The sequence below is a fragment of the Phodopus roborovskii genome, unplaced genomic scaffold (assembly GCF_943737965.1).
Source record: "Phodopus roborovskii unplaced genomic scaffold, PHOROB, whole genome shotgun sequence".
Lineage (NCBI taxonomy): Eukaryota > Metazoa > Chordata > Mammalia > Rodentia > Cricetidae > Phodopus > Phodopus roborovskii.
The window spans coordinates 6,715,869-6,773,597 of NW_026126459.1; the positions used below are offsets into that span (position 1 = coordinate 6,715,869).

Here is a 57,729-nt window from a genome sequence, read left to right on the forward strand (position 1 = left end):
CTGAAGCAAACTGGATCTCAGAGGATTGTTTTGAAAGGTATAGATGAAAACTCAAAATTTCCAACCTGAGGCAAGATCTCAGGAGAAATGGCCACAGATGGCCCCAACTTCACCAAACTCATAGGTGGTTGCAGAGGGAAGATAGGAGGGAAGTTAGCATGGGGCAAACAGTGTCATCACTGTTGGAGTAATGCTCTTCTCTCTTACTGGTGATACCGCTCAAGGGACCAGTCTTGGAGACAAGAACACATGGGTAGGTGGGACACCAGGGCATCCCCTCCCTAGGTGGCCCTGTGTTCAGGGCAGCTCAACTGGCTGACTCCCATAGCTCTGTAGGATTCCAGAGACTCAGAGCAGCCATTCATTGCCACCCACTCTCCAGTCAGACTTTCCCTGCCCAGAGCCCAGCCCAGCTGCTGGGGATGTAGCTAGAGAGAGAAGTCAGGAGAGAGCTGGGAGGCTGAGAGAGAGGACCTAGAGAAAAGAGGTCTCTGAGCCAGGCCACATGGCTGGCCTCTGGGTACAGAGGAAGGGGCAGAGTCTGCAATTGGTCCAGCTCCCTGACTGAAAATTACCTGCCCCTTTTCTGTCTTCTGATCAAGGTAGGTGTGTGTGTGTGTGTGTGTGTGTGTGTGTGTGTGTGTGAGAGAGAGAGAGAGAGAGAGAGAGAGAGAGAGAGAGAGAGAGAGGACATGTGTGCACCTGAGTACTGGGAAGGACAGGACCAAGGTGTTCATGGCACATGGGGCTCAGTGAGGAGGTAGGGATCTGGTGACACAGGAACAAAGTGATCTCAGAAGTCCCTGCTCTTGGGCTTGTGGCTAAGTGCAGTGTGAACATGGTGTGCCCGGGTGCATGTGATGTGGACAGTGGGAAAGAGGTCAGAGCTGCAGGATTGTGCCAAATGGAGAAAGGGCAAAGGCTGGACAGCAGGGTACAAATGCAAGGCTAGAGGCGAGGGCTTCGGATGTCATTTAAGGTACAATGAGGGTACCCAGACTTTCTGCTTTTCTGTTTCCTGTTCCAAACTTCAAAGAGATGGTTATGACATCACTTTCCTCTGCCAGCCCCTTATACTCAGATAATTCTGCCCACCAGCATTGGCCTGGTTCCCCAAGCAACATGTCTAGCCTGTGGTGTTGAAAGTAATGGAAGTAACTTTGTCCCAGAGGCTGAGTTATATGCAGCTCTGAGAGGCCACCAGCCAGCCACCTGGGGGAACTTGGAGACCACTTCAGGGAGTATGGGTCATCTACCCAGACTACCTGGCAGTATTGAGCATCAACCTGGATACCCTCTTCTCTCTCAACTCCCTTCCTGAAGGAAACCTTCTCCAACTTCATCCCTGGCCCCCTTCACAGCCCACAGAGCCCCTTAGTCATGCCCTGCAGACTGCCTACTCTCAATCTCATCTCCAACCATCTCCCTTTCAACCTGCCTTTGAAAGGTTGTTCCTAACAGCAGATGGGAGCAAGTTAACTTGCAGGACCCAAACAATTTTGCAGCCTGGCCTGGCCCCTGTTTACCTTCAGCCTTATCTACAATCTGGCAGGCACAGCTTGGGAGCCCCATGCTGGATTTTCAGAAGGAGGCTTCATTTTCTCACTTTTGGACTATCCTTAGGAGCTGCCCAATGCCAAACACAGCTGACACCCAAACTGACTCAAGGCTTCCCCTAAATGTCTCTCCCTGCTACTAGTCCAGCTCAGGGCTTCTTTCCTGGTTTGGTACAGAATTCCTTAATTCAAGAGGCAGACTGTCCTCCTCCAGGGCTCCTGCATATGTATGTGCCTTCCATACTGCTGTCCAGGGATGTATGTGACCTCTATATGGCTGTCCAGGGAGAAAGGGAGAGCTAAACCCCATCCTGGGTTCTTTCAAGTCCAGGGCAAATTGCTCATTGTCAGTCCGCTGAATGGGCAGGTGTGTGTTAATCTGTAGCAGGTGGACACTGTTGGGCTGTAAGGATACACTCTACTAAGGACTCAACAAGCCCCAACTAAGACTCCTTCAGGCTGGCAGTGCCATCTGCTGGTTAGGAGGAGGAGAGTTGAGACCTCATCCTTATCTACCCTCCTCTCTAGTGATTGCCTCAGGGAAAGCCGAACAGCCTTCATGGACCACAACTTTGCACCTCCTCCTCCTCCTCCAGAGATGCAGCCACACAGGGCTCCAGGCCCCAGAACTTCTTTCTCTCGCAGCCACTTGCTGGGACGCCATACCCACCAAAAGCTCCCTGGAGATGTGTCCCCCCTCATCCCTGTCATCAAGAAGACTGTCCATTTGGATGCCTTTCCCCAAAGCAATGTCCTACAGACTTCCAGCCAACCAAGCCTTAGATCCAGGGCCTGGAGTATGTCCCAACAGGGCACTCTAGGGTCCCTGAGCTCCATGCCCCCCAATAGCTTTATGCCCAGGAAACTTAGCTCTATTTCCTTCACGATTCACCAGAATGTCCAAGCACGGCCCCTAGATGCCTCACTTTCTCGTTGGGAAGAGTTGCCCAATTTGGGCAGGGAGGCTATGACCCATGGAGAAGGGAGGCTGTCCACATCAAGATCACCACCCATGGCCCAAGTGCCAGAGGTCAGGACCTCCTCTGATGGCCATAGGAACCCAGATCTTAACAAATCCAATAGGACACCCTCAGGGGATAAGCCCCTGATGTCTTCATATCTGTCTTTACCTTTCCAATCTCAGTTCACTCAGAGTTCAGGCTCTGTGGGTCAAGTTCAAACTAGAACCTCTCCAGGAAGAGGCAAGTCCAAGCCCAGGGGTATTCCCAGGTCCCGAGCATACCTCCAAAGGGTTACCACTCCCACAAATTTGTCTGCTGTGGGCACAAAACTAGATATAGCCAGAAATTTAGGCACAATGGCCATCAATAGACCTGATCTGGCTATCAATATGCCCACACCAAACCCATCCAGAATGGTCAGAGGCACTGAGCTTCCTATTCTAGGTGCCAAGATGGGCATGGCCATTGACTTACCGATAGCATCCAAGGCAGGAAAAGCCACAGATTCAGTGATAGCAGGCCCACCCAAACTATGCATAGGCATGAATTTAGCTAGAGCAGGGACACACAAGCCAGACCAGGTTCTGAATTTGGTAACTGCAGACTCAGACAAGCTGGAAAATGTCATGGTTATGAACAGAGATTGCTCAGCCATGGCTTTGGAAATAACAGATCAGGTAGATCTGAGCATAACCAGGTTGGACACAGCCACAGCTCTGGCTAGAGCTAATATTGCCAAGCTGGACACAATTACAGATTCTTCTGTGTTGGACACAAGCAGACTGGGTACAGCCGTGGACCCAGTTGTGCTAGTTTGCCCAGATCCAGCAACTGATGAGACTGAGCTAGACATTGTCAATCACCTGACCATTGAAGATGCTGCAACCTATTCTGTGATGCCAAGCAGAAGCACAGACACTGGCCAGGACCATACCACTGAAGATGCTGCCACAGAGAGTGCCACAGAACCTTCCTCACTTGACCTGGCCAGAGAACCCAAAGGTAAGTGCAAGAACTTGGTTGGGGAGGTACTGTTGCTGGGGATCAGGGTGAAATAGTCTCAATAGGTTGGGAAGGAGAATGGGGACTCTAGGGTCAGAATCAAGTGGGTGGCAGAAAAGGGGACAAGGGTTGAGGGGCTGAAGAGGAGGAGTATGGCCACTGAGCCATGCTACTAGAAGTCTGGCTGAGGGAAGCCACCAGGAGGAAGGTTTACAGGTTAAGTTGTGGAGAAGCAGTTAGGCTGAGTCCTCTCTTGACCATGATCTTGGCTTGCTTCTTAGCTGTCTGAAAAGTCAGGACAATTAGGTGAGTCCAGCTTTAAGGAAAGTCTGAGTTGGAGGCCAGCCTGGTCTATAGGATGAGTTCCTGAGTTCCAGGATAGCCATGGCTACACAGAAAAGTCAAAGCAAAACCAAGCAAACTAAAGTTTACTGCACAAAAACACAGACAAGCTCTTCAGTCAGCTGTGTCTTAATCTACTAGTAGTCTGATATCCCAGTGCTTCTGTGGGTGGGATATAATGATCTTAGGGAGACCTAAATCAAATCACAAACAGATTTGTAGGAGATCTGGTATTTCAAACGTTTGCCAGTGTTTGGGAGGTACAGGCAGAAGGATGAGAAGTTCAAGGTCAGACTTACCTGGAAGTCTTTCTTGGCTGCAGTTCTTTTTTTTTTTTTTAACTTTTTATTTATTTTTATGTGCATTGGTGTTTTGCCTGTATATGTGTCTGTATGAGGGTGCTGGATCCCCTGGAGCTGGAGTTCAGACAGTTGTGAGCAGCCATATGGGTGCTGGGAATTGAACTCAGGTCCTTTGGAAGAGCAGTCAGTGCTCTTAACCTTTGAGCCATCTCTCCAGTCCATTGGCTGCAGTTCTTTAAAGCTGAAGAGGTGTGTGTGTGTATGTGTGTGTGCAAATCCAACACAGATCTATAAACAGGTCAGCACAAGGGCTAGGAATCCTGTGGAGGTTTGTGGCATGCTAGAAGTCAAACCAGAGTTAAGTGGTGGCAGTACATCGATTGGAAAACAGACCTGGCCAACTTTGAGCAATCTCATTCACATTTCCAAAGCTCAGGTTCTGGGTCAGGAGGAAGGCTTGGAAATTGCCCAGTCCAGAGCTTGAACTGGGTCCTGGGCTGTCAAAGCCTTTCTAATCCCACTTGGCAAACAACCTAGTCCTCACTTTGCTATGTGGCCCCAGCTCTCTCTCCATCTTTAGCTCAGCTCTCTTCTGAAATACAGACAGCTACATCTGCTGAACTCTCCTCCACCTGGATGTCTCCAGGACATGTCTAGATGCAGGGAGCCCTCCTTTTTTCTAGAACAGTGGTTCTTAACTCCCACAGGGGTCACATATCAGATTTTTACCTTATAATTCATAACAGTAGTGAAATTACAGTTATGAAGTAGCAATGAAATAATTTTATGGTTGAGGGTCATCATGTCATGAGGAACGGTATTAAAGGGTCGCAGCATTAGGAAAGTTGAGGACCACTGAGCTAGAAACAGTGGCTGCCCTCCCCCATCTCCCTCTCTCAGCTGCAGGCACCACTCACCTTTGATCCAGTGATTGGATCCCCTGTTTTCTTTCTTTTTCATTCCACTCTGTCCATTCTCAGTCCGATTTATGTACCTCCTCTGTACTTGACCATGTGGTTGTCACTTTTTTTTTTTTTTTTTTTGAGACAATGTATCCATGTGGCTCTGGCTATCCTGGAACTAACTCTGTAAATCAGGCTGACCCCAATGTACAGAGATCACCTGCCTCTGCCTCCGGAGTGCTGGGATTAAAGACACGGGCCACCACACCCCGCAGCTGTTACCACTTTGTATCCTTCTGCTTCTTCTGTCCTCCATAAGCTGCTACAGGGACTTAGCTATTTGGTGGCTGAATTTTAAAGTCTCACTATTACCACCCCTAAAGACCACTGCTCAGCCTACCTCTCCATACTCTTAGCTGAGGTACCTCTTGTCTGTTATCTTTCCTGCCTCAGTCCAGCGTTCTGAGTTATCACCAGCCCACCTCTCTGCAGCCTCTGGGCTTCGCTGGCCCCGTTACCCTTCTCTGGAGAAGGTCCTTTTATTCTTTTTTCTCATTGCCATTTACCTATTCACGTTGGCCCTCACCTGCTCCAAAGCTCCATGGTGCTTGTTTGCTTGCACCCCACAGCACCTGTGTGAACTAGCTTTCTGATTTCTGTTAGACCCCAAACCTTTAAGGTCAAGAAGTTTTGGTCATCCTCAGCTCTGTGCTGCCAGGGTCGACCAACAAGCCATCTTCAACGTATCAAAGACCAAAAGGTGGGTAAAGGAGGCTCAGGGAAGTTCCTGATTAGTTCAAGGTTATAGGGCTTAGCATCCAGGCTGGGAGCTGGGCCTGGAACCCAGTTCTCTGATTCGGAGCTCTGTCAGCAACCGCGCCTGGGCAGAACCGCGGTGAGGCAGCGCAAAATCCCAATCACCGCGTGACTCACGCACGCGCACGGTCACCGGCAGCTGCCACTGATCTCCTACGCCCTGGACCCGGTAAGGGGTTGGGGACAGTTTCTAGGGAGGGAGACAGGGATTGCGACGCAGGCACCTTCCCTGGCCGAGCAACCCAAGCTCCGGTACTTGGTCCTGCGTGCTGGCGCGGGAGCCGCGGGAAGGGGAGGGGCCCTCGGCGGGGCGTACAAGCGCTCGAGTCACGTGGTGCCGGTGGCAGCGGCAGCATCGGTGCGCGCGGGCAGGAGCGGCTCGGCGACGAACGAGTGGAGGCGAGGTCCCGGGTGGGCGCGGGGCGCAGGGGCGGCGCGGCCGGGTGGTGGGTCGGGCGGGTAGGTGGACGGCGCCGAGGGGCGAGGCCTGGCTGCAGGGGCCGCTTGGTCCAGAGGGAGCCCGCGCCCGGCTCAGCCTTGCAGCCAGCCCCGCGCCCTGAGCATCTCCCGGAGGACTCGAGACAAAGGAGGATTCATGTCCAAAGGTAGGGCTGTCGCTTGGGCGCCTGGCACCGGCCGGGAGGAAGCTAAGGCCCAAAGCGCTACGAAAGGGAGGGTTTGCTGTGCTGAGGACCCCACGTGCAGTGACATACGCACGGACACACGCACACCAGGTGGCACACTTGGAAGCACAGTCTCGGGAAAAGGCACACACTGGAGCTTGGGGAGGTATGGAGATCCAATGCTTAGGGAAAGCCCCCGCTGGAACACACCAGGACACGCACAGCATGTACTCCAAACATGGGTACCAGACCATCTACAACCAGTTAAGAGACCTGTGCGCTGACACATCAGTCAGTCCCCTTCCCCCACATAGAGACCAAGCGCAGAGACAGGCACCAGCTGGTGGTCTCCAAGGGAACTCATTGGCTTCCTGACTAGAATGGGGGAAGGGAGGGTGTCCCTGGACCCTTTGCTTCTTTTAATGGTGAAGGAAGGGTTTTTTTTTTTTTTTTAGCTGTCCAGGGCTGGAGCTGGGATGGACTGGAATTGACTTTGCAGTGGGGGGTGGTTTTTTAAAAGGCTGGTGGTTATCAAGGGGCTGGAGAAGACCCCCTCAGCTTGGGAGGGAAGAGATAACCTAGCATTAAGCTAAGGAGGCAGGTATTATTTTAGAAAGGCCCCTTTTCCCATCAACACCTTTCCGACAGAGGGGTGGGGTCTGTGGACCAGACAAAGACAAAGCCATTCATTTTCCTGTAGGAGAAAGCATTATATCCTTGCTTTAGGGATGGAGTGTGTTGTCCTGTGGGGTCAGAGCTGAGTCAGGTGGACTGTCTGTCTTCTTGGAGCACTAATGGGGCAGGTGGTACCTAGCAGGGTGCCGCAGACAGATATACCCCTCTCTGGGAGGGCTGCGAGCTTAGGAGGGACCCCCAAGAGCCATCTAGCTGCATTCTGCTATGAGCCCTGGGTGAACTCTTCCCTACTCTTGGGAAGCCCTCTCCACCAACCTCAGATACAGGGGATGGAGGAGGTCTCAATAGGTGTACCTAATATAATCATGGCTCACACAACAGCTGTTTGTTGGTAGGGCATGGGGTGCAGGGGGCATGGGCAGGAAGCAGCTTCTGAGGAAGGAGAAAGATATCTTCAGAGACTCCTGCCTTGTGGGGCTTTCATTCATCCGCCATTCATTCATTCATTGTTGAATGTCTACGATATGCTAGGGTGCACTGGGCACACAGAACAATAAGGCATGGCTCCTCAAAGAGGGCTGGAAACCAGCACATATTCAGTGATAGGTCATTTACATTCATGATTTTGTATGACTTTCACAGTAACCTTTGAGAAGAAAACCTAGACTTATAGCAATCATCTAGCTGGGATTCATGCCCATTCAAGGATGACCTGGTGGGACCTGGGGAACAGGGGAGCAGGGGATGGAAGCCACAGAGGCCAGCTCTAGGATAGCATTTGCTCTGTACCCTGGAGGTCCTGGTTTACTTGTTAGGTACCCCCCCAAAAAAAACAGTGGATCCTCGGGGGAGGGGGCAGTCGATGATCTTGTCTTGGATACAAATATATCCTTGGCATTTAACGCAGCACTTGGTTTAGTTAGGCTTTCATTTGACAGTATTTAGGATGACCTGGAATGAATGCATATGCTAAGTATCTAGCAGCTACAGGGGACTGAGGCAGCACACCAAGAGGGGCAGCCATATTGGATGGGAAGGCTTCCAGTAAGGGGAGTTACTAGGCTGGGAGTTTTAAGGGGGTACCAATATCACATCTATGGTACTTGTGGCATTTGATCAGTGGCAGCTGTTAGCCTGTGACTGACATGTAATTGGCATGTGGTTGGGAGGAGGCTGACTTGATAGTAGGTGCTCCTTATGTTGCTCATCATGGATGCTAACACTGCTCCTTGGAAGAATGAAAGTGAGAGCCACTTATCCCCTCCCTCCCACTTACATCGGGCTTGCCATAGCATCTAGGGGTTGTTTGAGCTTCTGGTCAGCTCCCTCTTTCAGTCAGGGTCTGACAGACAGAGCTGAGTAGGCCATGGTAAGGACACATGCTTTAGAAACATTTATAACCCTCGAATATACAAGTACTATTACCTGCCTCCCAGGTGGCTTATGTCACAACACAGGCTGTGGGTACCAAATGTGCCTAGCAGGCACAGAGGAAACCAAAAGGGCCAGGCTATAAGAACAGCAGGATGGAGAAACGGGGCACTGGCTCCCAGGGCAGATGTGCTAAAGGGGGACATGAGCTGTATGTCGAGTGGAAGAGCTGGCCCAGGCTGTTCAGAGTCAGCTGTCACAGGGCTGAACCAATCCTGCTACCTTCTGGAACCACCTGGTGGCAACAGCTTCCTGGGAAGCAAGAGGGAGCAGAGCCAGGCTCTGGGGAGGTGTTGAGGCTTTGAGAGGGTTAGCTGTGCTGAGAGGGACATGGGAAGGAAGTTTCCCATCAGGGAAGAACATCGTGCCAGGATCAGGGGAAGGACCAGGTGGTGGGGTACAAGAGCAGATTCCTGGCTGGGCTTGGGAATGGGGAGGGAGACATGTTTTCACTTCCTCCTGCCCATCTGCTGCTCCTTCAGCCCTCCTCAAAGGCTGAGATGCAGGATGGTAATCATGAACTGTAAGGCTTTAAAACGGCACAGCTTCTTGAGAGCATGGCAGCAAAGAATATGCTTGTGAAATTAGCAACCTGGGAACCTCCACTTCATAAATACTTTCATGTGCACACTTTCAACCCCCTTATAGAAAGCTGAACTTGAAAAGGGCAAGGGTAGCCAGGCAGTGGTGGCACATGTCTTTAATCCCAGCACTCAAGAGGCAGAGGCAGGCTGATCTCTGTGAATTTGAGGCCAGTCTGGTCTACTGAGTTCCAGGACAGCCAGGGGCTACATAGTGAAACCCATCTTAAAAAAAAAAAAAAAAAAAAAGGCAAGAGGGCATGATGGGTCTGTGAAGCTGAAGCTGGACTCTGGGCTTATAAGAATCGTATCTCATGTGTGCTCACCACAGCCTTAGTCATGACCCAACTATTCTATGGAGGAAGAAGCAGGCTGGTAGAAGGGAAGTGGCTTGCACAAGTCTACAACCTGACAAATAGCAGAGCCAAGATCTTCTTTACTTCATTCCCACACCTGTTTTCCAGAGAGGGAAATGGAGTTGATCTCTTCTAGAACTTACCCTGCTGGACAGTGACCTGCCGTGTGTGAGCATGGCCATGGTCTGCCATTGGAGACTTTTGACTTTCTTTAGGGAGGGCTATTTCCTCAGCCTCCCCACCCTCTACTTACTAGTATGAGAGTGTTATCTTAGGCAAGGAGCAGTCCTTGTTTGAGTCTCATCCTTTCCTTGCTGGCTCTCCAGGTTCAAAGCTTTGCATGAGAGGTGTTGGAAAACCCTCTGCTGTGAACTACTTTTACTTTATTTTTGAGACAGGGTTTCCCTTTGTAGCTTTGGAGCCTGTCCTGGAACTAGCTCTTGTAGACCAGGCTGGTCTCGAACTCATAGAGATTAGCCTGCCTCTGCCTCCCAAGGGCTGGGACTAAAAGTGTGCAGTACCACCATCTGGTTCTGCCCACTAGTTTTGAGACTCATGGCACAGAGGGGAGACTGGGGCTGAAGGCAGAGCTTACTCTACAAAGAAAAGTAGCTCTGATTGCTTCTAAAAGACCAAGTAACTGAGGTCATTGACAGTTAATAGATAGTAGACCTGGACCCTAAAGGTTCTTTGTTCCTTACTTGGCAAGATGCAGGAAAGGTAACTCAGACATTTCCTAGATCAGCACTCTTTTGGGATGGAGTTGTCCCCAAGAAACATTTGTTACTCTGTAGAGATACTTTTGGTGGTCACAGGACACAGGACAGCCTGCTACAATAACTATCCAGGTATCAGTAGAACTAAGGTGAAGGAGCCTTTGGCACACACAGATGCAGTACTTTGGAGCAGTGATGTGCTTGAACATGTCCAGCAACTGGAGAAACTGTTTGGGGCTAGAGAGATGGTTCAGTGGTTAAGAACACTTATTGCTCTTGTAGTGGACCTGGGTTTGATTCCCAAAACCTTCATGTAAATCCAATTCCAGGATGGTCCAGTGTCCTTTTTTGGTCACTTGGGCACTGAATACACATGGTGCACATTCATATGTTCAGGAAAACACTTATTATATACATGAGATGAAAATAAATAAATCTTTACATAAAAAACAAACTGAAGAACCTGGTACTGGTATAGATTTTGCAACTGACCTAAATAATATTCTTGGGCAACCCCTTCCCCCCCCCCCCCGCCCCCGGCATCAGTGTTTTCTTCATCTACACAGTATGGGACCCAGACTGGATGATATCATGGTCTCTTCAGGTCCCAACTCTGTGACTCCATATCGAGATACTATTGTGCCTTTTATGAAACCCTTGTTCTCCTGCTGCTCACCTTGCCTATTCCTCCCACCTTGGCTTTTCAGGGCTCCCAGAGGCCAGGACGGACGCAGCTATGTCAGAGCTGGTACCTGAGCCCAGGCCTAAGCCGGTGGTGCCCATGAAACCGGTCAGCATCAACTCCAGTCTGCTAGGCTACATTGGCATTGACACCATCATTGAACAGATGCGCAAGAAAACCATGAAGACTGGTTTTGACTTCAACATCATGGTCGTTGGTATGGAAAGCCATGGGGTCAATGAAGGCCTAGTGGTGGGCAGCGCCAAGGATCCCATTTCTTTACCCAGAATGGCCTGGCTTCTCTAGGGTGAGCTCTTTCTAGGAGGGAGGATTTCATCATGCTGATCACAAAGTCTGGTCCTTTCCTCCTAACTGGCTGTTTCAAGGTTGGGAGATTTGGGTGGATGCCCATCCTGGTTTCACTGCTAGATGAACATTGACTGCCTCTTCATCACTCTGAGCCAGCTTTAAGTCTGTGGAATGGGTATTGTCAACCCTTTCCCATCTCTAAGAGCTGTGAGAGGATTGGGTAAAAGATAATCTTGTTGTTCACACCTTAAAGCTTCAAAATTTTCCAGGGTCTTGGTCAATGAGTAACATTAGTGAGTAACAGTATATAGCAGGGAGGGACATTTGCCTAATCTGAGCTGTTTACTAGGTATGGAAATGGAGTGAAGCATCCTCCTCCCTTTCTGTTCTCCCATCTAATCAACAAGCCCTGTCCCTTTAATCTTGTAAAGATCTCCTAGGCCTGTCAGCTTCTGCCCATTCCTAACTGCTACCCTAGGCCAGCTCACCTGGGTAGCTGCAGCTACTAGACTCAGAGCTGATCTGTGGCAGAGTAAGAACCTTGGCCAGGGTAGAAATCATCCAGATATTTTGCTACAAATACATGAACTGAGCTGACAGTGTGCTCTGTGACATGGATTATCTGGTACCAAAGTCTTAGCTTAAGAATCAGATATAGTCCAGCTGGGCAGTGGTGGCACACACCTTTAATCCCAGCACTTGGGAGGCAGAGGCAGGTGGATCTCTGAGTTTGCAGCCAGCCCAGTCTACAGAGCAAGTTCCAGGACTGGATCCCAAGCTACAGAGAAACCCTGTCTCAAAAACAGATAACCAACCAAAAAACAAAACAAAGCCCCTCAAGACCTCCTCTGCCCCCCAAAATAAAAGAAAAAACAAAATCTCAACTGGGGAGGAAGTCAGCTCTGCTGTGAGATGCACAGGACTGATATGAAGAGTGATTTAGGGGGTGGGGATTTAATTCTGTGTTAAAGATCCTATTAAGCACAATGTCCTGGTTTCCAGTCCCCATACCAGGGGTTAAAAAGAGCAATTTTCCAAACAGATGTGGAAGAGCTCAGGCACTGTAAGGCAGGATCTGAATGCAGAAGGAATATTGTTCTCACTCCAGTGTTATTAAGGATGGAAAACACAAGCCAAACCAAATTGAAAACTACATCTTACACATACACCTCACAAATGCACAGGTTGTGCCTTCTCCCAGTGGTCCTGGGGCCCATGAAGAAACATGGAATCCATTCCTACCAATTGCTCATCCCCAAGGGGTGTTTAAATAGGGCTTGGCTTGGATCACAACTCAGGAGCCCTGTAAGTTCACTGGAGGGCTGTGCGGCTTAAGAGGTAGATGTGTGGCCTGTCTCCCTTTCTCTGTCTCCTCCCTTGCTACAGGTCAGAGTGGACTGGGCAAGTCGACGCTGGTCAACACACTCTTCAAGTCCCAAGTGAGCCGAAAGGCCTCCAGCTGGAGCCGGGAGGAGAAGATCCCTAAGACAGTAGAGATCAAAGCGATTGGGCATGGTGAGGACTAGGCTACAACCCTCTATGGGCATCTTTCTGAGGGGTTGATGCCAAGTAAGAGAAAGGGGCTTACTGGGGAATAAGATGTAAAAGGTAATTAAGCCCGAGCTTGTTGGTACAAACTCTGTAGGCTGCTAGGCCTAGATATTGAGGTGCGAGTGGGGAGAGCATGTACATGTAGAACCGGAAGAGGTGGGTCTTGAACTAGGTGATAAAGCCCAGGGAGGATTTAGACAAAAGTAGACACAGGAAGAAGTAGGGGAAGGGAGAAGCATGAGTGGGAGAAGTATGTAACCTTGACTTGACTAATATATTAGCTTCTTCTAAGAAGTGTGGGTGATCCTGGCCAGCAGGCTGCAGGGCTTCTGGGGTCAACTATAGGACTGATTTATTTGATGCTCTTTCTATTCTCTCCAGTGATAGAGGAAGGTGGTGTCAAAATGAAGCTGACAGTCATCGACACGCCAGGCTTCGGGGACCAGATCAACAATGAAAACTGGTATGTGTCCACTTCAGAGATTTTGTCTCTAAATACTCTACTAGGAAAGCATAACACAGATTCATTTCCATTGAGAACTATCTGCATCCTCCTGAGAAAGATGCTGGGTCCCCTGGGAGAATTCTACCCATGCTACCCATCCATGGGAAAGCCATCCCTGGGGAGGTTGAGGGAGAACTGGTCATCAGGTAGAGAAGGGAGGGTAGGATATAAGGTGGATGTGAGGCGATTGGGACCTGACTGAGCCTAAGAGGCACTCCTGAGCCTTTTACTTTTGATGTATTCTCCCACCCCTCAGCTGGGAGCCCATTGAGAAATACATCAATGAGCAGTATGAGAAGTTCCTGAAGGAAGAGGTGAACATCTCCAGGAAGAAGCGCATCCCAGACACTCGTGTCCACTGCTGCCTCTACTTCATCTCCCCCACAGGACACTCGTATGTACCAGACCCACTCCCACTACTGGGCTTTGGTCCAATATGTGTCATTTGTGCCCAGGATTGGAGAATCCATACTTGGACTTAGCTGGGGAGGGCCAGATGGCTGGAAGGTTGGCCCTGTAACCTTGGGTTCTCTAGATTTTCTGTAAGAAAGTAAAGCTGACCATCACTGACCACCCTCCATACTGTTTACTGATGTTACAGCCCAACTGTAGCAGCAGAGAGAACTTGAACAGAGGGTACCCTTTTGTTCAACAGATACTTGCTTTGGACAAGGCTTGGGGTTTGGGGGTGGCGAGAAAGTAAAGTAGGGAGAGCCAGGACTACTGGACTGGGGCTGGTAGGGAAGCAAGCTGAGGAATTTAGCTGTAGGTATCTAGATAGCGGCCATTCCAGCAGGAGGGCCAGACATCCAGAGATGAAGGCTGTGCTGGGAACTATTTGTAAGTCGCGGATGGGCCCCAGGATAAGCAATGAGGGAACAGGCAGAAGTTAAGGATCTCGGTGGTATTTCTAGCCCCTTCCTGCAGGCCAGTGTGTCTCTCTAAGCCCCTCTTCAGGGTCAGAACTTAAAGTTTTTGAGAGGATGACACATCAAGGTAGACCCTGAATTTTGAAAGAACCGGGGTACCCAGCCAATGTTGAGTAATAAAGGTTGTGAAATTAATAACCCTGGGTCAGACCTGGGACCTCAATAAAACAAGGGGTTTTTTTGGTTGGTTTTGTTTTGTTTTTTAGAATGAGTGCTGGGAATTGAACCCAGAGCCTCACACATGCTAGGTAAGCACTCTACTATTCAGCTATATTCCAGCCCTCTTTTTACATTTTTTTTTTAAATTTATTTACTTATTATTGAGACAGGGTTTCTCAGTGTACCCTGGCTGTCTTGAAACTCACTTGAAACTTTAGACCAGGCTGGCCTTAAACTCAGAGATCTGCCTGCCTCTGCCTCCTGAGTGCTGGCATGTGTCACCATGCCCAAGCCCACTTTTTATTTTTTTAAGACAGGGTTAGTCTCATTTAGTTGTCCAAAACTGCCTTGAACTTACTCTGTAATTCAATCTGGCCTTGAATTTGAGATTTTTCCTGCCTCAGCTAAAATGATAGTTTTAGCTTTTCTTAGACCTTGGTCCACAGTTAGTGGAAAGTATCAGACAATCCTGATTTTAATGGGTCCCTCAGGCTGCAATTTAGAATCAGACTAGGGTTTGAGAGCCTGGCTCTGCAGGATGGAATGTGGGGGCTGAAATGAGGCCATTAAGAAGAGTTCAGTTGGTAATGGCCATCATGTGTGTACCCCAAAGAAGGAAATTCTCAGGTCAGAAAAGGTGTCATGGAATGACTCGGGGGTGTTGAAGAGAGGCATGCTTTACATGGAAACTGAGGAAGGAGAGGGGAGCTTGACTATGACAGGTTAAGGGACACACAGTAAGTGCTGAAGCGGTGCACATGAGGGAGGGGAGAGGCCACAGCTGCATGGCATCAGATTTTCAGACCTGTCCTTTCCCAAGGATGGTGTTGAGAGGAAGGAGGCTGAGTTGGGAAGGGTTGGTGGCTCTGACATCCCTGCCTTCTCTGGGCCCCAGCTTACGACCACTTGATCTTGAGTTCATGAGACACCTGAGCAAAGTGGTGAACATCATCCCTGTCATTGCCAAGGCTGACACTATGACCCTGGAGGAGAAGGCCGAATTCAAGCAGAGGGTAAGCAGCCACCTCGTCTTTCCCTGTCTGTGCTTCCTCCCATCTACCATTTCCTCCACTTCCACTCTACTCTGGTTTCCCACTCTAACTCCCTCCCACTTAACCATCCAGGAGGCAAGGGCTAGAAGTTCCTGGACCAAAGGTACCTCCATGGAGTCCCAGGCTGCCTGTCAGAGCCTTCCTTGCAAAGGGGAGTAGAGAAGATCAAGGTTGTGAGCATGGCCTGTGGCTCTGGACTCAGCTGTGCTGTTTGTCTGAAATCCCAGGGGTCTGAGCCTGTACTCACAGACTCCTCTTTCCTCTCAGGCTGGGCTGTGCCTTTTCTTGGGATCTTTCTGTTGCCCAGGGCCTGGGGCTCACAACACTGTACTACTTTGCCCCTCCAGGTTCGCAAAGAGCTTGAAGTAAATGGCATTGAGTTCTACCCTCAGAAGGAGTTCGATGAAGATTTGGAGGACAAGACAGAGAATGACAAAATCAGGGTATGTGTGCGGGGCCCTTTTCATCACCCAGATGTCCTCAGTGCCTCTGGGATGTGCCTTCAGGCCCTTCCTCCAGCTTTTTTCCTCAACACATCCCCTTGCCACTCCATCTGACCCAGACTTCCGGAAGTGGGGAATATGGTGACCCTCACTAGGACAGCAGGGTTTCCTGTACCCAGTCCCTTCCATCACCTTCCCAGGACCTGGAAAAACCAGTGTCAGGTGATGGGGCACCAGGCAGGGAAAACATTGGGTTGGTGTCCAGGGCAATCTGTGGTCTAGTCAAAGTTTCCCTCAATTTCTCCCTCTCTAAAATATAGAGGCCGGACTAAGTGAGTGGCTTATAGGCTTTCTCTCTCCCTAGAAGAACTATATAAAAACAACCAAGGACAAATGAGGTCACTGAGCCCGAAAAGGTGCTTGCTGCCAAGGTGATGACCCGATGAGTTGGATCCCCAGGACCCATGTGGCAGAAGGAAAGAGCTGACTCTCAAAAGTTGCTCCCTGATCTCTGTACACACTTGAGAGAAAACACACACACACACACACACACACACACTTTGTGTAGTGCTGAGGAGCAAACCCAGGACCTTGGGTATTCTAAGCAAGCACCCTATCACTGACCTGCATTCTCAGCCCATAGTCCATTCTTAATGCCAAAGCAGTTTACCTTCATCATCTTTCTGCACAGGTGGCTTAATTTTCCGAAAATAGCTCTCCACATATGTGTCCTCAGTGTACATACATTACTCACGTGCTGCATGAAGAGATTTTTGGTCAGTGTAGGGTCACATAAGACAGTGCCTCCCTGCAGTACTCTCACCTGGTGACATGGTAACTGTCTTATTAGTTTGCATACTTCTGTGCTGTGAGTTCACCCTATGGCACAATTACCCAGGAACTTTTCTCGGAACTTACTCCTGTCATTAAGTAACACATGACTCATTTATCTAATGACAATGACAAAGACACAACAGGCAGATAAATTCAAGTGCTTGCCCTGATACAGCGTTGCAGCTTAGAGCCCTGAGAGTTCAGTGGCTGGGCATCTGCCAGTAGGTTCCATGGGAGCCACATAACACATCTAGGAATCTGGCTGGTGCCTTGGGGGGGGGTGCCGTTTGTGAGAGTCTGTGCTAGCTAGCCCACAGAGCTGTTACCAACCAAACAAAAATATGTGCTCAAGCACAATGAACTGTAAAGTGCTCTCTAGTTGAAGGGAAGCCGGCTTTGTGAGGCTAACCAACCAGACAACAGTGTAGCCAGGGTTGGGCCCAGGACTTGGGTCCCAGCTCAGCCTTTTCAAGGGGACAGAGTCTTGTCCTTACCCCCAGGAGCATCATTGAATGAGCAACAAAATTAGTTGTGAAAGGCTGTCCGGCCCTTGGACATTCAGTTTGGAGAAGAGGACTAAGCATGCATGCCGGTTTGTGCTTTTCCCCTATCCAGCAGGAGAGCATGCCCTTTGCTGTGGTGGGGAGTGACAAGGAGTACCAAGTGAATGGCAAGAGAGTCCTTGGCAGAAAAACCCCCTGGGGGATCATCGAAGGTAATTCAGTACATCTCCTGGAAGAAGTGGCTAGCCAGAGAGCAGCTATTAAGCATCAGGGGGTCAAAGTGCTATTCTGGGATATTGATGCCAGCCTGTTGCTGCCAAAATATGGAGCTTACAGTCTAGGAAGCCAGTCACAGGCAGGAAGCAATGACACCATTTAATATGTGACCGGGTGGCAATGACTTGGCTTGTCAAATGAATTTATAGCCCAGAGAAATTATTGAGGGTGGAAAAAAAAAAAAGGAAAGGCTTTCATATGTGATCTGGCAAAGTGCCAAAGGGTGGTTGGGATATTGTGTTAGTTATTATGAATAGATGTGACCTTAGGTGGGATATGGTGACTCTGAAAGTTTTTAAGAAGTTACTTCAAGGGTCTCATTCAGGGCTGCAGAGTAGTTCAGTGATAGACTGCTTGCTTAGCATGTGCTAGGCCCTGGGTTCAATCCCCTGTACAACACACACAAAACCAAACCAAGAAAACAAACAACCCTTTGTTTAAACATGGTAACCCTGTAAGGAGCACACAGCTGGTTCCTGTCTTCAGAATGCTAATCTCGGACAAGTTAAAAGCTTCACTTTGCAAAGGTCACACAGTTCCCACCCACTTCCAGCAGCTGTGTTGGAGACTAAGCCCAGAGCTTTTCATATGCTAGTGAAACTTGGACTTCAAATTTGGATATTTTCTTTCCCAAATCACTGTCTTGAGTTGTTTATTGTTAATAATTTTTGGGGTTCTGGTAATAGAACTCCGGGCCTCACTGTGCTAAACAAGTAAATGTTCTATCACTGAGCTTAATCCTTAACTAGTGTTTTTTATTGAGGCAGGTTTTTACTGTGTATCCGTGGCTGGGCTTGAACACATGATCCTTCTACTCTGCTGGCTTGCAGTGGTAGACCACCATGCTCACCACACCCAATACCTTGGGATTTTAAAAGTTGAGTGTGATCTTTGAGAGCTGGTTCAGTTATGAGGTCCTGTGTGTTTTACTTTCTTTCAATCATCTTAGGCCTTCAAAAATTTCTTAAACTCCCACATTAGTTTTTTGTAAGATGTGGAATAAAGCCAGTCTATATTGAGATTCATTCTACAGTATCTAGAATAGTATTGTGCCCATTATATCTGATTGATTTGTTCAGTTAAAAAAAAAAAAAAGACAGGAAGGGGACCAGTACACTAGTGAACAAACCTCTGGCAGAGCCACAAAGAACCTGCCCCATGCTCGCTCACTCTCACTCCCTCTCTCTCCCTCTTTGGTTTTTCAAGACAGGGTTTCTCTGTGTAGCCCTGGTTATCCTAGAATTCACTCTGTAGACCAGGCTGGCCTCAAACTCATGGAGATCTGACTGCCTCTGCCTGCTCAGTGCTGGGATTAAAGGCATGGGCCATTGACCCCTGGCATCTCATGCTCTCTTTAAAGTTGCCTACTTTCTGGACTGTACACTAGTGAAACAGCCACCCATTTTCTTCTGTTTTGTCCGCAGTGGAAAACCTCAACCACTGTGAGTTTGCCCTGCTTCGAGACTTTGTCATCAGGTAAGACGTTCTCTCCCTCCCCCGGTGGCAGGTTTAATGTTTTGGGATGGAGGGTCATCTGCTCAGATTCACATCCTGAGTTTCCATATCCCTCTGTCAGAGCTTTCTGGTCAGGTCTCAAAGGAGGAGGATGTTGAAGAAGTGTCATTGGCTCTCAGGAGTGGGTCCCGGTCATTGGGTCTGCTCTACTAAAGAGATGTGTTAGCCTCAGAGGTGGATCACTTCCCCCTCTAAAAACCCTTAATTGTATCCCCTATCTCTTTTTTTACTGTGTCCTTCAGGACTCACCTCCAGGACCTCAAAGAAGTGACCCACAACATCCACTATGAGACTTACAGGGCCAAGAGGCTCAATGACAATGGAGGCCTCCCTCCGGTGAGCGTGGACACAGAGGAAAGCCACGACAGTAATCCATGATGACCCCTTCTTTGTGTTATCTGTCATACATATCCTACTTCTCCAAACACACACACATCCCAGGCACCACCTCCAGCCACCCTTTCCTTTCAGCTCTGTCCTGCAGACCTGTCTGGTGTTTGTGGAGTATTCTGTCGTGTGTGTGTGTGTGTGTGTGTGTGTGTGTGTGTGTGTGTGTGTGTGTGTATGCGCGCCTGAGTATGTGTGGTGCTGCGGGTGGTGGTGGTGGTGAGGTGTTTTCATTGCCCTTTCTGGAAAGTCCTTTGTTAGTTTGCTTTCTCCATGACTATCCATACTGTCTCTTTTTTTTTCTTGTGCTCCGGAACCAAAAGCTGTGCGCCTCACTCAAGAGGTCTGGGGAAGGTTTTATTTTAAAATGCTGGGAGCAGGTGAGCCACAGGCAACTTGTTCTTACTTCTGACCCACCCACAAACTGGGGCTGCAAGTCTTCTTCATGGACAGGTGGCTGCGCTAGCCCACGGTGAGGTGTGGGGTTTGGAACAGCCCTCACTGTAGGTTGAGGTGGCCTGGACTAAGGCTAGAACTTCTTGGAAAAATGCAAAGAAAGGTCATGGGAAGCAGAGAAGAATGCTGGGGGGGTTCCTGCAGAATTAGTGCCTGGAAATGGAGCTCCACCCTTGGGTCCATGTCAAGGTCATTATTGAATAGTGCCATCACCGCTACAGACCACCGCTTTCTGTGCTCGCCCTGCCCATAGTTCCAGACTGGTTGGTTGTCTCCTCTTCCCGATTTCTCTCCCTGTAGTCTCCTTTGCCTCCTTTCTTTATATATTCACACATTCTTCATCCTGCCTGTCTCTGACCTTTCTTTTCCTTTTTAGAGTAATCTATGTTAGCTTCATTTCTATATTTAGAAATCATGCCAAGCCTACTTTCTAAATTGTCTTTCTGCTGTCCTAAAATAAAATTACAACTAGGGGCTGAAGAGATGCCTCTGTGCTTAAGAGCAACTTCCACTGTTGCAGAAGACCCAGGTTTGGTTCCCAGCACCTACTTGGCAGCTTACGGCTATTTGTGACTCCAGTTCCAGAGGATCTGACACCCTCTTTTAGCTTCCATGAGCATGGTATATACATACATACACGGAGACAAGCTCTCCTATGCATAAGATAAAAATAAGTAAATATTAAAAAATAAAATCACAAGTCAAAGCATGGGACAAAACACACTGAGATTGCAAGAGAAATCAGAGCTACAGAGACTAGAAAATCCAGTTTCTGCAACTGAGCACTGAAATTTGCCCTGAATTTGGGAGTATCCCATAGGCAAATAGGGGAAGTTGGTAACTTGGGCTGCCCCCCAGTGCTCTGTTCAAGGAAGCACATATACTGGTCAAGTGAGGCAGCTTTTGGTGGCGGACATTCTATTTGTGAACTAATTTTGAAGTATCAGAAACAATAATATATGGGATTTCTTAGGGGGCTGGACTTTGGAGACAAATTCTAGGACTTATTTCCCTTTCTCTAGAGCCTTCTTTCTGTGTTAGGCTGGCTTTTCTGTGGCTTCCCCCATATACACCCCACTCACCCTTTCTCTGTCCTCATTTGTCTATCTTTCTCTGCGCCCCCCCTCCCCCAATTCTCCCACCTTCCGATCCTATAGATGTTCCCAGGGACACCCACAAGCATACATTTACCCTTCTCTCCCCTATCAGGAGCCCTGCAGTTTTATTAATGCATAAGTCCACTGCTCCTTGCACGCACACGTTATTCTTCTTTTAGTTTCTAAGGCTGCTTTAAGGAAACAGCACTGGGAAAGGGAAGAGTCCAAGGGATTCTGTTTACAATTGATCTTATCCACTATCCATCTCCTGGTCCAGCCTTACTGAATGCCAGCACTTATAATCCCAGTCTTTTATCACTCAGGGTTAGGGGAAACAAAAGAGAGGGAAGACCCATGATTCAGTGACTGAGTGGAAGAGGAGGGAGTGATCCGATCTTGTGGCCCCAATCCTATGGTCTTAGTCTTTCCTGAAGACTGCTCTACCAATCTAACCCTCATTCCTCATCTCCATTTTCCCACAGTTACTCCAGAGTAGGCATCTGTCAGGCCAGAGTGTTAGCAGTGTTATAGAGCTCTCTGAATACTCCAGGGAGCTGTTATATATGGTGACATGGAACTGGGCACCCAGGGCCAGCAGGGGATAAGGATGGTGGGCATTGTTAGGCCAAGCAGGAGAATGGTGCCCGAGCCCCCGTGGCCTCACTCTCCCTGGAGAAGCTGTCTTATGTGTCTGCTATGACCTGCTGGTCTCCACACCCTCAACCGCTCTTAACTCCCCTTGCAGGGAGAAGGCCTCCTGGGCACTGCCCTTCCGCCTGTGCCAGCTACCCCCTGCCCCACTGCTGAATGAAGTCCATTTCAAGCGCTGCTTCTCCCTCATTCCTCCCAGCTGTAACTGCTGCAGGGCCAAGCCCCTTTTAATGCCATGCTTGTCCAGCCTACCACCACAGCCCCTCTCAACCCTCCTTAGCAGGTGAGAGGGGCCAGCTGCCTCTAGGACAGTAGCTTCTTCCCTCTAGCCAAACTGCTCCTCTCCTAATGGAATGGAGTTCCTGCCAGCCAGCATTGCCCTGCTCCATCGTCTGTCAGCAGCCCCAGCCCATGTGTAGGGAGAAGGAACTCACCGAGAGCTTCTCCAGCCCTTGCAAGCCCATACCAGCGACTTGTCACGTCTCCAAGGGAACCAGCATTGCTTTCTAGCTATTCATCTGCATGAGTACTCTCTTGGCTCCCTTAAATGGCCAAGAAAGCAATTTTCTGCTTGTCAGAGTCACTGAGGTCAGCTGTGTGAGCCCCCCTGTGGGACAAGGGTGTCTCCTTCGTTGCTTAGAGGTATTTATAAGGGTGATTCATTACAGATGTTGGGGAGCAAGGGGGCTAGGGTCACTTAGAAAAAAATCATCACTCATGTTGTGTAAACAATCTGTTTACTCCAAAATATGGCCGTTTGGGAAGTGATTTTCCTGAAAAGAGGTTGCTGGGTTTGATTTCCTTTTCCCGTCCCCCAAAAAGAGATGAATTAAACACACACAAGAATCACCTAAAACCCATAAGCTATACACTTTAGGAAGAAAAATAGCCCCCTTTTGTACATTTAGCAATAAGAGGGATCTCTTCCCACCTACCCTGACCATTCCTTCTCCCATCCCCCACCCTGTTAATGTGAGCAATGAATTATCCTGACCACAGATGGTTGCTATAGGCTAATGGAAAATACTCAATGGAGGGCAAAGCCCCCAGCAGATGCATGAATGTTTTCGAATGTCGGCTGCCACTGCCCCATACACTGTGTCTTTATAGAACCCTCCCTTGGCCACTTCACCTGGATACAACTTGCTCAAAGGCTGGTGACTTGTGGGCCACTCATCTACAAGTCCTGATGGAACAAGAGTCCCAAGCCTAGGGGATGCAAGAACAACCCATTTTTAAAATGTTAGTAGTCCCAGCAAATGTTTTGGTGATACTCCAGATTAATTTTCCAATTGAAAGCAAGCCAACAGACACTCAGACTGGTCATGTAAATGTTGCTAGCCTCTGTGTTGTACAACTAAACATTGCTGTTTGAACAATAATGGCCTGGTCTTTGTGTTATTTGTGTTCCCTGCTCTTCCCATCAAATCAGCCACGAATGACATCATCTAACCTGTGTGTGAGCTAGGGACCCTCTTGGCAAGAAGTAGCCTCAGATATAAAAATTGAACATATGAGAAGTATTCATGTGTATCCATTCTTTTCCTGGAACTTTGTAACTCCAGTGACTGGGAGAGCTGACATTTGGTCTCACAGGTCTTGTGTTTTCCCCCAAAGTATTTAGTTTCATTTACTTCTTAGCATCCCCTCTTTTTTCCTCTGAAGGCATAAGAACCAATGAAAGCCTTGTCTTGGCTAGAAAACATTTTACTATGAACATATTAAAAATATAAAGGGTCCAGTGAGATGGCTCAGCTGTGAAGGGGACTTGCTGTCAAGACTGACAACCTGAGTTCAATCCCTGGATTCTACATGGTAGAAAGAGAATTAACTTCCATAAGTTGTCCTTTGACCTCGATATGTTTTTATGCATGTGTGCATGTGTGCGCACGCGCACGCTCACCCACACACACATAGTAGTTCAAATGGGAGATGGGTCAACTAGTAATAGTGATGGTTGTACAAGCATGAAGACCTGAATTCAGACCTCTAACACCCACGTAAAAAACACAGGTATGGTCCCATGCTGACCTGTGGCTTGCTGGTCACAAGCCTGCTTCCAGGTTCAGTGAGATATTCTTTCTTGAGGAAGCATAGAAGAGAATGATAGGACACTCTCTTCTGGCCTCTTCAAGTGCGCACAGGCATGCACAGCCAAACACACATGCGCATATATACTACTCGTACACATGAAGTTAAACACTGGCCCTTTTCTTGAGTTTAGGATGAGTTTACAAGCCCCACTTGTAGCTTATTAAACATCACTTTCATCTGGTTATTATTTTCCTAAATTTTAATGTGAACTATAAGTAATCATTTGGGACCTTGACCTTATGTGAGGTGAACATAAGGTATGAATGAGTGAGGAGAAACATTCTGGAGGGGCCAGATTGGAAGAGGATGAGTCAAGAGCCTCTTGTAATCATTCAGGTAAAATAATGAAGATGGCAACAAGTGGCAACACAACACAGATGAGGGGAAGTGAATTTGAAAGACAGCTGTTTGGTGGACATTAACATCAGAGCCATGAGAAACCCAAGCACTCTTCTGATCACCAGACACATTCGGAAGGTGAAGCCCAGAGAACACAATCTTCTTGTTTAAGGTTGCATTGGCCGTGGCAGGAGAGGCTGGATCTTGATGTTTGTTCCACTGCTGTATACTATTCCTACTGAATTTTTAATTCTATTAAGTCTTGTACTTAAAAAAAAAAAAATCTGTGCTAGGTGTGGTGGCACACACCTTTAAACCCAGCACTCAGAGGCAGAGGCAGGAGGACCTCTGTGAGTTTGAGGCCAGTCTCGTCTGCAGAGTGAGTTTCAGAACAGTCAGAGCTACTTAGAGAAACTCTGTCTCAAAAGACAACGAAAGAAAAAAATCTAAAATCAGGACATGTCTGATTATTTGGCAATTTTTGTTTCTTCACTGGCACATTAATACTCTACGATGAGTGAGACGACTAAAAAGGCTCAGTGGATCCCGGAATTGGAACCAGTGAAGGTTGAAACTCACAGTCCACTTCCTGACCGTTTCTGGATGTTCTCTCACAAGACTATCAGTTCTGATTCTAGGCCTTCTTTGATGGGAGAAAGCGCTGGTCTTAAAAGAGCAGAGGAACGTAGACCCTTGGTTTAGTGTAATCTGGGTTGAGATTTTGGGCTAATGGCTGCTTTTAAAATAAAAATTCCCAACTCCTAGAAGGACCAATAGGGCCTGAGTTTGTAGGATAGATCCATGCACTCATCCTTCAGCCTCTCCTGGCTCTAGGGGTGGAGCCAGTCCCAGGGACATGTCCCTCAGGGATCTCTCATCCCTGACTCCGCCACTTCCTCTTGTGACAGCTGCCCACTCAACTCCAGGTTTCTGCGCCATAATCTCTGCCCTGTCCTCAGGGCCCCGCCCCTGCTTTGTAGGCCCCGCCCTCTCCCATTTGACGGACGAGCGGCGGTGGGAGGGGACCAAGATGGCAGTGAACCAGAGCCATACAGTGGACCGCCGTGGGACCACCATCCCACGTGGCGAAAGGTGCCTGAAGGGACTTCCAGGCTGCTGTCGAGGAGGGAGGAGATGCTCAGGGGTACACTTGCGTGTGCTAGAAAGCCCTCGGCGAATCAAGGACTTTCCCGCCCTTTAAGGGCACGTTCCTCTGAGCCCTGCATCCTCAGAAAGGTCTGAGTGAGGGACTTGTGAAAAGCGGGTCAGACCTTGGATCTCGTGGCATGGCCACCATTGACAGTGTACAACTTTACGGGGTGACTGTCATCCAGAGGGCACTGGGTGCACCTCATGTGAATTGGAAGAGAGGCTAGGATGTGGATAACTACAGAAAGATCCTAAACTGTTGAGAGCCTTCCTCAGAATTTCTCCAAAGCTCCCTTTCCTTGTTGCTTCAACCTGTGATATGACAGTGTCATCATCATTGAAAAGATTGGGAACAAAAGTAGGGGTGTCCGGGAAGAATGGCGCACTCAACCTCTTACAAGCTGGGACTTGTAAAGTGGCTCTGTCAGGAGAAGTTCATTTCCAGACAAACTTAAGACCTTGACCCCAGTCCCTTCTTTAGTCCATCCCTCACCCACTTTCCTTACACAGTGTCTCTACCTCTTCTGGACAATCTCTGCTAATTTTTCTTTATTTCCCATCTGGCAGTGGGACTCAAATTTAAAGTATTATATTTCTATCATGTCTTCTCTCAGTACAGGTTGAACATCCCTGATCTGAAAATCCAAAATCTTAAATGCTCCACTAGGGTTGAAGAGATGGCTCATCTGTTAAGAGCATATTCTGTCCTGTAGAGGACCCAAGTTCAGTTCTCAGAACCTACACTAGATGGAGTGCAACTGCCTGTAACTCTAGCTCCAGAGGGCTCTGGCCTCTAAGGGTACCTACAGACATCATATACCACCCCACTTCCCATAGAGGGCATACACACAATTAAAAATAATTATTCTGGTGTGGTGGTCCATACCTGAAGGTAAAACTTTACAGTACTCAGGTTGACATAAGAGGATTGTGAGTTCCAGGACAGCCTAGGCTATATAGCCAGGCCCTGTCTCAAAGACAGGACATTCCAGCCTTGTTTACATAACAAGTTCCAGGATAGTGAGAGCTGTTTTACAGAGAAACCCAGTCTCAAATAAAAGCAAAAAACCCCAAACCCTTGGAGTACCACCAAATACCTCATCTGGAAATTTTCACTTTATGATACTTTTATTTTATCCATAACATTGTTTAAAATATTATATGAAGCTATCTTCTTCAAGTTACAAATGAATGCCACATTTAGACTTGAGTCTCACTTCCTCCAAACTATTCAGATTCTAAATATTTCATTAAGAGATACTCAAGTTATAATAAGAATCAAGACTTGTCAGTAATTAACCTAGATTTTATTTTAATACACACAGGAAAACACTATCATACTAATGCTATTATTATCCTATTATAAAAGCTTTATTAATGTTTGGATGGTTTATGTGAGAAGTTTTATGTTTTGTTTGAATGAAAATGGCCCCCACAGCCATAGGAAATGGCACTGTGGAGTAGGTGTGTCTCTGGAGGTGGGCTTTGGAGTTTCAGAAGCCCAAGCCACTCTCAGTGCCATTTCTCTGCTGCCCATTGATCCAAATCTAGAACTCTCAGCTCCTTCTCCAGCACCATGTCTGCATGCTGCCATGCTTCCCACCATGATGACAATGGATTGAACCTCTGAACTGTAAGCCAGCCCCAATTAAATTATTTCCTTTATTTGCCATGGCCATGGTGACTCTTCATAGCAATAAAATCCTAAGACATGTTTTTGAGATTTATTTTTGTTTTGTATGGGTGTTTCGCCTGCATTTATGTCTGTACCATGTATGTGCAATGCCTGTGGAGGCCAGACATATGTAGAATCCTTTGGGATTGTAGTTATAGTTGGTTGTGAACCATTGCATGGGTACTGGAAATACAACCTAGGTCTCCAGGATCAGTAAGTGCTTTTACCATGAGCCATGTCTCTAACCCTGTTTTTTTTTTTTTTTTTTTTGTTTTTTTTTTGTTTTCTTCTTCTTGTTTGTTTTTGAGACAGGGTTTTACTACAGAGCCCAGGGGATCATTATATATGCCAAGGATGAAAGCCTTGAACTCTATGCATGCATGCAAGCATTTGGGCTGCTAGGTGTGTGTACATGTGTTTTTGTAAGGAGTACAGTGGTGTCTTCTTCACTCTCCTCATTTTCTGAGGCAGGATCTCTCACTGACCCTGAAGCTTGCTATTTCAGCTAGACCAGTGAATGAACTCCTGTGATTTGCCTGTCTCTCCTCCCCAATGTTGAGATTACAGGTGAATGGATGATGGAGATTTGAACTCAGGTCTTGTTGCTTTCACAAAAAGTGCTCTTATCCACTGAGCCATCTCCTTAGCCCTCTTGAATTCTTTATTCTCTTGCCTCAGCTTTCCAAGTTCTGAGATCAAGTATGTACTACTATGCCTAGCAGATAGTCATTTATATTTAATGTAGTTGTTAAAGGACTCAGTATCTTTAATTTTGTCATGTTTTTTTTTTTTACACATTTCTCTCCTTTGTGTTCCTTAACGCCTTTACTACTGCCTATTGTATCTGAGATTTTCCCTAGTATGCCATTTAATTACATTCTGATTCCTGTTTTGTATTTACTTTCGTGATTTATTTTTTTGTGTTTGACCTGTTGGTTATAATTAACAACTTTAATTTACAGTAATATAACTCAAATCAGTACCAACTTACTTTCAATAATATACAAAATCTTTTGTCCTATCTTTTGTCCTCTGCTCACTTCCAAAACTTCACTGTCACAAATTACAGTTTTATATATTGTCACTACCACTGTAAATGTATAATTATTTCATGATGTTAAACTGACCCTTTGAGTTATATCACTCCCTTTTCAGTCATTGACTTGCCTGCTGAAAAACCTAGAGCTTGCAGTTCCTCTTGCCTGTCCAGTGAGTTTCCAAGCTCAGATCCCAGACAGCTTTCCAACTTGGTCTTGCTGTTCTTCCCAATGTTACTCATGTGTGGCTTGGTTCATTCATCTTTATGGTCCTCTCCTCCCAAGGAGGCAATTTGTGTTCCATTATCTGCATCTCCATTTCCATTAATGCCAGTGACTACCCATTTGAGTTGTTCTTGTACTGTTACCTCTGTCTATTTAAACACTACCTATTGCTTAAGAATCATCTTCAGCTGTGTCCTTTCTATGAGATCTTTTACACTTGTTTCTGCCACAAATAATCCCTCCTGTTAAATTACTGGGACATTTTTGTGCCATATACACGATGTGTATCCCCTGTTACCTGCATTATGCTCCCTGTCCACATTTCCACTCCTTTTCTCCTTTTCATTTTCTTAAAATAAATACTTAGTAACTTACTAACTGTGAAGCAGGCGGTTGTTGTCTCTAATAATCATCAGAGAGGACACTGAACAAGTAAATTGAAAAATGCCTAGATTCTGTGAGTGAGGGGAGCACAAGTCCAAATTGTCCATATTTGGAGTGAAGCCAGAGTAATGTTCAGGGGTGGGTGGGAGTGGACATGTCTGTCTGTGCTTTGCTGCCTTTACTAGCTAAACACTAGTGACAAATGCTGAGAATAGAAGTAAGTTAGGAAAGATAAAGTCCAGTAATAAAAAGGGAGAAGAGGGGCTGAAGACATAACATAATGGTTAAGAGCACTTCTTGCTCTTCTAGAGGGGCCAAATTTAGTTCCCAGCATGTTACTAGGTCATAATAGTCTGTAACTCCAGTTCCAGCCCTCTGTGAATATCCACACACATGTGGAATATACTCACACAGACACATGCGTATATAAACTTAAGTGTATGAATCAAAGTAAAATCATTTTATTTTAAAATGATTATTTTGTGTGTTTGGATGTTTCCCCTGCATGTCTGCTTGCATCATGCGCATTCAGGTCCCTTGGAGATTGGAAGACAACATCAAATCTCCTGGAAGCAACTGGAGTTACAGACTATTGTGAGCTGCCATGTGGGTGCTGGGAATCAAACCTGGGTCCTCTTCCAGAGTTCTTAACTGGTGAATCATTGCTTCAGTCCAAATAAAATCTTTTTTAAAAAGAAGACTAGGAGTAAATTATCCAATAATAATAGTGTTTAAATCCTTTTCATTTCCCTAAAATAGGAGGAGCAGTTAATATTTATTTATTTTTTATAAATTAATTTTTTATTTTACATATCTATCCCAGTTCCCTCTCCTTCCCTCCCTCCCTCTTTCCCTCTTTCCCACACTCTAATGCCCCCCGACCACCCTCCCCTCTCATCACCCCCCACTCCACATGTAGGGTGATGCCCTCCAGGAGGGTTCATCTAAATCTGTCAAGTCATTTGGAGTAGGACTAGGACTTCTCTCCTGTCTCTAGGTTAAGGGAGTATCCCTCCATGAGGGATGTGCCCCCAGAGTCCTTTTGTGCACCAGGAATACATCCTGGTTCCACTGTCTGAGGTCCCTTAGACTGCTCAGGCCTTCTAGATGAGACCCATGTTCAGGGGGCCTGAGTCAGTCCCACTTGGGATTCCCAGCTATCAGTCTGGGGGGCCGTTAGCTCCTCCTTGTTCAGGTCAGCTGTCTCTGTGTTTCTGCAACCTGGTCTTGTCCTCTCCCTCTGCATCTGGATTCCAGTTCTGCTCAGCATTTAGTTGTGGGTGTTTGCTTCTGTTTCCATCAGCTACTAAATGAGGGCTCCATGATGGTAGATAAGTTAGTTGTTGATCTCACTATCCAGGAAGGGCATTTATGGTAGCCTTTCCATGGTTGCTCAACTTGTTAGTTGGGGTAAGTCTTGTAGGTCTCTGGACATTTCTTTAGGTTCAGTTTTCTCTTCAAACCTATAATTGCTCCCTCTTTTATGTTCTCTCTCTCTCTCTCTTTCTCCCTCTCTCTCTTTTCCTCTCTTTCCCTCTCTCTCTCCCTCCTGTCTTCTATTCCTCCCCTGACTTAATCTTCTTAGTCCGAAGTGCTTTCCTCTCCTTCCCTTCTCTTTCTCCTAGTTCCCTCTCTACTCACTGCCCCCCCCATATGCTCTGGAGATCACAAGATCTCCTTTTCCCCTTCTGTGAGACCTTATATGAATCTCTTAGAATCCTCCTCGTATCCTAGTTTCTCTGGTGGTGTGAATTATAGGCTGGTGATCCTTTGCTCATGTCTAAAATGCATATATGAGTGAATACGTACCATGCTCTCTTTTTGTGAGGGTTACCTCATCAGGATGGTTGCTTCAAGTCCCATTCCATTTACCTGTGAATTTCAAGATTCCATTACTTTTTTCCCGCAGAGTAGTATTCCATTGTGTAGATGTGCCACATCTTCTTTATCCATTCTTCAGTTGAGAGGCATCTAGGTTGCTTTCAAGCTCTTGCTATTACAAATAATGCTGCTAGGAACATAATTGAGTACATGCCTTTGTTGCATGGATGTGGATCATTTGGGTATATGCCTAAGAGGGGGATTGCCGGGGTAGACTGATTCCCATTTTCCTGAGGAACTTCCATACTGATCTCCAAAATGGCTGTATGACTTTGCACTCCCACCAGCAGTGGAGGAGTGTTCCCCTTTCTCCACATCCTCTCCAGCATAAGTTGTCATTGGTGTTTCTAATTTTAGCCATTCTGGCAGGAGTAAGATGGTATCTCAAAGTTGTTTTGATTTGCATTTCCCTGATAGCTAAGGATGTTGAGCACTTTCTTAAACGTCTTTCAGCCTTTTTGATTTCCTCTATTGAGAGTTCACTCTTCATTTCTGTACCCCATTTTTAAATAGGGTTATTTGTTGTTGTGTTGACTAGTTTCTTGAGTTCTTTGTATATTTTGGAGATCAGCCCTTTGTCAGATATAGGATTGGTGAAAATCTTTTCCCAGTCTGTGGGCTGCCGTTTGGTCTTGTCCACTGTGTCCTTTGCCTTACAGAAGCTTCTCAGTTTGAGGAGGTCCCATTTATTGATTCTCTCAGTGTCTGTGCTACTGGAGTTATGTTCAGGAAGCTGTCTCCTGTACCAATTTGTTCAAGGGTACCTCCTACTTACTCTTCTAAGAGGTTCAGTGTGGCTGGATTGATGTTGAGGTTTTGATCCATTTGGACTTGAGTTTTGTGCATGGCGATAGACATGGGTCTATCTGCAGTCTTCTACACACCATCATCCAATTGTGCCAGCACCATTTGTTGAAGATACATTCCTCCTCCCATTGTATACTTTTAGCTATTTTGTCAAAAATCAGGTGTTCATAGGTGTGTGGGTTAATATCAGGATTTTCAATTCGATTCCATTGGTCTACCTGTCTATTTTTGTGCCAATACCAGACTGTTTTCAGGACTATGGCTCTGTAGTAGAGCTTAAAGTCAGGGATGGTGATGCCTCCTGAAGTCCCTTTATTGTACAGTGTTGTTTTGGCTATCCTGGGTCTTTTGTTTTTCCATATAAAGTTGATTATTATCCTTTCAAGGTTAGTGAAGAATTATACTGCGATTTTAATAGGGATTGAATTGAATCTGTAGATTGCTTTTGGCAAGAATGCCATTTTTACTATGTTTATCCTACCTATCCAAGAGTATGGGAGATCTTTCCATTTTCTGGTATCTAATTTCTTTAAAGTCACAAAGTTCTTGCTATATAGGACTTTCACTTGTTTCATAAGCATTACTCCAAGATACTTTATGTTGTTTGTGGCTATTGTAAAGGGTGATGTTTCTCTGATTTTTTTCTCAGCCCCTTTGTCTGAATAAAGTAGGGCTACTGATTTTTTTGAGTTTATCTTGTATTCTGCTAGTTTGCTGAAGGTGTTTATCAGGTGTAGGAGTTCCCTGGTAGTTTTTTGGGTTGCTTATGTAAACTATCATATCATCTGCAATCCAATTTGTTTCTCCTTAATCTCCTTTTGTTGTCTTATGGCTTTAGCTAGAACTTTAAGTACAATATTGAAGAGATATGGAGAGAGGGCAGCCTTTTCTTGTTCCTGATTTTAGAGGAATCACCTTAAGCTTCTCTCCATCAGTTTGATGTTGGCTTTGTTTTACTGTATATTGCTCTTATTATGTTTAGGTATGTTCCTGTTATCCCTGACCTCTCCAAGACCTTTATCATGAAAGGGTGTTGGATTTTGTCAAAGGCTTTTTCAGCATCTAGGGAGATGATCATATGGTTTTTCTTTTTCAGTTTGTTTATATGGTGGATCACGTTGATAGATTTTCGTATGTTAAACCATCCCTGAAACCCAGGGATGAAGCCTACTTGGTCATGGTGGATGATTTCTCTGATATATTTTTGGATTCAGTTTGCCAGTATTTTGTTGAGTATTTTTGCATCAATGTTCATGAGGGATATTGGTCTGTAGTTTTCTTTCTAAGTTGTGTCTTTGTGTGGCTTGGGTACCAAGGTGATTGTGGCCTTGTAAAAAGAGTTTGGTAATGAATCTTCTGTTTCTATTGTGTGGAACAATTTGAGGAGTATTGATATTAGCTACCAGAAATAAGAATTTCTGGTAGAATTCTGCAGTGAAGCCATCTGGCCTTGGGCTTTTTTTTTTTTTTTTTTTGTTGTTGGAAGGCTTTCAATGACTGCTTCTATTTCATTAGGGGTTATAGGTCTATTTAAGTTGTTTGTCTGTTCTTGATTTAATTTTGGTAAGTGATAGTTATCCAGAAATTTGTCCATTTCCTTTGAATTTTCAAATTTTGTGGAGTACAGGTTTTCAAAGTATGACCTGAAAATTGTCTGGAATTCTTCAGTGTCCATTGTTATGTCCCTTTTTTCATTTCTGATTTTGTTAATTTGCATGTTCTCTCTCTGCTTTTGGTTAGTTTGGAAAAAGGTTTGTCTATCTTGTTGATTTTCTCGAAAAACAAACTGTTGCATTTGATTTTTTTTTTTGTATTGTTTTCCTGGTTTCTATTTTATTGATTTCAGCCCTCAAATTGATTATTTCCTGGTGTCTACTCCTCTGGGGTGAGTTTGCTTCTTTTTGTTCTAAAGCTTTCAGTTGTGTTGTTAATTCTCTAATGTGACTATCCTCTGTTATCTTCATATGGGCACTTAGTGCAATGAACTTCCCTCATAGCACTGCTTTCAAGGTGTCCTATAAGTTCGGGTATGTTGTGTCCTCATGCTTGTTGAATTTTACAAAGTCCTTAATTTCTTTCTTTATTTCTTCTTTGACCCAGGTGTGGTGTAATCACGCATTGTTCAGTTTCCATGAGTTTGTAGGGTTTCTGTGATTTGTGTTGTTGAATTCCAACTTTAAAGCATGGTGGTCTGATAAGATACAGGGGACTATTCCAATTTTTTTTGTATCTGTTGAGGTTTGTTGTGCCGCCTAGTATGTGGTCGATTTTAGACAAGGTTCCATGTGGAGCAGAGAAGAAGGTATATTCTTTTGTGTTTGGATGGAATGTTCTATAGATGTCTGTTAAATCCAATTGAGACATAACTTCTGTTAGTTCTTTTGTTTCTTTGTTAAGTTTGTGACTAGTGGTCCTGTCTAGCGGTGAGAGTGGGGTGTTGAAGTCTCCCAGTATAAGTGTGTGAGGATTTATGTGAACTTGGAGTTTTAGTAGCATTTCTTTTACGAATGTGGATGCCTTTGTATTTGGGGCATAGATGTTCAGAACTGAGACTTTGTGCTGATGGATTTTTCCTGTGATGAATGGGAAATGCCATCTTCATCTCTTTTGATTGATTTTGGTTTGAAATCTAACTTGTTAGATATTAAGATACCCACACCTGCTTGCTTCTTGGGTCCATTTGATTAGAAGATATTTTCCCAACCTTTTACCCTGAGGTAATGTCTGTCTTTGAAGCTTAGATGTGTTTCTTGTATGCAGCAGATGGATGGATTCTGTCTTCCAGCAGAGGACCAGCGGTGGTGGTCAGAGATCAGGCAGGCAGGGATTCAAGGTGGTCCTGTGTGGGTAGGCAGGTCCAGTGTGCTCAGAACAGCTCCAGGAAGTTCCCTGAAGGTGGCAGGATTGTTGGATCCACCCTCTGTCCCAGTGCTCATCCAGAGCGGTGGGACAGTGGGCAGGGTATGGCACAGGATTGGGAGAGGGCAGGCTCTTCATGGGGAGATGGGTGGGTGTGTATCAAAGCTGTCCTGTGTCCTGTTACTGGGGACAGGACACAGGAGGAAGGAAGATTTAGGGCCAATCCAGGGAGTTGCCAGGGAAGGGTTGTTGGGGGGGATTCAACCTGAACTGGTCCCAGACTCACCTCTAGCAGAGACTGGGCGATGGGGGTCAAAGATCTGGCCGCAGTTAATATTTATTGACTGATACCTTTGCTTGTACCATTTTGTTGTCATCTTTGGTGGTGCTGGGGGTCACATTTGGCCTAGCATGTTGTAGGCAAGTGCTTTAGACTAGAGCTGCATCCCCAGCCCTGTGTGTTGGTTTATGTGCTTTTAAACATGTGCTGTCTTCCTTGCCTTTCTGCAGCCTCTTGAAGAAGTGTTCAGATGTGGACCTCTCCTTCCCTCAGTCACCACCAGGCTCCAACTTCTTCAGTGGTACAAAGAGGGGGGCGCTGTTTCTCACCTCATACCGGGTAATTTACACTCATTTTGATTGGCTGATTAGCTAACATTTGTTTTCCTTAATTTAGCTGAAAAGAAAGTTAAACATTGGCTTTTAAAATGTTTTAAAACATTGTTACTTTGAGACTTCCATTTTGAAGGATGGAAGAAAAGAGATGATGTTTCTCATTAGGCTACAGTACCCAAGTGACCTTGGCCTTGCTTCTGCAAGTCCATGGACAAATTCTGTATTCCTTTTCCAAAGTTTCCTTCCTCACTTAGGTGATTTTTGTGACTTCACCTTCAAGCAGTGATCCCATGTTGTCTTTCATGATGCCATTTCATTTAATGAATAACTGCACTGTTGAACAACCAGTCTTTGGTGCAAACTACATTAAAGGGACAATTCAGGCAGCTGCAGATGGTAAGCTTTTCCGCTTAGAAGGGCCTTCCCTATGCTCCACAGAAGCTTCCAGAAACTTTAAGATTCTGACTTGTTTCATGTTAGAATTTAAACCAAAGCTGATCAACTGGTTTGAGAGTGTGTTCCTCAGGGTTTATAAGTATTTGCTATCCCCCAGGTGGCTGGGAAGGATCTGCTACTTTCAAAATAGTCTTCAGGAAAGGAGGTGCTATCGACTTTGCCCAGCTGATGGCCAAAGCGGCCTCTGCTGGTGAGTGATAAACACAGTAAGTACTTTAGGGGTTAAAGAGTTGAAATAGTACTATTAGTCAGCAGAGCTTGACTAGCCTGTGCTTAGGCATTTGGTGCTTCTACATGAATTCAACAAGACTCTCCCATTACCTTTTATGTGTCAAATCCACACTGTGTGCTTATTTACCTCACCTTGGCCTGGAGTAGCTGGGAGCCTGTAGTCAGATCCCTACATGGCTAACCTAAAACTGGTGGTCTTTTGTGCTACCTCCTGCATGGCTTGGTCCTGGGAACATGACGTTCCAGTGGATGCTTTTCTGTACTCATCAGTATTGTACTTGGACCAGAGAAAGTCTTTGTCAATTCCCGAAGCCTAACCTGGGGAAGGCTTAGTCACCTGTCCTTCCATCTTCTCTCCTTGCCCTGCCCTTGTTTATCTTCTGTTGTTCTTATTGTCCACGAAAGGGGCTAGGGGCCCCATCTGTCCTACAATATTGACCTCATGACCATACCAGAGAGTGCTTTCTGAGGCTGACACTCATTTATGCTGTTTCTGTCCCATCTAGCTCCACTTCATGCCACACACTCTTTTACAATCCAGTCAAACTGCACTTTGTGCCTTATCCACTCTACTCTTGAGTTGTCATTTTGTTCTGTCAGGAAGACTCTTTCCCTTTCTTTTTTGTTGTCCACCTCAAACCCCAATCTAGATGTTGAAAACACAGCCTAATAAAAATCATTTGCAGATATGTATATATTTGCTTTAATAGAAGCATTGACTATGGTGCCCAGATAAGATGGAAGAGTATAAACTGTCTAAGTACAGTGAATGGACTATGATGCTCTATATCATGGTCAAGACCCATAGTCAGGGTAAGTTTGAAAGTAAATGAGTTCAATTTAAAAACGTCATTTATTGAGTACTTTTTAATGTTTTCTATGCTGGTCAGTAGTCTTAGCCCTTTACTACCTTCAGTTTAATGCTCATAAAACCTTACGATACAGCTGGGTAGTGGTGGTGCACACCTTTAATCCCAGCACCCCAGAGACAGAGGCAGGCAGATTGCTGAGTGAGTGGCCAGTTTTGTTTTACAAAGTGAGCTCCAGGACATACAGGGATACACTGAAAAACAAACAAACAAAACAATATAACATACATACATACATACATACATACATGTATGATCCTAAATAACCGCAGGCAATGAGACAAAATTTCTGCTCTCAAGAAGTATGTGGTTTAAGAAAAGGTCCATATTATTGTTTAATTGGTATCACAAGAGTTGGCTCACATGTAAGGTGGTAGTTAATACTGTTACTAAGATCATAGCTACTATATATATATATATATATATATATATATATATATATATAACTTAAAATAATTAAGAGTTATTTTGCCAAATTGTTTTCTCAGCTGCCCAAGGAGTTCCACTCAGAGTTTCAAGTTTCTGGATGAGCCCTCTAGGAATTTTTGTCATTACTGGGGAGAGGAGCATGTGTGCCCCACAGGCATGTCAAGGTGAGGTGTGGAGAGAGGAGCATGGATGCCCCACAGGCATACCAAAGTAGGAAGAGATGACCCTAGGAGGTGCAAAAGAATGCCATTGACTTGAAGACAGTTCACCACAGCCTTGTTTCAGGTCTGCTTCAAGAGAAGCCTCAGGGTCTGCGGCTTCCATGACTTTGTTTCCTGCTTGAGACGCAATAGTTAAGCCAGCAAATGATTGGACTTACATTTCAGATTATATTATCTGTGTTTGTAATTTTGTGTGCTTGAGACAGGGCTAGTCTACAATTCACCATATCAGCTTCCTGAGTGCTGAGGTTGCCTGTGTGCCATGTTTCAGACTTACTTTGATGAGGATATATGAGCACAGCATGTCTAAGCAACCAACTCCTGTTAGTGAGAAGCTAGTGTCCTACTCAGAGCCTGAGTAGAAAACATGGCTCTTCGATGGATAAAACTACAGGCTTCGATGAAGACCTGGCCTGCTAAATAACATGAGCTAGGCACCAGTCCTTTTATTTGTGATATTTTTGAGATAAATGTTACTGCTGTGTAAAAGAATATTGAAACCCAATATTAAAAGAAATGTATAAGTATCCTGCCACATATTGATTACAGGCATCCATGTCCCAGGGACATTTCACTGACTATAAATGCCTGTCACTTGAAGGCAGACTTGAAACCAAACGAGACTGCAAAATATCTAAAGGACTAATGATGAACTGAACACAAAGTCACAGTAACAAGAAAATGAACTAAAGTGAGTTTCAAGAGAGCCTTTGTGGAGGCTGGAGAGAGGGCTTAATTGTTCAGACCCCTTGCAGCTCATCCCAGGAGTTGGAGTTCAGTTCCCAGTACCATGTTGGATGGTCCACAACTACCTGCAACCAGCCCCAGGTGATCTGATGCTATATTCCTACTATAACAGTCATGGAACACATGGATACGTGTGTGTGTGTGTGTGTGTGTGTGTGTGTGTGTGTGTGTGTGTGTGTGTTTAAAAAAGAGCTTTTGATGTCAGACCCAAAATTCAGAGTGCGGATAATGAAATGTTAATTCTTTTCCAGAGTTCCCATTTCTTTGTGTGTTAGATTTCTGCTACTGTAATGAAATATCTGAAACAACTTGTGGGAGTCAGTTCACTCCTTCACTATGTGGGTCCCAGGGATTGAACATAGGTTGTTAAGCTTGGTGGTATGTGACTTTATCTGCTGAGCCATCTTGCTGGCCCTTCGGTTTTATTTTTCTAGTTGGATGGGTTTTGTGGTTGTTATTGTTTTGTTTTTGACAGGATGTTTCTACATAGCCTGGGCTGACCTAGAACTTACTATGTAGACAACATTAGATTCAGATTCAGATATTTGCCTGCCTGTGCCTCAGGGTTAAAGCTGTGTGCCACAATTCCTAACTCTTCTTTTTTTATCCTTGAATTCAGCATCCCCTTTGATGCTGAATTGAGTCCCAAATAGCATTGAGATTTTAGGTCTGCAAAAGCACACCTAGATATCTGTGGCTGTAGACGGAGTTTCTGTTCACCTGGTGCTATAGCCATTTAGCCCCAGTGAACACACAGACTCATATTAATTATAAACTGTTTGGCCAATGGCTAAGGCTTCTTATTGGCTAGCTCTCTTTCAATTATTAACCCATTTCTATTAATCATGCATTTCCTTGTGGTTTTGGCTACCTGGAGAATGCTCCAGCATGCCGCTCCTTCAGTAGCTGCATGGCGTCTCTCTGGCAGCTCTCTCTCTCTGTCCTCTCCCTGGAATTCTCCTCATCTGGTAGCCCCACCTGTGCTTCCTGCCTGGCTCCTGGACAATCAGTGCTTTATTCACCAACCAATAGAGAAACACACACACAGAAGGACAGCCCCATTAGTGGCTTTTTGTTGAATTCTAGTCATGATACATCAATTTATAGAGCCAGATTATAGGGTTTGGTTTGAGGAGTGAGCCTCTTCAGTTTGCTCTGGATGTGGGTGCCAGGGGCTTTAGTGTCTGTCATCTTCCTCCTTTCCCTCTTGTTGTCTTTGCTTTTTCATAGTAAATGAAGCATGTGTTCTCATTTTCCTCACATAAACCACTGTTACACTGAAATCCAAGTTCTGGCCTCTATGTTCACTTTTCTTCAGCTCATTCCTGTTTTGAATTGTTACAGTGAGGATGGAAGTGACAGTTTCCAAGCTCTTTTTTGTTTATGTTTGGTTGCTTGGTTTTTTGTTTTGTTTTGTTTATTTTTTCAAGGCAGGGTTTCTCTGTGTGACCCTGACTGTCCAGGAACTCTCTTTGTAGACCAGGCTGGCCTTAAACTCACAGAGATCTGTCTGCTTCTGCCTCTGCCTCATGAATGCTGGGATTAAAGGCGTGTGCCACTGTACATGCTTTTGTATTGGAGTTTACTGGAGTCAGAAACAGATGGATCTGTGAATTTGATGTCAGCCTAGTCTACATAGTGAGTTCCAGGAAAAGCTATGTAGAGACCCTGTCTCAAAAAACAAAAGCAAAAAAATAATAAAAGTTTGCTGGAGTTGGGCATGGCTGTGGATGCCTTTAATCCCAACACTCATGAAGCAGAGGCATACAGATCACTGTGAGTTCAAAGCCAGTGTAGTCTACATAGGGAGTTCTAGTCCAGTTATGGTTGTACAATGATTCTCTGCCTCAATAATTTATTACTTAAATTATAAAATCTTTCAAAAAGTTTACTGGTGCTTGGGAGATTGCTCAGTCATTAATGTACTTTTCATGTAAGCACGAGAACCTGAGTTTTGGCTGTGTAGCATGAAAAAAGTTAGACATAGAACATGTGTCTGTAACCCCAGTGCTGAGAGATTGTGGAGACAGGTGGATCCTAGCACTTGCTGGCTGGCTTGTCTAGCCAATTAGAGAGCTCTGAGATCAGTGAGGGACTCTGTTTCAAACAATAAGGTGGCGAGTGGCTAAAGGAGACACTTGGTGTTCCTTTCTAGCCACCATACACAAAAAAATTTTAATGGAAAAAGTTTTCTTCTTTACATTTATTTTGTGTGTGTATGTACACATGTGTATGCATGCTGTGACAGGAATGTGAGAATCAGAGGATAATTTCAGTAATTGGTTTTCCGTCCACCATGTAGGTCTGAGGATGAAACTTCAGGTAGTCATAGTGTTCATGGTGCTTGAAGGTACTTCACACAATATTGGAGGAGAAAAGTAACCAGTATCACCCATCTATAAACCCTGTGCAATCTGCCTACAAGATATACTAGTACAATAGTGGCACAGATGTCATGGGAATAATCAAACACTTTTTTATTGGATTTAAGACCCACTCCATTAAGGAACCATACCTGCACTGCTAAAGTGGCCAAGAACCTGGGACTAGATAGATCAAGAGCCCAGAGGAAAAACTGGTACTATTATTCTGCTAAAGGAACATAGCAGTAAAATGAGTTCTAAGAATATACTGATACACCCATAGATCAATGCATCCCTCAGTCCTCATCAGCAAAGCTTGTTGTTACACTAGTTGGCAAATAACACAGAGACCCACAACTGGACAGCATGCAGAGAGTGAGAGACTTTGAAACACTTAGTGCTATATGGGATGTCTTCATCAAACCTGTCTTAGTTACTGTTCTATTGCTGTGAGAAGATACCATATTCAAGGCAATTTATAAAATAAAGCATTAAACTGAGGGCTTGCTTAGAATTTCAGAGGATGAATCCATGATCATCATCGCAAGGAGCATCGTGGCAGGCAGGCAGGCATGGTGCTGGAGCAGTAGCTGAGTTCTTATATCTTATCCATAAGTAGACGGAATAAGACTGACCTGGTATGAACCTACCCCACCACACACCTTTAATAAGGCCACACCTCCTAATCCTTTCTAAACAGTTCACCAACTGGGAACCAAACATTCAGATATATGAGCCTATGAAGACTGTTTTCATTCAAATGACCACAGAACTCCTCCTCCCAAGGCTCAGGAATCCACACAGAAGAGGAGGCAGAAAGATTGTAAGAGCCAGAGATAATAGATGATTCCAAGGAACCATTGTCTTCTAGATATAACGGCACCAATGCACATAACTCATAGAGACAGACAGCACATACAAGATCTTCACAGGTTCAAACCATACAAAATCCCAGCAGGGAGAAGGGGAAGTGGGCACAAAGTAGCTATTTCTAATTAATACCCTCTGGGAAAGGGAAAGTCAGTTTTCTCCAATAGAGGGTCACTGAGTCTATCAGCCACACTACAGGGCACACCCTGTGCCCAGGAGTAGCAGATCAACACGGCTTGTGTTTTGTTTTGTCTTAATGATTTTTGTTTGTTTCTACCTTTTTTGTTTGTTTGTTTTATGGATTTAGGGGGAGAAAGAGAACAAGAAGTAGGGAAAGAGGTGGTAAGATCTGGGAGGAATTGAGGAAGGGGGGCTGCAGTTACAAATGGGTTGTGCCATGTGGGTGCTGGGAATTGAACCTGGGTCCTCTGAAAGAGCAGCTAATGTTTTTAATTACTGAGCCATCTCTCCAGAGCCATTCTTCCTTTAACATCACACTTCCCCTTCTAGTTTTCAAATTGTACTACTCCCTGAGGGTGTTTTCTTTTCATAAACATGGCAAACCTTATCAAGTAAAATATGTATCTGTCCAACTCTAAGTAGTGACCAATTAACTAGAAGGGTATTTTCAGGTAATTCAGATCACCTCACCAGAAGAAATAAGGCTTTTGTCTGGTGATGGCTACAGGAAAGGTTTTTAGCAGGACTGAATTCTAGTGTATGTCTCCCTTGGCATTAGTTTTTAAGTTCTTCAGGTATTCTTGGTTCACAAGGTAGCAATTTTTTTCCTTTTTGCTATTATAGTTGCCTATGGAATCCCACCTGCAGGACACGGAGCCCCACCTCCCAGATATGTTCTACCTCCTGGATATGGAGCCAGGATATACGGACCCCCTCCTCCATATGCAGCTACCCCTGTGGGCTATGGAGTCCTGCCTCCTGGATATGAAGCCCCTAATATGGAGTACGGAGCCCCACCTCCCAGTTACGGAGCCCCACCTCCCAGTTACGGAGCCCCACCTCCCAGTTACGGAGTCCCACCTCCCAGTTACGGAACTACAGCTGTGGGGTCTGGATCTCCACCCCCTGGATATGAGGCCCCGCCTATGGGTTATGAGACTCCTCCTTCAGGATATGGGGCCATACCTCCTAGATCCACAGCCCTGTCTTCAGCACAAGAAGCTCCACCAGCTGAGTCTGAAGCAGGGCACCCCATTTCTGTGGCAGCCCAGACTCTTGGATTCCAGGCATCTTTTCCCTCTACCTCATCTTCACAAGCCCATTCTTCTCCTTCTAAGATGTAAACCTTGAAGTTTCACCAAGCAAAACTGCACACTAGCATTGAAGTCTAGAAAGAACAGTTAGGTTTATGATCCCAGCCCATGCTAAGTAGTTGGTTCCCCACCTCTGAAGTTCAGTCTTAGGGCAGAACTAAGCTTTATCTCTATGCCTTGATTTTAGGAGTAGTGTCAATTCTTGATTAGCTGGATAAAGGAATAGCACCAGAGGGCTAATTCCCTAATGATTTGGTTGACATTGGATGCATTTAAAAACATACCTTGATGTGAGCTTGCAAAGAGCCTCCTGCTTTTCTCCTTATCTGCATTAGAAAACACTCTATTTGATACATACTAAGATCTGCTAAAATGTCATGTTGACAGCTGGGCCTGGTGATGCCTAAAACCCCAGCTGCCAGAGAGGATGAAATAGAAGGATGACAAGTTCAAGGCTTGCCTGAACTTTAGAGCCAAGGCCGTGCTGGACAGCTTAGTGAGAACCTGTCTCAAAGGCTATAAAAAGGGCCAGGGATAGAGCTCAGTTGTAGTGTGCTTGCCTACTATGCTGATGATCCTAAGATTAATCCCTGTATCAAAGTCAAATAATTAACTGAAATGCAAGTGCCAGGCATGGGTGCACATGCCTGTAATCCTAGCACCTGAGAGGAAGAGACAGAAGATTTCCAAGTTCAAGATCGTCTCTGGCTATGTAGGGAGTTAAATGTCAGCCTGGGCTACACTAGATCCGGTCTCAAAAACAAAATCAAAACCTCATCACATTGAACATATTTGTTTCTTACAGTATTCCTTACTCAGAGAATGAATGGGACAACCTTAATTTCTGGTGAAAGGGGATCTTCCAAATTACAGCAAATACATACAGAAGAAGAGTATGTAGGTATTATAGAGAAGACAGTCTTTAAGACCAAAACAAAGCAATAAGGAAAAATGATCACAGGTCTAAAACATGTTCATTAAAAGTCTATAGTAAGAATATGCAAAGAGCTAGAAAAAGAAGCAGGGATCAGGGGAGATGGCTCAGTTGTTCATATGCTTGTCACAGTTGTGAGGGCCTGACTCTGATCATTAGCACACTCATAAGAAGCACATACCTGTAACTCTAGTTCTGGAGGTAGGGGTGCAGAGACAAGATCCTTGGGGCTTGCTGGTTAGAAGTCAAGCTGAATCAGCGAGTTCAGGGTCAGAGACTATTTCAAATAAGGTAGAGAGCAATTGGGGAATACACCCAACATTGACCTCTGACCTCTTCATGCACACATGCACACATGGATGTGTACTGTAAGGAGTATGGTTTTTCCTCCTGCTGCTGGTCTGGTCCCGCCGCAGCGCCAGCCCCAATTAACACACAAAGACTCTGTATTAGATATAATTCTGTTGGCCCGGTACTAGTTTCTTATCGGCTAGCTCTGTCTTAAGTATTAACCCATTTCTATGTATTTCCACGTAGTCTTACCAGGACGAGGCGGCTGGCGGTTCTGCTCTCTCCAGTCTCTACATGCTGACCCTCCTCACTACTTCCTCGAATCCTCCTTGTCTCCTAGTCCCACCTATCTTGCGTTCCTATTGGCCAACAGTGCTTTATTCATTAACCAGTATGAGAAACATATACAGAATGACATCTCCCATCACACCCAACATTGACCTCTGACCTCTTCATGCTGTGCACACATGGATGTGTACATTTGTACACACAAGTTTTTAACTTTAAGGGAAAGAAATGTATAAAATACGTGACTTGCCAATTAACAACTGAAGGAATAACAACTGTGCCAGTAGCATTTATGACACAATACTTAAATGGATGTGCAACTCAATTAGGGAGAGTTGACTAAAATAAAACATTTCCAAATATTGAATCATCTGTTGCTGCACTGCTGAGGATTGAGCCCAGGGTTGTGTACACATCAGCAGGTGCTCTCCCACTGAGATGCCTTCTCTACCCTTATTAGAATCTTTGCTGTGGCAGATTCATATCCTAGCGTCTACCCCTAAGGGATACTTGCACTTACCTACAAAGATGCTTATGGGAAGGCTCTGTTGTGTTCATTGTTTCCAAATGCACAAAATTAGAAATAACATGGTTAATTTCTATTGTCAACTTGATCAGATTAAGAAACACCTGGGTATGACTGGAACACCCCTTTGTGTGTGTCTGTGAGGGAGTTTCTAGAGGTATAACAGAAAAATCACTCTGATGTGGTCAACACTGTCCCTTGTGCTGGAGTCTCAATGGAGTAGAAAGGGCATAAAGGAGAAAGGGCAGGTGAGCACTGCCATCCCCTTCCTCTGCTGTGGACCAGCCACACCCACCACAGGTCTTCCCTATGAGGATGGGCTGTATTCCTTTGAACTGTGAGCCCCAAACACCCTTTCTCCTTGAAGTTGCTGTTTGACCACGATTTGGTCACAGTAGTGAGAAGAGTAATTAATTAAACACATGCCCATTAATATGAAGTCTAGAAACTGGTACACTCATGCCGCATTTACTAACCATTTCTAAGACTTAAATTAGGAAAGCAGGTTGTAGAAGGTATATCAGTCTTCAACTCCATAAGAATGAAACCCTTTCATAGCCCATTTGTAGCAAATATATTTTAAACTGTGTACAGTGGTACACACCTTTAATCCTAACATTTGGTGACTCAGATAAGATCAAAGATTCAAGGCCTGCCTGGGCTACACAGTGAGACTTTTCAAGAAAACAAAAACATATTTACATGTAATATTTTGTAATATGTCATAGTGAAATTTGTCAATAGTTACACATGATTCCACACAATTTCAACTAAAATTATACCATAAATGTCATAAAGGAGGGTATAGAAGTAATTAGTCAACTTTTAAGGGTGTGTGTGTGTCTATGTGTGTGTGTGTGTGTGTGTGTGTGTGTGTGTGTGTGTGTGTGTGTGTGTGTAGGCTTGTAGTCTATGAAGGCTAGAGGTCTGATACCCTGGAACTGGAGTTATAGGTGGGTCTGAATCCAAATGAGAGTTCTAGGAGTTAAACCCCAGTCCTCTGCAAGAGCAGAAAATACTTTTAACTGTTGAGATATCTCTCAAGATGGCAGGGTTTCTCTGTGTAACAGCCATGGCTTTCCTGACACTCCCTCTGTAGACCAGGCTGGCTTACAATTCACAGAGATCTGCCTGTCTCTGCCTCCAGAGAGCTGGGATTAAAGGAGTGTGCCACCACTGCCCAGCAGTTTTTGTTATTAAAAATTATGTGTATGTGTCTGTGATGGGATGTACAAGTGAATACAGGTTTCTGGGGGAGACCAGCAGACATTAGATCCCTTGGAGCTGGAATTACAGGCATTTGTAAGCCATCTCTGCAGCCACTGTAAACAAAGCTTAATGGATCATTCTGGTGGGAGAATGTAAGACAAGAATGCTGAGAGAAGTTGGGCATTGGTGGGCCTTTAGTTGGCCGGCCTTTAGTCCCAGCACTGGGGATGCAGAGGCAGGTGGGTCTCTGTGAGTTCAAGGCCAGCCTGGTCTACAGAGCTAGTTCCAGGACAGGCTCACAAGCAATACAGAGAAACCCTGTCTTGAAACCCCCCCAAAAATGTGAACAGTTGTTTTCAGAGGGGATTAAGGGTCTTATGAACTGGGCTAGGGGCCATTTCTGTTATGTTTTAGTCAAGGATCTGGCTTTATTCTTCTCTGATGTTGAGAACTTGAAGTTGAATTTAAAGATAATGGAATAATTTGATGGAGGAAGTGTAAGCTCCTTGAGAAGTGAGTGGCCAGGTCCTGCCCCAGACTATTCTAATGGCCATAGTGGCCTTTCCAGCCCCTTGAGACACAGGTGGCCAAGCTCTGCCCTACAAAAGCAAACCAAACAAAATCAAACAAAACAGCCCAAGATCAGGCCACCAAATTCCACCACTCCCAGTCCACCCTGGAAAGTGTTGTGCCCCTCAAGAAACCCTAAATAGAGTATGCCTTCTGCTTCTCCTTTGGGGCTTCTCTCCCAAGCAAAGCAGCCACCCTCCTGTGTCTTTCCTAATCTCTTGTGTGAGGTTTGTTGCATGGTGTGTCTTTGTGTATTTCTTGGTTCCTGACAGCTGGGACACCTTTCCCTTCAAAGTTGTAACATTTACAGAATGTGTGAGCAAGATTAAAGTTTGATAAGGAGCAGGCAGACAACACAGCATCTCTAATAAAGAACTGGTGCCATTAAAGAGAAACCTGACACTTGACACTGGGGCAGTAAGAAAGGAGTCATGTGCTCAAGGTGGTTTAGTAGATATGGGTATTTATTTTTCTTCTAAAGGACCCAAGTTTGTTTCCCAGTACCCACATCAAGCAGCTTTGCAAATGGCTGTAACTCTAGCTGTGGTGATCCAATGCCTCTGGCTTCTCTGGGCACTCACACTCATGTGCATGAGCACACACACAATTCAAAAAATGCTTAAAAGTCCCTTGAGGGTGAGACTCCATGCATCAAAAGCTCCAACTTGTTAAGATGATAATTTATGTGAAGGGAGAAAGCTTGAACTGAGAATGTAGCCCAAGGGGTTCCTTGCTCCTCAAAAACAACTGCCTGAGAGTGTTCAGAGTCAGCACACAAACTCTGGCTCAAAAGTGGTCCAAAGGCCCCATGTTTTGTTCTGCACTGACAGAACTTAGCAATGTCATCATGTTGTACTGTTTTGGAAGCATGAAAGATGTGAGATTGAGGAGGACACAGAGTCTTGCTCTATGGTTTTAGACAGCAGATGAATCCAAGCAATGTATGGCAGGATGGTTGTTCTTAAGTGGCCTTAAGAGGTCATTGTGTCAAATTGCAAAGATGAAACCAGAGTTGCCTGAGTGGAGGCCCTTAGATATTGGAGATGCCAGGACAGTGGGATGTCCTTTAGGAAGAACTTCAGGTATGGACCTGAGAGGGTATGTGTTCTGCAGAGCTGGAGGGTGAAGCTGCCCAAACCTTTTCCAGCCAATTTCATTATGGATACCTGATGGGAGATGTCATTCTGTGAATAAAGTCCTGTTGGTCAATTGGAAAGCAAGATAGGCAGGACTAGGAGACAAGGAGGATTCAGGAAGAGGAAGGAGGAGATTCAAAATGTAGGACCAAGAGAGCAGAACTCCAGACCCTCTCTCTGGTAAGCCAAGACCACGTGGAAATACTTAGATTGATAGAAATGGGTTAATATTTAAGACAGAGCTAGCCAATAAGAAATGCTAGTAACAGGCCAACAGCTTTATATCTACTATAGCGTCTCTGTGTGTTATTTGGGGCTGAGGTGGCCCTGGAACCAGGCTGGTGGAAAACTACTCGTAACAGATACCAGGCAGGGAGCTATAGGATTTGATGTCTGTCTCTTTGGATTTTTGGTCTTTCTTTGGTCTGCTCATTCTTTATATGCCTTGATTCTTTTCTTTTGGAAAAAGAATGTTTACTCTGTGCCATTATATGTTGTAAGTATGTGACTTTGATTTTATAGTTTACAGTTTAAAGAGTGGACTTTAAAATTTTGGGATTGTTAAAGACTGAGAACTATTTTTCTCTTGAGACAGGGTTTCTCTTTGTACCCTTGGCTGTCCTGGAACTTGATCTGTAGACCAAGCTGTCCTCAAACTCAGAGATCCACATAACTCTGCCTTCCAAGTGTAGGGATTAAAGGGAACTTTTAAAGTTGGATTGATTAATCCCAGCCCTCAGGAGGCAGAGACAGGAAGTGATAAGGCAGGGCAGAGACGTGATCTCAGTGCTTTTGGATGAGGAATGGAGACAGGGAGGAACTGGCAGCTGCTCCCAGTTCTTTGAACTTCCAGGTTTCTCCCCAATATTTTACTCCTGATTTTTTTTTATTAAGATTAATTAGATTCATGCTTCAAGCCAAACCCACACAATATTCATTGCTGTGAGACCTTGGTCTGGTTCAAGGTCTCTGGCATACCATCATCACTGGACTCTCACTGAAGCTCTTCTAGATATACAGCTATTGCCTCAAGCCATGGGAATCCTGTGGTTATTGTTCCACAGGACCAGTCCCTTCACAAGGTCCAGCAGGTCAAAGATGGGGTAGATGTTAGGGTGGGCTCAAGATGTGGGTAGGAGTGGTACCTGATCGGGTTAGTCCAGACTACTGGGACCACCCCCTTCTGGGGAGGGCCAGGGTCACCTCTCACATGCACATGGTGAGGGTTGAGGTTATCTCTTCCCAGGGCAGGGGGTCAACTTTCCTGTGGAGGGGGCACAGGGCTATCTCTCCTGCTGCAGTGTTCAGTGAGGGACAAGGCCAGCAATACCAGGGTCTGTGAGGGGCAGGGCCAATTCAGCACACCCCTCAGATTTCAACATGCATGGTTCCTATGACTCCCTGTGGCAACACAGGCCATGGACTTCATCACAGACCCTAGCTATAGCAGGTGCATGGCCTTCAGCAGCAGCTCAGGCCTAGATGTCACCATGGTCCTGATGGCAGCACAAGCCACCCAGAGCACTATGACTCCAGTGGCAACAAATCCCTCAGACACCAACATGGATTCAGGTTGCTGTCCAGACTCTGCACAGTTCTCATGGCAACAAGGACCCTGGCTCTTGCTGGGCCATGAACCCAAATATGGTCCTTGGCAGCAGCCTGCAGCCTGCAGCCTGCATGTAACCATGGCCCCAAGTGGCAGTGCAGGCCCCTCAGGTAGGCATCATTTTGGCTTTAGGGTGGCCCTTGGGCCCTAATATGACTCCAGTTGGGGGTCCAGATTCTGGGCATCCACACTACCCCTGATGTTGACAGGCACCATGGACATCAACACAGACCCTGGATGCAGTAGGACAACAGATCCACACATGGCCCCTGGCTACAGCTCAAGCCTGGAGGACTCCATGGCTCTGTGTGACAACCCAGGACAATCAGTTGGGCATAATCCCTGCTGTGGTTTGTCTCTCAGACACTTACTTGGCCATGTGTGGCAGCCCTGACCCCAGGACTCTTCATGGTCCTCAGTGGGCCAATGACATCTATACCACCATGACTGTAGTAGGTCCACAGACATGGACATGGCCACATGGCCCTTGGCAGAAGCCTAGGACCTGACAACACCCTGTCCCCATGTGGCAAGCAAGCCTCCCATAACACATGTTCTTCATGGCCTTAATCTCTTCAGATTCATCTCTATCTACAGAACATAGTCTTAGTTGGAGTTTTTATTGCTGTGAAAAGACACCTTGACCACAACAACTCTTACAAAGAAAATTAATTGAGGTGGCAGATTACAGTTTCAGAGGTTCAGTCCATTATCGTCATGACAGGGAGCATGACAGCATGCAGGCAGACATGAGCTGGTACCATCTTGACCAGAAGGCACCAGGAAGTCAACTGACTGTCACAGTGAGTAACTGCCTGACCCCACAGTGACACACTTCCTCCAAGAAGGCCACACCTCCTACTCCCTTTGGAGGCCATTTCTTTCAGACAACCACATCCCATTTAGACAAATTCAAGAAGAACTAAGCTGGGCTACTGCATACTCAAAGCACTTGTGCTGGGTCCTGGTCCCGCTGTAGCTCACTGACACTTGGGATGCTTTCTCAGATTTCACTCCACACCCTGTCTCTTTCTTACCTTCCATACAGAAGTTATGGTCCACTTGCTCACACAATCTATATTAGGAATTTGAAGGGGTGGAAAGAATGAATGCCTTTAGGTCTGACAGTGAACTCACAAAATGAACACCCAAGTGTTCATCTTTGCATGTGGGTACATGTCCAACAGCCTGCCAAAATGGAGCCTTCGTTTGTCAACTGTCCTGAAAATCCAGAAAGAAATATATAGGTTGTATAGCTGGCGTGCTTTCAATTCATGTGTGTCTTTGTTTCTTTAAATTTAATTTTGTTTCTTTTTTATTTTACATGTCAATCCCAGTTCCCTCTCCCTCCCTCTCTCCCTCTTATCCTCTCTCCTCCCTCACATGCACCCTGACCATCCTTCCCTCCCATCCCCCCTACCCTAATTCCACATGTAGGGCAATGCCATCCAGGTGGGGTCATGTAAATCTGTCAAGTCATTTGAAGTAGGGACTAGGACATCTCTCCTGACTCTAGGTTAAGGGAGTATCCCTCCATTGGGGATGTGTCCACAAGGTCCTTTTGTACACCAGGAATACATCCTGGTTCCACTGTCTGAGGTCCCTTAGACTGCTTAGTTCTTCTAGCTGAGACCCATATTCAGGGGGTCTGAGTCAGTCTCATGCTGGATTCCCAGCTATCAGTCTGGGGGCCCATTAGCTCCTCCTTGTTCAGGTCAGCTGTCTCTATATGTTTCTGCAACCTGGTCTTGTCCTCTCCCTCTGCATCTGGATTCTAGTTCGACCCAGTGTTTAATTGTGGGTGTTTGCTTCTGTTTCCAACAGGTACTAGATGAGGGCTCCATGATGGTGGATAAGTTAGTTGTTGATTTCACTATCCAGGAAGGGCATTTATGGTATCCTTTCCACGGTTGCTCAAATTGTTAGTTGGAGTCAGGCTTGTAGGTCTCTAGACCTTTCTTTAGGTTCAGTTTTCTCTTCAAACCAATAATGGCTCCCTCTTTTATGTTCTCTCTCTCTCTCTCTCTCTTCTGTCTTCTATTCCTACCCTGACTCAATCTTCCTAGTCACACGTGTTTTCCTTTCCTCCCCCTCGTTTTCTCCTATTTCTCTCTCCATTCACTGCCCCCCTCCACTTCCTCTGTGCTCTGGGGGACTTGTCCCTTCCCCCTTCTGTGAGGGACTTTATATGAATCTCTTAGAATACACCTTGTATACTAGTTCCTCTGGTCGTGTGAATTATAGGCAGGCTGCTGATCCTTTGCTCATGTCTAAAATCCATATATGAGTGAATACGTACCATGTTCTCTTTTTGTGACTGGGTTACCTCATTCAGGATGGTTTCTTCATGATCCATCCACTTGCCTGCGAATTTCAAGATTCCATTATTTTTTTTTCCGCAGAGTAGTATTCCATTGTATAGATGTGTCACATCTTCTTTATCCATTCTTCAGTTGAGAGGCATCTAGGTTGCTTCCAGGTTTTTGCTATTACAAATAATGCTGCTAGGAACATAGTTGAACACGTCTTTGTTGCATGGATGTGGATCATTTGGGTATATGCCTAAGAGGGGGATTGCCGGGTCCTGTGGTAGACTGATTCCCATTTTCCTGAGGAACTGCCATACTGATCTCCAAAATGGCTGTATGACTTTGCATTCCCACCAGCAGTGGAGGAGTGTTCCCCTTTCTCCACATCCTCTCCAGCATAAGTTGTCATTGGTGTTTCTAATTTTAGCCATTCTGGCAGGAGTAAGATGGTATCTCAAAGTTGTTTTGATTTGCATTTCCCTGATAGCTAAGGATGTTGAGCACTTTCTTAAGTGTCTTTCAGCCTTTTTGATTTCCTCTATTGAGAATTCTTTCTTTAATTCTGTACCCCATTTTTAAATAGGGTTATTTGTTGTTGTGTTGACTAGTTTCTTGAGTTCTTTGTATATTTTGGAGATCAGCCCTTTGTCAGATATAGGATTGGTGAAAATCTTTTCCCAGTCTGTGGGCTGCCGTTTGGTCTTGTCCACCGTGTCCTTTGCCTTACAGAAGCTTCTCAGTTTGAGGAGGTCCCATTTATTGTCAATGTCAGTGTCTGTGCTACTGGAGTTATGTTCAGGAAGCTGTCTCCTGTACCAATTTGTTCAAGGGTACCTCCTACTTACTCTTCTAAGAGGTTCAGTGTGGCTGGATTGATGTTGAGGTCTTTGATCCATTTGGACTTGAGTTTTGTGCATGGCGATAGACATGGGTCTATCTGCAGTCTTCTACACACCCTCATCCAATTGTGCCAGCACCATTTGTTGAATATGCTTCCCCCCCCCCATTGTATTCTTTTAGCTGTTTTGTTGAAAATCAGGTGTTCATAGGTGTGTGGGTTAATGTCAGGATTTTCAATTCGATTCCATTGGTCTACCTGTCTATTTTTGTGCCAATACCAGACTGTTTTCAGAACTATAGCTCCGTAGTAGAGCTTAAAGTGAGGGGTGGTGATGCCTCCCTGAAGTTCCTTTATTGTACAGTGTTGTTTTGGTTATCCTGGGTCTTTTGTTTTTCCATATAAAGCTGATTATTATTTTTTCAAGGTCAGTGAAGAATTGTGGTGGGATTTTAATAGGGATTGAATTGAATCTGTGGCTTGCTTTTGGCAAGAATGCCATTTTTACTATATTTATCCTACCTATCCAAGAGTATGGGAGATCTTTCCATTTTCTGGTATCTTCTTTAATTTCTTTCTTTAAAGCCACAAAGTTTTTAAAAAGGGTTATTTATTGTGTATACAGTGTTCTGCCTGCATGTACACCTCCAAGCCAGAAGATAGCACCAGATCTCATTATAGGTGGTTGTGAACCTATAGTTGTTGCTGGGAATTGAACTCAGGACCTCCGGAAGAGGAGTCAGTGCTCTTAACCTCTGACCCACCTCTCTGGGTCTCTTAATTTTGTGTCTAAGGCACCACTCATCATCTCTCTAGTTGATGTTTTTTTCCCACTATTATGCAAAAGTATCTAAATGTCAGACTGCTATTGTTTGATCCTGTAGTTCCATCAAGTCTAAGGGCTTATATCACTGGGGACCTTGGGGGAAACTTTCAACCTGTGTGTCAGAGATCTAACCTAATGCCAATACTGCTCATAATAGATGTGTAACAGGGCCTTATTGTTCATTTTTTGAGAGGCCCATACTTGTCTCTTCAGGCTCCTCAGCTGCTATGGGTCTGTATCATCTCTACCTCCTAAGAATACCCCAGGTATAAGAATTCGAGTTCTGCAGAAGATAATGTTGGGCCTTCAAGTCAACATTGACTTGCCCTTCTTTGTTCAGCATCTGGCCAATTGTTTGAAAATCTTGTATGTATGAATATCTTCAAAACAAAGACAAAATCCAGATTAATATTGCAAATTATCAGTCTGCTGGTGAGATTACCTAGACACTGGGTTGCAAGTGGGATGTGTAGCATCTGCCATGGCCTTTCCTTTGAGTGAATTCTGGGGAGTGGAGAGGGTAGGACATGTTCATCCCACCACTACTCTTTCAGAGATAGTATAGCATAATGGATGGCACAGGAAGGATTCCATCCTGCACTCATGACCAAGAGTTCCTTCCTCCTATCGATGATTAATACTGACTACCCAGCTTCTTCCTGACCCCAGAACTCTCTGCCTTCCCAATGCCACCCACCTTGTCTTTTCACTTGCAACCTCTCTTGCTCCTGTGTTCGCTACCACAGATCCTTAGGCTTGGTAGTAGGTGCCATTACCTTCTGAGCCACCTTGACAGCACTTGAGAGGCTGAGTTAGGAGGGTAGTAAGTTGGAGGACATCTGATCTGTATAGTGAGACTCTATTACAAAACAAAACAAAGCAAAACAACCACCATGCAACAGTATTCTAACCTCCAAAATACAATAAACGAAAAAGTGAGTCACAATTCATCCCATTTACTTCACCATGACTCTTCCCTATCTAGTAATTGAGCAGGTCTCAGGGAGAACTTCAACAGGGTCAACAGGTTGCTTCTGAATGGGGAGCTACATGAATTAGGGAAAAGATAAGAGGGAGACTATAAACTCCATTTGTTCCTTTTGAATTTTGTTCCTTGTTCACGTAAGATCTATTCTTTAAATGAATAATTTAAAAGACAAGTAACTTGCCTGGTTCCACTTTGCTTCCAAACTGTATAGTGGCTCCCCACAGTCTCCTGGGTCAAGGCTAGACTTCTGGTTCGTGTGTATACAAGGATCTTATTACTGTTTGCCCCACTCCATCTGCCCCACTCTGACCTCTCCAGCTGTGTGATCCAGCTGTGCTGAGCACTGGCAGACACTGAAGTGAGCTGGCTTTGCCTGTGTGCTTCCTCCCCACATTATTCCACTAATCCTTCAAAATGGCCCCCATGTCCTTTCTCCTAAGAGCATGCTCTGAGCTCCACTCTGGGAAAGTTGCCCTCTGCTGAGCTTGTGGAGTGTCCTTTGTGTGTTCTGGAAAAGGGCTACATCAGTCCTGTAGGGACTGTGTGTGTACCTCCCTCCCCCACGACCTGTAGGTTCCTGAAGAACAGAGGCTATGCCTCATTGCTGGAGCTTGGTATAGAGTGGGTGACTCCTAAGGGTTTGTTGAGAGAAACACACACACACACACACACACACACACACACACACACACACACGAGAGAGAGAGAGAGAGAGAGAGAGAGAGAGAGAGAGAGAGAGAGAGAGCTGACTTCTATCTGCCTGATGAAGGTTATATTTGTAGAATTAGTTTTGTTCAGCAGACTATTAGAAGAGATTAGAAATAAAAATTTCTGATTTGGGGGAAAGCTATGGTTTCTTTGGCTGCTTGAAACATTCCACCTCCTCCTGGATCACAATCATGCTTTACAGGGTTCCAGCTAGGCAGAGCTGGCAAGTTCTATAGTCCCACAGGACTGTGTTCAAAGGCTTTTGAAAATGCTCACTCTACCACAGTAGGTTGCTAGGCAACATGCCATCTTAATCCTAGAGTGATCCAGTGAGGTAGGTGCTGTTCATGGCTTCATCTTACAGCTAAGCATAATGAAGTTTGAGGCCTGGGCAGTGGTGGTGCATGCCTTTAGTCCCAGTACTAGAGAGGCAGAGGCAGGCAGATGATGGATCTTAGTGAGTTCAAGGCCAGCCTAGTCTACATAGCAAGTTCTAGGACAGTCAGGACTGTTACACAGAGAAACCCTGTCTTGAAAACAAACAAACAAAAAAACAAAAGAAAAGAAAAAATGCTAATAACATTGAAATTATATATAAAAAAGATAAAAGTTTGAGGAACTGGAAAACCAGAGTCTACAGCCATTTAGAGTTGGAGGTTGTCAGGTGAGGTAGTGCTGGTCTTTAAAGCTAGAGGCAGTGGGTCTCGAGTTCAAGGTCAGCCTGGTCTACATAGTGAACACACTACATAGTGAACCAGCAATGGCTGTATAGTAAGAATTACAGCTACCTGATCATGACCTCTGGAAATACACTGTGCTCACCAAGTTTTCCTAGCACACACCAAATCTCCGTGTGGAGGGTCCTGGCTTCAGTTATGGCTACCATATAGGTTTTTTGTTTGTTTTGGTTTTGGCTTTTCAAGACAGGGTTTCTCTGTGTGGGCCTGGCTGTCCTGGAATTTGCTGTGTAGATCAGGCTGGCTTTGAACTCACAGAGATTCACCTGCCTCTGCCTCCAGCAACATAGAGTTTTTAAACAAGAAAAATAAAGCGAATTAAGTTTGCAGAGAGAGAGAGAGAGAGAGAGAGACCCACCTTAAGGAACAGGCAGGTGGGAGAATCAGAGTTTTCTTTGTGCCACCAGCTTACAAATAACAACATGGAGACTTCCTTTTGATGATGAAAGCTTGGCCTTAGCTTAGGTTTGTCCCACTAGCTCTTATAACTTAAATTAACCTGCTTTTATTACTCTACATTTTACCATGTGGCTTTTTACTTTAGTTTTGGTTTTTCAAGACACTCTCCTGGAACTCTGTCTCCTTGGCCTGTCTTCTGTGCCTCAGTAATCTCCTCCTACTTCCTCTCTCTTCCCAGAAGTCCCATCTATGCCTTCAGCCTAGCTATTGGCTGTTCAGCTTTTTGTTATACCATTCACAGAAATGCCTTTTTACATAGGATATAGATATCCCACAACACTTAGACTACTTATCTGGAGAAGTAGATCCAAATCTTTTGACTCCCTCCACTCCCTAAAGCTTTACATGAATACTTTTACTTTACAAAAAGAGATAAAAGTTTTAGGTATATTAGCATTAACCATTATTTGTAATCTGTAGTGAAATCCACATTGTAGTAAAAGCAGCTATCAGGTGTCTGTAAGACAGCTGGAATAGACTCACAAAGCATGAACATTCTTTTCTCTGTCCTGAGGACTGGATACAAAGATTGGACAGAGATGTTTTTAACCCAAGAAGAAGAAGTATCTTTAAGTCCATACATATAAGACAACTGTCTTAGGGTTCCTATAGCTTCAATGAAACATCATGACCAAAAAAACAAGTTGGGGAGAAAAGGGTTTCTTTGGCTTACACTTTAGCATTGCTGTCCATCACTGAAAGAAGTCAGGACAAGAACAAAAGAGCAGGATCCTGGAGGCAGGAGCTAACAATGCAGAGGCCATGAAGCAGTGCTGCTTACTGGCTTGCTCAGCCTGCTTTTTCTTTTTGGTTTTTCAAGACAGTGTTTTTCTGTGGCTTTGGAGCCTGTCCTGGAACTTGTTCTGTAGACCAGGCTGGTCTCGAACTCACAGAGATAGGCCTGCTTCTGCCTTCTGCGTACTGGGACAAAAGCATGTGCCACCACTACCCTGGCTCCTTCCTACCTGCTTTCTTATAGAGCCCAGCATCAACAGCCCAGGAATGGCACCACCCATCATTGATCACTAATTGAGAAAATGTCTTACAGCTGGATCTCATGGAGGCATTTCCCCAACAGAGACTCCTCCTCTCTGATGACTCTAGCTTGTGTCAAGTTGCATAAAACCAGCCAGTAAACAGCCAAAGGAAATTTGAAATTTTGAACTTGTGACTGATAATAGTAATTAATGCTTTACCAGTTTATCATAGTTCCATAGACCAATGTTAAAACCCTGAACTTTTGAAATCTTATTATTGTTGTGCCCAAATTCTGAACCTCCAAATCACCCAGAGGCCCATTCTGATACAAAAGCAAAGGTTCTTTTATTGTTTAATGAGTTAACTGCTATAACCCGGTTCCCTCATCTGTCCAATGAAGTGGTTGGCACGAGAAGGACCCAGGGGAACTCAGAGGTGGGAAATTTAAATTATAGCCAGAATTATAATCTAAATGGTATCTGCATCAATTAAAATGTCAAACTTAAACCACTACCTAGACAGTTACCCTAAGCTCCCATGGTCTCAGTGATTTTATTGGGAGCAGATGTCCCAGCATAGCACTAGTTCTCAACCACCAGGCCCAGAAGATCTAAGTGGCTTTCCTGTGGAGGAGGAATTTGAGGGTCTTTGTCTAGGCAGAGTGGGGCAATCAGTGTTTGACTTGTCCACAGTTTGGGCAAGGGTCCTGACAATGGGTGAGGCATGAGGCAGTTTTGTTCAGTGGTTAGTGTTACCACAATTCAGGTTGCATAGTCTGTGCCCCATAGTCTTAGGGCAGCTGCTGGGGGTTTGCATTCATGTCTATCGTGGAAAACTCTTTTCATTAAATATTTTATTTATTTGCTTATTTGTTTATTTAGGTTTTGTTTGTTTCGAGACAGTGTTTCTCTGTGTGGCTTTGGAGCCTGTCCTTCCACAGTCTGTAGACCAGGATGGCCTCAAACTCACAGAGATCCTCCTGCCTCTGTCTCCCACCACTGCCCAGCTTCATTAAATATTTTAAATACCATAGTCAGCAGCTCTCTAAAGAATTTGAGGACCATACTCTGTTAAGTATATTGGAGCTAAACAAACTTTGCTTTTAGTTACTAGTTATAAGCTTAATCTTGAAAACCCATACAGGAGGCTAAATAAAGCTTTTCATTGTAAATGGATTACATTGGAACTTAGTATGGCTACAAGTATCGTTCTGAGAACATTAAA

At 45.3% G+C, this 57,729-nt stretch overlaps 3 protein-coding genes across 7 annotated transcripts; all 3 read left to right on the top strand.

The window, feature by feature from the left end:
- The first annotated feature begins 468 nt into the window (after positions 1-468).
- Positions 469-3,576, top strand: LOC127225624 (uncharacterized). The gene is made up of 2 exons (XM_051189106.1): positions 469-602; positions 2,097-3,576. Exon 2 carries the CDS (start codon positions 2,116-2,118, stop codon positions 3,574-3,576), a length of 1,461 nt encoding a protein of 486 aa, XP_051045063.1. The 5' UTR covers positions 469-602; positions 2,097-2,115.
- Positions 3,577-6,255: 2,679 nt separating this feature from the next.
- On the top strand, positions 6,256-22,275 carry LOC127225855 (neuronal-specific septin-3). 5 transcript variants are annotated; one of them, XM_051189474.1, is made up of 12 exons: positions 6,259-6,487; positions 10,933-11,124; positions 12,603-12,731; positions 13,149-13,230; positions 13,529-13,666; positions 15,256-15,373; positions 15,760-15,855; positions 17,305-17,404; positions 18,893-18,944; positions 19,226-19,319; positions 19,694-19,750; positions 21,669-22,275. In XM_051189474.1, exons 1-12 carry the CDS (start codon positions 6,478-6,480, stop codon positions 21,732-21,734), a joined length of 1,134 nt encoding a protein of 377 aa, XP_051045431.1. In that variant the 5' UTR covers positions 6,259-6,477; the 3' UTR covers positions 21,735-22,275. The 5 variants fall into 5 exon arrangements, with proteins under 5 accessions (XP_051045430.1, XP_051045429.1, XP_051045431.1 ...); XM_051189473.1 differs by lacking the exon at positions 21,669-22,275 and having other exon boundaries at positions 6,256-6,487; positions 17,308-17,404; positions 19,694-19,849; XM_051189472.1 differs by lacking the exon at positions 21,669-22,275 and having other exon boundaries at positions 6,258-6,487; positions 19,694-19,849.
- Positions 22,276-25,037: 2,762 nt separating this feature from the next.
- On the top strand, positions 25,038-42,195 carry Wbp2nl (WBP2 N-terminal like). Its single transcript, XM_051189107.1, has 6 exons — positions 25,038-25,099; positions 34,463-34,643; positions 34,894-35,035; positions 35,193-35,285; positions 36,684-36,788; positions 41,630-42,195. The coding sequence occupies exons 1-6, from the start codon at positions 25,038-25,040 to the stop codon at positions 42,127-42,129; spliced, it is 1,083 nt and encodes a 360-aa protein (XP_051045064.1). The 3' UTR covers positions 42,130-42,195.
- Positions 42,196-57,729: the final 15,534 nt, after the last annotated feature.

Bases quoted from the DNA above. Each gene is read 5' to 3' on its own strand.
- LOC127225624 (XM_051189106.1), top strand. From the start codon at position 2,116: ATGGACCACAACTTTGCACCTCCTCCTCCTCCTCCAGAGATGCAGCCA.
- LOC127225855 (XM_051189472.1), top strand. The intron at 11,125-12,602 runs GTATGGAAAGCC...CCCTTGCTACAG, and splicing joins CTTCAACATCATGGTCGTTG to GTCAGAGTGGACTGGGCAAG. The intron at 15,374-15,759 runs GTAAGCAGCCAC...TTGCCCCTCCAG, and splicing joins AGGCCGAATTCAAGCAGAGG to GTTCGCAAAGAGCTTGAAGT.
- Wbp2nl (XM_051189107.1), top strand. From the start codon at position 25,038: ATGGCAGTGAACCAGAGCCATACAGTGGACCGCCGTGGGACCACCATC. The intron at 35,036-35,192 runs GTAAGCTTTTCC...GCTATCCCCCAG, and splicing joins AATTCAGGCAGCTGCAGATG to GTGGCTGGGAAGGATCTGCT. The intron at 35,286-36,683 runs GTGAGTGATAAA...TTGTTTTCTCAG, and splicing joins GGCCAAAGCGGCCTCTGCTG to CTGCCCAAGGAGTTCCACTC.